The sequence below is a fragment of the Daldinia caldariorum genome, assembly GCF_022478825.1.
Source record: "Daldinia caldariorum strain CBS 122874 unplaced genomic scaffold F4812scaffold_19, whole genome shotgun sequence".
Classification (NCBI taxonomy): Eukaryota; Fungi; Ascomycota; class Sordariomycetes; order Xylariales; family Hypoxylaceae; genus Daldinia; species Daldinia caldariorum.
In genome coordinates this window covers 201868-268492 of record NW_025953055.1, presented here as the reverse complement: position 1 = coordinate 268492, position 66625 = coordinate 201868, and the positions used below count along the sequence as shown (strand labels likewise).

The window sequence follows — 66625 nt, the reverse complement described above, 5'->3', positions numbered from 1 at the left end:
AGTCGTAACCCTAGCCGTTGCAGGCAGCCCATAGGCATGCCGCGTATGCAACCCATATCGATTATACGCGTATCATACAAGCCAGGCTAGGAAGCGGGCACTAGATGCCGCATTCCAGAATTAGGAAGGGGGGCGCCGGCAAGAAGCTAGTGTCGGGCTACGATAAGGCCGGCGCGCAAACGAATTCGACGGTTGTTTCTAGCCATGTGGTTTGTGTACGCGACGCCGAAGGATTGCCGCCGTTGCTCCTCTTGGTGGAAAGGAAAAAAAGAATGAGGCGGGTTATTACGTGTATTGGACAGGATATCTATGATACCATCGATACCACGCCTTATGCTATGGCACACGGCCTTGGGTTCATACGCTGTAGATAGGGTCCAAATCCCTAAAGGACGATATTATATCTCATTATTGCCACCAGGGCACACAAGATAACCATCTCATATGCCATGTGGTTGTACTGCGTAGGGTAGCTATGTAGATTAGCTTTCGTGATAGCTAAATCTTACCAAGCGGCTTGATGCGAGATGTTACCAAGACACAAGTCATATATCAACTTGTCGTAGTGTCGTATAGTCGGGTATGTCGGGGTCCTTTTAGCTGCAATTGTAATGGCCGTTATTGGTCCCTGGCGGTCTCCTTAGTCTCCTATAGGTTAGATAGCTCTCCCAAAGCTCGACCGCGTCCGACCAGGCTAGTAACAGCCGCGAGCCCAGATGCTAGAGAGGCCAACGAGTAATCTCCATGCCGTGCTTATTCCAACTACATAAGCTCGACATGTGAAGGAGCTTAGCTGTCTGCAACGACTGCATTGCGACACCATGATAGCTGTCTCCGACCATACATGCCAAGCCACGACTACGGCAGATCCCTAAATCCTGCTCGTCCGAAAGAAGGGTTCGGCAGCTCTCCGTCTGAGGGGAACGGTGCAACCCTCCTCTCGTCCAACATACCCTGTGAGCACATGCTCGCAAAGGAACAGGTGCCCCCAAGCATATGTCATAGACGTTGGCAAGCCCCGGTTGGCTCGAACATGATCCTGAATTAATCCAATTCAGCCAAAATGCGACGATCAGGGTCCTTTTCATCATTGTGCAGGATGCGCGTCGACATCATTGCGCAGCAAAAGCCCTTCCTCGTCCCGAACATTTCGAACCATAAGCCAAAACACAGATCGGATTGGCGGCTAGCACGTTAGCACATGTATATATGTAGACATGTAGGTACTTATATATGAGGTAGGTATACATGTACGTAGTACGATGTAATACGAGAAAGTGGTTTTTTTCTTTTTTTATTATTTCTTTGGTCATCCCCTTGAACGAACGCATGCGTTCGTGGCGTCAAATGCAAGCTTAGCATATATAGCTCACAACATAATTCGACCCCGTCCGCAAAAACAAAATGCTGTACCATTGATTCTACCCAATGCAAAATTCGCCTAACCCTTAAGTACCTAGTTACATGTCTCTTAATCATGCGTATAATTACAAAGACAAAAAGAAAAGAAAAGAAAAGCCTTATCTGGTGTATCGTGGTTCGCGGGGAAAGTGGTTGGTATTAGCTGGGGTCGTCGGCTAGTCAAGCAATGAAAAGGAGGGAAATTTAGAAGCTTCGCGGGGAAAGCTTAAGCCCGCTGGCGATCCGCGTAATGTACCTACTGTACAATACAGCGGGCTGGTTGGAAGGGCAGTGGGATGGTGACATTTAGCTGACCCCCATAAAAGAGTTTGGAGAGTAAAGCGGGAAGCTGGTTATCCGGCGTATCTGAGTAGCCACGTTTGATGTCGCCTACGAGTCATGATTGCATGCTAATGCAAGACTGGGTACGGCATTTTGGGGTAGTAAATGAATGATAAGCTTCAAAAGCCGGGGGAGTGCCATCGCCAGCAAACAGCAGCCAGCAGCGAGCACCAACGTCAGGAACGTGTCTCTTTGAAAGTTTACGCCGGCTATCTCGCGAGAAAAACGCAACCAAGAAAGCTGCGAATCAGGTCGGACCAGCAAAGCGCCGTCGATTTCCGTCCCATGGACGAATATTGTCAGGCCTTGGGTGCCTGTGGTAGGTAGGCACCTCTTTTTTGGGTAGGAAAAGATTTACGGACTCAGAGCCGGTAATTTCTTAACCAATTAAAACGAGCTTGTGTCAACGGACATCATAGCTTAGACAAGCTCCCCCCAATAGCATGCAAGATGGGCATCCATCAACCTTTAACCAATCAAAACAGGAAAAAAAAAACACTTAAAAGTGAAGCTGTGTAATTGTGTAATGCGAGATTGTAGATGGGTTTCCACCGAGGTGGATGTAGTGCAGCTAAATCCTGTGTTATGATGCAATACCGAGATCCCGGAACGCCGGTTGGCTCCCCACTAGCTTCAAGATTGTTGTTGAACTTAATCGGTTTTACGATCTGATGCAACTTCACGAGCATCGTCAATCTGCCTTGCGTTAGGTAAGCTTAGACGTCGATATACATTTCGCTACCTAACCTAATTGAGCTCAACTGAAGCTTCCTTGAATTGTAAGGCCGAATCACGCAATAGGTACTTTGTTCCTTGGGTTTGGTACCTCCTACCTTACCTAAGGTAAGGGAAGCGTCCTAAAGGGTCGCTGTTTACATAGTACAAGCTTAACCTTCAGAAGGGAAGTTGACTCGACCAATCGGAAGCACAGGCAAGGACGGCTGCTTGCAATTTCGGGAAGTTCTTTCTTTAGGTAAGTTCAAGTACCTACCTAACATACAACGGAGGTAGGAGGTACCTAGCCTAAAGAAGGCACATAGGGACATTTAGGTTTAGGTAGGGTTAAAGAAGAGTTTTATTTCTACATCGGGGGAAGGCGCAGTTAGGTACACTCATAGGTACACTCAAGTTAGATGAAAAAAAATTGTGCTGAAGGTACGAAACAACGTACAGTGCCTACCTGTTGGTTTCTGCGAATTAAAAGTTACTAGACTTAGGCAACTCCTAGGAAGCAAACACAAACCAGTCGACTCGACAATTGAATCTAGTTTTAAACCACCACCACCACCACCACCACAACTACAACAACTACAACAACTACGACTACGACTATTAATATTACTATTACTATTACTACTATTACTACAACAATAACTGCCACTACTATTGTTACAACTTCTATCACAACTATTTGATAAAACATCCCATCCTAAACTAACATAGTACCTCTGCCTATACCCTATTCGCTAGATTGGGTACGAGGCTGGCTATGTCCACAAGTTACCATCCACAAACAGATGGTCAAAACCGAGCAAAAGAACCAATATGTGGAAACAGCCCTACGATATCATTACTCAGCTTCGTCGAAGCCATGGGTGGAGATAATCCCGGCGTTACAACACAACACAAACAACGCCAAATCATTAGTATTGGGTCGTAGTCCAAACGAAGTCGTTTATGGATTCAAGCCACGAACCATAATTTCGACGATGGAACTACCGGACAACAGCATCGATTTGTATTGACATCTCCTCAACCTCCTGCGGACGATCTTGTGAATTTCGACTCTCTTCGTCTGCCCGGCCGGCCCACTGCTGAACCTCCTGCAGACGATCCTATGGACGTTGACCCTCTTCCACCCGCACCGGGTCGAGACGAACTTGAGCCTAGCTCTCCCACCCCGCACCGCCGTGAGGATGTGAACCCGCCCGTCCCTGCACGTCAGGCCCTTCTCCGTCGCCCTGCTAGGTATCATTGGAGCAGACCCGTTTCCTCTTCTCAGTCGTCTACGAGTTCCGATGATTCTCGATCCGAGGAGGAGGAGGAGGATGGAGCGGGAGGACCTCATCCTTCCTCGTCATACCAAGACTCGGGACACCCGTCTTCCTCTCCCGTCCCGGACTTGGGCCGTCCTCGCACCGATCACTGCAAGTCATATTATTTCCACCTGCTCTTTTACCATGTCTATTACACCAAAGAATCAAAACAAAAGACCACAGGACTCAAGACCTACAGAACCGATGTCCAATGACTAAACCAGAGAGCCTTGCTCTCTGCCTAAGCATACAGGTACACCGCTCTGTTAGAATATCTTTCGAGATTTAACTAATACATTCTCAGGGAGAGACTGAACAAACTTCTGCTGAACTATTGCAACCAAAGAACCGCAAGGTTATGAAGCCAGTCACGGAATCATTGGAGCCTACAGTCCCCCCCCCCAACCATTTGCCCTTACCTACCTGCCTATCTCAATACAGCGCCTAGGTTCACGACGAAGATGTCTGTATTCTATCAGCGTCTTTACGGGTGCCAGAACTGTCAAATGTTCTTTGGGGTGGATTTTCAAGGTTTTCCCTGTCGATGGGCCTGGAACAAGGGGAGACGCTTCGCCCGCTACCCCTGCAGTTTCTCAGTTGGATTACCTACATTCTTCAAATGTTGACGGCATCATGAGAATCAAGAATGGGTGCGAGATAACTAGAACTGAAAGGCGTCTAGCAAGAGTGGTGGTCACTGTCAAGACTTGCAATACAGATATCGACCAACATTTGCACCGAGAGAAACCATCAAAACTAGTCGAAGTGTCTAGCACCCCCTACTATAGGTTCGATCGAACATTACGCTCTATTTCTCTTGCGGAGAGGTTGTCAGTCCTGCAACGGGGGTCATACCAATAACTGGCTAGGGCACGGCAACAACCGCTGATACACACACCGTAATCAGTTTATATTAGAATATGTACCTACCCAAGGTAAGCTAACAAGATTTTCTGGCTGCCTTATGAAGAGATAGTTGCTAATTTTACAATAGTTACTAGGTCACTGCCGCTGAAGAAGCTGCTGAAGGTGCTGGTGATGCTGCTGCCGACATTGAGGCCCCCGAAGAGATATTGTCTGAATGATCCATCGGACGGTTCTGACCTATACCTACCTGGTCAATTCCTTCGACTAGGCCGAGTCTGCCGAGCTTACCAGCACGGTTTTCCCTCCCTTACGTGTTATAACTACCCCAACCACACTCACTGTTGTTAAGTACATCACGTATAATTTCCGGAGCATTTCTTTTCCTACGGAGTCCTGGCATGTCTGTTGACTTGAACGAGGAACCTGGAATAATAAGAAGAAACTTACAACAACAACGGCAACAATGATAACGACAAGGATAATAATAATCACATTTTTTATTCTTTTTTTATACCTATTTCAGCTGAGGAAGCATCTTTATTAGATGCCGCCAATAAACATATCATATTATCAGAAGAAATCAAAGAAAACGGACGTCCAACATTATTACAACAACTTAGCGAATTAGCGAGCTTATATCCATACGCCAAAGCAACATTAACTATAATATGGTTTTTCATTATTAACTACATATCAACTTACAACAGTCCTATTACGATTATTCGATATATTATTACCGGCATAATTATACATCCATAATATTTTATCATCTTTCGGCACAGGGCTAGCAACTCAAACCGCGTAACGTCGAGCTACCGCCACAGAAAACGCTGCTCAAGCCGCAGTTGCTGAGGCCAAACTGGCACGATTTAGGGCAATCCTCCTCGATGATACCCCGGTCGCGTAAAGCCCCGAGGGCCTGCTCGTGTTGAAGGAGTATAATCACATAATCGACAGCGTCATGGCGTCCCTTCGCCTGGAGCCATTTATCTCTGTGTTGAGGATGTGAATATAGCAGGGGTTTGTTGACTGGTATGGGGCTTGAAAGTAGGGTAAATTGATGTTGTATTAGAAAACGTTTTCTAGTAGTGGGCCTACAGGCTCTACTGTCAGGTACATAACGGGTAGTCAGCTCCCTAGCAAGAGGATGGAAGGCTAGACATTACTAGACACGCTACAATATACTCCATGTATAATAACCCTAGCACTCAATCTACATGATATCGGTCAAAAGCATCAAACCTAATAAATGCCAAGTTTGTAGAAAAGGCTACCTCTATACGTAACTTAGGTAAGTAGGGTTAGTTTTATTAGCAGTTGAATTTGCCCATTAATTATGGAACTAGGAAGATTAAATTTAAAACTGCATTAGCGGGCGGGCAGCAGCATGTAATATTGTTGTAACTGTTTTGTCAACACAATTAGGTAAATGATCACAGGCCTGTAAGACTCTGTCGAAAAGTCAATACTCTTACCATTACACTTGTCATGCTGAAATCATTGTAAGTACATACACTTCAATAGGTAATTTCTATTTCATAATCACTCATAATAGGTTTCTTGAGGATGATCTTAAGGCCGGCCTATCCACCAAGATATCTGGAATCGACGTAGGTAATGTTAGCCTTGGGTAAGCTCCGGGTATATCCAGCCTACCTACAAGGACCTGTATCAAATATATATTATAACGTAGCAAATCATTCAATAAGAAATCTTGTAATTCCACATGATTGTTTACAGTTGACTTTTATATGTGGGCGCTTTGTTAATATATTATAATAATTATATAATATTTCAAAGTCCTGGGTCTTGCACATGCCAAGCTTTTAGTCGCTGAAACTCAACATGCATGATTATAATACCTAATAACAGTGTATTGGATTAGTTACCTAGTACTAATTTTGGGGACGGATAGTGGCTCATACGCTAAATTATAGGTGGCTCACCACTACAGGTACAGGGAAGCTAGCTGTTATTGGTAGATCTGACACTGTATAGCTTTTTTTATTGACACATACCTACCTTACCTAGGTACCTGTACCTATTATCGTTTTTTTCTTTCGAGTCTCGACAACTAGCAACATCCAACGACTTATCTATTAGGTAGTTACTATAAATGCCATTGATGAGAATGTCTTAAAGGATGCACTTTCCTGGGATAAGAGTCATTCTTGAAAAAAAAAATGATCTAAAGAAGGTATAGCATTATCTATTTGGTTTCCGCTTCCGGGGTCTCTACGATATGTATAGTTTATCATAGATAACCAGCCAGTTGCGCCACATAAGCCGTTACATCAGTCTGTCCGTCAGCGTGTTTGGTTGTCATGGGGCGTCTGGCAAGCACCTGACCTAATGTAAAACCTAATGTAAATCGAAATTAACTTTGAGGCATCGATCTCATTACCCCAAAATTGGTTTCCACCCAATCCAACGGGAAATCCTCTAGCGGGTCCAGGTAGGTACAGTCTAGTTACAATTTCTCTACAATTTACAACTTCTTTTTTAGTACTGAACTTCCACTTACCACAATGTTTCTCAATCCTTTGTTCTTTCTCATTCGATAACCACATGTCGGCTGCATCAGCTACAATTCATTCTAAATTCTTTTCGCTTCATTGTTCTTACCGTTACAAATGCATTTTTATTATCATGGAGTAATTGATTTATCTCACCGTTACAATACCTTCTGGTAATTTCACCTTAGGTACAATGCGTATAGAGGTAGATAGGTACCTATACCTACTGATTTCCCCCCCACGTTCTTCATATCGACTCATTCATTCGCTCTCCGTTTTTCTTCCAGATAAAACCTTACTACTACCTTACTACCACCTTACTCACATACATTCTATGGACCTACATAGTATACACCTCCTACGCAACCGCCCCTCGAGATCCTATTGGAGTTTGCCTATCTCTGATCTGTGATCCATACCGATTGAAGTTATCTAACCTAGGTAGTTTAGCTCATATAGGAAGTAAACCTACCTATATATAACTATCTAGCCTGTATATACTGATGAGGTATATATAAGCTGCGTATAGCTGTTCTGTTTTGTTCTGTCACCTTTGTCCAATAGACAGACTTGCGGATTGCTGCGGATTTGCTGCGATTGCTGCGATTACTCGGCCACGAGGCGACGCGCATCGCACCCCTGGTCGCAACCAAGTTTCCTACCGCTGCACTGTACCTTGCCCACGGTCTAAGCTAATGCACTCTGAGGTCAACGTTACAGTTCACAATTCACAATTCACAATTCACAATTCACACAGCTTCCGGAGTGTGGTACTTGGACTGTCGTACTGTACCGCCGCCGCCGCCGAGTTTCTAATTGACTCGACTCTTGACTCGACTCGACTCTCTGTCAAACCTTCGCTGACCTTTGGCTGCGCCCTATTAATTCGTCACCTCACCATTAGAATATATGACCTCTGACCAATAAGACCGGGTACTAAACACCAGATTCGTCTGATTTCAGCACCAGTCGGGTACGTTAAACGCCACTCGTAGTTAAGCTTTAACCTGTTCACAACCTATTCGCAACCTGTTACTTTTCTTCGGAGCCCACGCGTTGGACGTTGGAATCGTTGTTTACTTGTTGACTACGAAGCGCAGCTGCCGGACACCGCGCTGTATACAAAAAAAACGTGAATCTTCAAAACTTCTTCTGAATAGTGGAGTCTTTCCTGTCCAACTGCCGTCGCCAGCCCAAGTATTTGGCTACATTCAAGTACGTGCTACGGTACTTTGTTGGTTTCAAGACCTGGTTGACCTGGCTGGTACCTAGTGGCTCCCTGTCAGAGAAAAAAAAGAGGGCCACTGTCAACCCTTGACACAAACGCTTTCCAGATCCTTGCTATGTAATTCCCTCTTACATTACCTACATACCATCGAGACTCCAGTCATTCACACACACAAGATCCCGTCCGTTGTTTCACACCGTTCCAAAAGTTGTCAAGTCAGCCGCAGTCCACCAGTACTGGCTCGCTCAGTAACTAAATATGTCCACCGGACAATCCCAACCCCAATCACAGTTTCTGCGGGAAGGCGTTCTCGCAGACCACGACCGCCGGCCTGTGTCGCAAACACATTCTCTCAACGAATTATCTACTCCGGGAACACATGCCTTCCTAACAGCTGCCGACGCATTAAATCGAAACCGTATACAGGAAAACCGCATAGCAAAATCTTATAATGGCGAGTCCACACATCCCTCGAACTACGTACACGAAGAGCCGATGAGTTCGAGAATAGAGGTACCACACGGTCAAATCCAGTTCCAATCGCATACAATAGCCCCTTCTCCGCCTTTGCCACAACGCTCGCTGGGGGAATTGTCTTCGTCTCCTGAAGAATTTCCATACTTCCAGTCACCACTTGGGAGGGCTAGTACTCTATATGTCGCGACTGATGTACCGCCGGCGTCTTCAGAACGGTCCGACAGTCTCAATAGCAACCCTAGCCCTTTCCCATCGTATCGCTCAGCTTTGAATCTACAACGCAAGAATTCCTCACCTAGCCTTAAACCAGTTTCGAGAACACCTAGCGTCAAGCAACACTACGCGAGAAGTATTAGTTCTGCCGCGAGCTCAACCTATCCAAGCCCCATAATATCTGCTATGGGCGATGTTACGCCTCTGCCGTCGCCATTGTTAGGTAGTGATTCACCTGGTCCGTGGAAGCGATTTAACTCCCGCCGCCCGTCTCAAGCGCGGGAAGCTGCACCGTCAGTTATGCCTGATTCGGTTCTTATTACCGCAGCTGGCGAATCTGTCGCATCCGCACTGGCTCACCAGTCCAAACGGAAGGTGTATGCCGGACTAAATGTTGGCCACGCAACCGAGATCAGCAGTGGCAAGGTCGAGCACACCCGCAATAGAAGTATCAGTGAATACATTCCGGATCCGAAGGGCATACCCAAGCGCCAGAACACCGTAGCCGGGAAGGTGGACGGGAAGGGCACGGATAGCGCTGTCAATCCTCATTTACGCCGGGAACCACACTTGTCTGAAGCGCGAGGGATTATACCCGTAACGAAACCGCCCTCGCCTCCTCCTAGCGAGTCGTCGCAGAGCAGTGATAATGTCAGTTCTAAGAGGTCACGTTACGAATGTTTTGAGGCCCGCGACCGATACGATGGAAGACTCAGACGGTGGCGTGCGATTAAGGAGCTGGGACAAGGAACATTTAGTCGAGTTATGCTAGCAACGAGTCAGGTGGCTGCCGACGACGAGACCAACGACACGAATCAGAACAGTACAAATGGGACATCCTCGCTGATGAATGGTTCTCAACCGGATCGCAAGACTTTGGTCGCTGTCAAAGTTTGCGAACACGGGCCTCGGGGTGGGGCCTCGGAAGACCGGATTGAAATGAGCCTCAAACGAGAATTAGATATAATGCGATCGATAAGTCATCCGTCATTGGTCCACTTGAAAGCCTGGAGTATCGAACCGACAAGAGCGCTACTAGTATTAAGTTATTGCCCTGGAGGCGATTTATTTGATGTCGCTACGACATACCGAGACGCTTTAACGCCTTTACTTTTGAGAAGGATATTTGCCGAGATAGTTGGGGCGGTAGAATATCTCCACGAACGTCGGATCGTTCATAGGGATATTAAGCTCGAGAGTAAGCAGCAGCGTAATTATTATTATTGCATAGACTTTATTTACTAACGTTGGAAATAGACGTTTTGGTGAACATTCCGCCATCTGAGCTCACAAAACCGGACCAGGATTGGGCTGTATATCCGTATTCGGTAACTACGCTTACGGACTTGGGTCTGTCGCGACGCGTGGCCGGCGACGAAAAGCTCGAGACTCGTTGTGGATCGGATGACTATGCCGCACCCGAAGTTATATTAGGACAGCCGTATGATGGACGTGCTGTCGATGCCTGGTCACTTGGTGTTTTACTTTACGCTCTCCTCGAATCACGACTCCCTTTTGATCCTCCACCAGGCGCTAGCGATGCGCAGAGAATGCGAAGCAGGACAAGTCATAGAATTGCCCGCGTTGAATGGAGATGGATTAAGTATCAGGGCGACGACGGCGATCATGACGCGAACGAAGCAAAATTTGAGAGCGAAGGCTTGAAAGGTGCCATGGAAATTACCGAGGGTCTTCTTAAGCGAGCCAGGAGCCGCTGGCCACTGGAGAAAGTGGTCAAACACGAATGGGTTCGTGGCGGGATTGAAGTTGAAGGTGGTCTAAAGTTTAGAGAAGAGGAGGAAGGGGAGGAGGTATTATAACATTGCCTGGTGTTTTCCAGATGTGTTTCTTGTTGAGACGGGTGTACTAGAGGTGCATAAGTTTTATTTTCAACAATTTCTTGGGCTCAGTTTTAGGAGGTCTGGCTCACGGCTAGGAACGCCGTGGGGAAGTGGACCTTGGAGAGCTTTTCAACTGATCATTTGGGGATGATTCGAGACTATGCTTTAAGGTGTTTCAATGGCTTACACACGAGCAAAAGATAGACGCTGTTGCAAGAAACGAGCTCGGATATATGGCTACTAGCAACGGGGGTTCTGAGAGCGGTTTTGGCATTCTGTATTACCTACATACAAAGATGATACTTGAAAAAGAGATTCTTCAATTCAAATTACCTGGATTACCTAACAGAAGCACGGACTCTTACTGTCGCGCTCATGAAGTCTTAATGTCTGGCTTGTATAAGGGGATATCACGTTACACCCCCCGGCTAAATAGTGCACATGACCTGTAAAAAAAGGGGTTATAAGTCGGGTGGTCCGAGTATGGGCCATGGAGTAATATTGCGACACGAGGTTAACAAAAGACAGGTATTCTAGGTTATGAAGTATGTATCGAAGCAATGTTGCCCAGCCCGAACGCTTGAATTGATTCTAGAGTAAGTTGGAATGTTAAGTCCGTATATGCTTGGCACATGCTACTGGACGGTATTGTACACTTGGTACGAGATCTTGTCAAGGGGTATTAGTACTAGATAAACACATGTTATATACTTAGGTTAGGTTAGGTACCTAAGGTGGTAGGTAACTACGAAATATGCGTGAGCTATGTTATGGGGTTAAACTTGTATTGGTCGGTACCTAGTTCAAGTGAAAGCATTACTATAGAAAAATCAACTCTGCAGGTAAAAATCCAGCATCAGCTTCGCATACCTACCTTAGATAGGTACCTACCTTTAGGTGGCTATTACTGCTAGCGAAAGTACGTGTAGGTACCTAACCTTGTGTAAATATTTGGGGACTTCTCATTATCAATCACATCGACAAGTCGTAAAGGAGATTTGAAAAATACAACGAAAACATTACGTTAGGTAGGTACACACATACGATCATGACACCCTACCGGCCCCGACTTGATAAGTTCGAGATAAAATCCATTTTCTGTTTCTTCTTCTATCCCCAGATAAAAAACGCCTATCCCGGGTATCTCTCTCTTTCTCTCGAAAACGCCGAACGAGAACTCCTATTTCCCAAGCTGCCTGCCTGTCGTAACTCTGTTCTGTTTGTAGCGGGGGTTTGACCTTGAATGCTTTATTCTTTTCAATCCCCCAGTTTTGAAATCGATTTCTAGCGTAGCTAAGGAGGTACCTTAGGTGATTATTCCCCCCTGTCCGTCTTTCCTTCTTTCAAGCCCCTCCGATCCCGTTGTGATTCCTACCGAAGAGCTCATTAAGACTTACTTGGCGGCCGAGCCCTTGCGTCGCGGGCACACGATGGCCCCCGGCGTCGTCACCGGCCGGCGACTCGCTCGACGGGACACTAGCCTCGTCGTCCTCGTCGTCGTCGTTCCTCCTGGTAGTATCGCCCCTGTCCTCCCGGGCGGAGGAGGAAGAGGAGCGCGCCTTGGACCACATCTCGTGAATCAGCGCAGCGTTAGTGCGCCTGTCCTGCTCGTCCTCGGCGTAGATCCACATGCCGAGGACTTTCGGGCGGACGGACTCGCCGTTTTCCATGGGGATCTGAGGGGAGGCGGCGGCGGCGGCGGCGGGACCTTCGCCGAGGTTATGATCGAGCCTGAAGATGAGCAGGCTGGTGGCGAGCTCGAAGTCGCTGACGGTGTTGAGGTCGAGGATCAGGTTCTGCATGCCCTTGCGGTTGAGGACGAAGAGGCAGCCGTCGGCGGCGGCGGCCTCGCCGTCGGCGTCCTGCGCGCAGATGAACAGCGTGCCTTCCATGTTGGACTTGTCCCACTTGGCCGGCGGGGTGAAGACGTAGACGACGGCGTGCGCGGCGATCGACAGGATGCTTGTGATGCTGGGCCGGTACCGCCGCAGCACGCTGATGTTCAGCTCCGTGTTGGTGCGGCCGACGAGGGCGGCCGGGGGCGGGGGCGGGTGAGATGCCATGTAGTGCGCTGTGTCGGATTCGTAGTCCGAGGCTACTGCTGTTGTTGTGGCGGCGGCGCCGCCGCCGCTGTATTGGAGCTCTGCTGCTTGGGCGCGGAGTTGCTGCGATCGGTTGCGGGTGTGGTTATGACCGTGCTGCAGCTGGGGATGTTGCTGAGAGGAGTGTGAGTGAGAGTGAGGATGCGGGTGCGGCGAGCGAGAGAAGGACGGGTTATTCTGGTGGTGTTGCTGTTGTTGATGTGGTTGTTGTTGTTGTTGTTGATGACCTCGGTTTTGGTATTTGCGGGGTGTTGATGTCGTCTGAGACATTTTGCGCTATGAAGTAGAAAGTATTTTTTTAATAGAATTTGGAGCTTGGGAGGGGGAGTACAATGGTTCTTTGTTCGGCCTGTCTCGTGCTAGGTATGCTTGTCGATAATGAAGTGTTTACGTACGAGGCGTGAAGTTAAAGTTTATGTATGAGTATGGGAATTTGCTTTTGTTGTCGGGTTCTGGGTTATAACTTTTTAACTTGTAATACGTTCTAAATTGGTTGGCGTTGATTGTAATGTACCTAAGCGACGTGGGGAGCTGTTTGCGCTAGCGAATCAACTGGCTGCAAAACATAAAAGTTTTAGCTCTAAGGAAAAGTAACCCCGCCCCCGCCTATTGGAGCTTCAATTGTATATTTCAAGTGCCGACTCACAGGTTGTTCCTTTAAATGCTGCATGTACCTAAGTGGATGCTAGGTATGTGAGCTTACCTAATCTAACAGATACCTTTATGTACTACTAGTGTACTACTAGATATGGTTCACCTCCAGTTTAATTTTGTACAGCTCATACCTCTACCTAACCATGTATCCGTCGATGCTTGCTGTTGTTGTGTAATAGCCCCCAAAGTCCTTCATTCCATTCAACAAACTTCCCCGGCTTAGGCCTGTAATAATTATATTTTCTTCTAGCACTAACACACTCTTTTTTGACGCCAAACTTGACTTCTCTTTCAATATTTCTTCGTCCCAAGATTCTCTCCTATTTATCCGCATTCACTCATGTTCGAACAAGGCACAGTCCACGATCACGATGCTTGACGTCGGATTCAATTTGCGCGATCAAAAGCTGACATAGACACCAATCCCCCATTTTAATATTCCCTTTTCGTTTGGGACTACGGACTACCTGTTTCAATCGCTTGGGTTATATTAGGTACCTAATACCAATAACCAAATATGACATCCCCTAATCGCGACCCGTCCGTTGTGTCGGATACGGAGCCAGTCGAACCAGAAGTCTCGAATCAGTATTCTCTCTCCCGCGCTGTACGTGCTAGAAAATCCGAATATACCAGATCTCATCGCATACGGATAAAGATTGGGTCCTGGAATGTTGCTGGCTGCCCGGGTACCGACAAAGACCTGGCGAGTTGGTTCGTTGATGGTAAAGGGGTTGAACAACAGCTAGACTCGAAGCTAGCTCGGATGAAATTTTCTGAGGATAGTGCCGAACTGGAAACGGATGAATTCGAAGATGCTAGATCCCAGACTAGCGCAAAACCCAGCGTCAATTCAGGGGTTCAAGAGACCTTGAACTTAGACGACGAGAAGACCCAAGATGGAAACGAAGAGCCAGATGTTCGAATACTAGGTGGGGATAAGATAGGACTTTATGTCCTTGGACTTCAAGAAATCGTGAATTTGAACATTGTTGCCCAAACCTTCTACTCTGACCCGGCTGCCATCGCGAAATGGAAAGATGCGCTCGAAGCTGCCCTACCGAAGGACTACACTCTTGTCGCTTGCGAGCAACTTGTAGGCCTTCTGCTTCTTATATATGCGTCGCCTGAGGTAGCTGAGACCATAACAAACGAGTCTACTATTAGTGTTGGGACTGGTATATATGGCCTCCTGGGCTACTGGGGTAACAAAGGGGCAATTACGTCTCGTATTCTCTTAGGCGAAACGACACGGCTCGCTTTCACCAATTGCCATCTCGCTTCTGGCCACGATCAAACCAGTCTTGATCGACGATGTTGGGATTACAATAGGATCATGACCCAAACCAAATTTACTCCTATCAACTCTGGTGGCGTACTTGAAGACGATGGTGAAAAGCTAGGAGATGAGGACTTTTCTTTCTGGTTTGGAGATCTTAACTTCCGCCTCGATGGTTTACCCGGTGAAGATATCCGGCGCTTGCTAATGCTACACACTCGCGGTGAGTATGATTTAAGCAAGAAACCTACCGGGGAGACGTTCAGCGATGACGGTGTTATCATACTACGAAACAGTGATGATGACGATGGCACAAATACCCCTGGCATGATTTCGCGCGAAGCATCATTCGATAATGATTCTAGCGATGAAAGCACTGAGTTTCCGGAGCCAGACGACTTCGTTCTGGACCCGCACGACGATCCGGCATCCTTACAAGCTACTCTAGATTCCTTACTTCCCCATGATCAGCTCAAACGTATGATCAAAGAGCGTAAAGCATTTCACGAAGGTTGGCGCGAGGGGCCTATCACATTTCTGCCAACATATAAGTATGATGTTGGTACTGTAGGACTCTTCGACTCTTCGGAAAAGCAGCGGGCCCCAAGTTGGTGCGACCGCATATTGTATCGCACGCGTACGGATATAAGCCAATATGAAAAGAAGTGCCAAGACGAAATCGACGCCAAGAAACGGGATGAAGATATGCAAAGAAGAGGCATTGATCAGGCTGCGGAGGATGAGGACGTTTTATTTGATTACGATCCTGCTACCGATTCAAGTACCGATAATCCTGGATATGGTGACGGTAATTCTTACGAATATGACGAGTATGATGAGGGCGATGAAGATACAGAACATGTTGTAACGAAGGAAGGTTTCGTCGATAAAATCACTTTGGATATATATACCAGCCATCAGCGGATCATGTCATCAGATCACAAACCAATAGTTTCTATGTTTACGCTAGAATATGACGCCGTAGTCCCCGAGCTAAAGGCGAAAGTACATGCCGAGGTGGCAAGAGAACTCGATCGAGTGGAGAACGAAGGACGGCCAGGAATTACTGTCATTGTCGAGGGAAAACATTCGATCAACAAGGAGAATAAGTACGCCGTCGATGGAAGCGAAGGGATAGATTTCGGAGAAATCGGGTTCCTACGGAAAGTCTCTAGGTCCTTAACCATCGCTAATACAGGACGCGTTTCGGCGAATTTCTCGTTTGTAGAAAAGCCAGACACTGTCGATGCAAGCAAATACCCGAATTGGTTGGACTTTAAATTTGTCCGCTCCGAAATTATCAATAACGGACAGACAGAAGATACTCTTGGTGATAATATCACTTTAGAGCCAGGAGAAACAGTAAGCGCCGTCATCCAGGCTTATATTCATGATCTTGCGCATTTACGGGCGTTAAATGAAGAAACGGCGCAACTAGAAGACGTTTTAATATTGCGCGTAGTCGACGGGAAAGATCACTTTATCCCGATCAGGGCTACTTGGATACCTAGTTGCTTTGGGCGTTCGCTCGAGGAACTTATTCGAGTTCCGCGCGGCGGTGGCATCAGAGCACTAGCAAAGGAACGAGGGAAAGGAGGGTCGATACCTTGTACCCTAGAAGTGCATAAGTCATCGCCCGGTGAACTTTTCAAGCTAACCGAGGCTGTGCAAAATCTAGTAGAGAGGGTAATAGCCGACGAGAATATGTTAGAGCAAGCGGAAGTGCCACGCGATAAAGCCGCTTGGCCTTTCAACGGGGATTGGTGGCAAACGTCTAATGCTGAAGCTCACGATGAATTGCGAGTAGCCATAGTTGAAGCGTTAGAGGAGGATAGACCTGTGCTAGAGGTTATCGGGCCTGATGTGCCGACATCAAAGCGGCTTGAAATCGTGAGCGAGGTGCTCCTACTATTCCTTCATAGCATGCCGGATGGTATCATCACCGCGTCCCTATGGGCTAAGATCGAACAGGCTCTGCCTAACATAGGAGCCGGAAAGACCCCTGCAGATATCGAAGCGGCTAAGACCGGCATACTTGACATACTTTCGACGGCGCCATATTATAACATTTCCTTCGTGTTCCTCATGTCTATGTTAACACGGGTGGCAAACGACATAGTTCCCCTCAGTAAAGAAGAGTTCGAGGCCTTGAACGCTCTCAGGCCTACGATAGGGAAACGCAGCCTGAGTTTCCGTCGAATTACGGGAGGAGCGAAGATCGACGTGGTCGCGATACAGCGGAGGTCAGCGTGGGAGAAGAAAGCTGCCGAGATTTTCGGCGTAGCGATCTGTAGAGCGCCGATACCAGGGAATGCAAAAGAAAAGAAGGCCTTAGAGGACAAAATGAGGGGTTCTGTTGAGGTTTTCCTACGGCCAGACAGCGTATAGGGGGAAGAAGCCCTTACTCCTAAAAGACGCATCACTGGTGAAGAGTAAACAATAACAGGAGTGTGGTATATAGAGAGAGCAAATGCCTAGACGATTTACTCGCCCATCGGGAATTCGTGTTTAATACGTGCAGATACCTGGAATGATCTTGATATTTCACTAGGTAACATAACAGATTTTTGAATTTTATTACTGCCGCAACAGCAAATCCCCATCGGCGGTGGGTGGTATGTTAACTGACCAAGCCTGCGTCCTTTCAACCTCAACTTTTCGAGCGAATGACGAACGCGGTTCCGCCACACTGGCGAGTGAAACATGGCCCCGCGCAGTCAGGAGAAGAAAAGAATTATAAGATTAAGAGTATAGCAAGGGGGTTTGAAGATGCTCGTTCTTCATAGCTACCTAACCTAGGTGCGGTTGTATGCTTGGATAATTTTGGTAGACAAGCTCAAGCGCGACAATAAGAGGTACCTAGGTAAGTAAACACGAGCAATGCAGGATGGATTGAAACTACAGGTTTTCCGTATAAATTTCATACCTAGGTAGTTTTCCAAGTGACTAATGAATGCTCTTATACTTATTTCACATATGAGGTACCTTACAACCTTTTCGGTCTTGTACCATACCAGGTTCTGCTGATTATAATTAACCGTTTCGTAATTACAAACCGTCTTTTTACAGTTACTTTTATATGAATATTCAAAATAATAAATATTAGTAAATACTAACGTTTGAAAAGAGTCAAAATACTTAAATATATTAATACCTTTGATATTTTGAATCATTCAAATGATTCAAACGTTTGGAAGCCTTTCGAACGTTCAAGCGTTTATCTCCTTCCCGTTGTCTCTGTTACCTTGATCCAATAGGTACGTCCAAGTCTTACCTACTTAGACGTACGTACGTACCGTAGGTAGCAAGAGGCCTGGCAAGAGGCCTGGCTGATTAAGTCTTCGGAATCGTCTATATAAAGGCCTCTCCCTCCCTCCTTTGAAAGCGATTTTTCTTTCTTTTCTTCTAAGTCTTCAACCCTCAGCCAGCCAAGCCACTGTAGCCAGGACCTAGGACCCAGGAGTCATCGTAGCCTCGTAGCCCCATAGCCTCGTAGCCTCATCACGTAACCTCATCACGTAGCATCGTAGCATCGTAGAATTGTAAAATATTTAATAGCCTTGTAATCCTACTGCTTCTAATTGCGTTTGTACGCTCGTTTGTACGTATATACGTACCTAATATACCTTCCCGTTAGCTCCCGTGGCTCCCGTTGAGGCTTTTGTACCCCTTTTCGTAAACGCGTAAACGTTCGAAGTCAATTCGAACGTTTAAAAGATTAAATTCTTCATTAAATTGGAATAATTTAAAAATATAAACGTTTGAAAGCACTTCGAATATCTGAGATTATCTTGAACGCTTGCCAAAGTTATTCAACGTTCAAGAAGTTGGAATTTTGTTAATGATAAAAAATTTAAATGGTGAGAAGACGGTGAATTAACGGTTTACAGGAACCAGCAGAACCTGGTATGGTAGTATCCCCACTTCATCATTCTTTTTTTTAAATACGTACCCTACCTAGTACCTAGGTACCTACTCATACAAAGTGGAGATGGTGGTGGGTACACTATCTTTCCTTTCTTTCCTCAATTACTTCATTTCTCTCGATCACTTTTCCCCTAGTATAAGAGGTATCCATTAAAACGTTTCTTGGCAACCTTAATTTATCATGTCAATTCCACCAGCATCTTCCTCTGACGAGACGTCGGTGCCATCTGGCGCTGGAAGTGCCTCGTCGGATATTCCGCCACCAACCCCTACACCTTACCCTACTATTATGCAGCCATTTCGTTTCCCGCCTCTAAGAAAAAACTACACAGACCTCACTTACGATCGTAACATTCGCGTCTTCCACCCGTATTATCCCCCCACAAAAGGCCACGACCCTATGTTGCAATTCAAAGCAACGGATGGTGGTGCTCAGTACTTGATGGTATATTATGCTTGCTGTATTCTCGCGAACAACTGTATGCAAGAAGATGAAGGCAGAGATAATAACAATCCAGATGGGCCCTTCCTATCTAAAAGCCCAACCTCGGATGGTCGTATTCAAGTATCACTGAATGATATTTTGGAACCCGGCAACTACTATTTCATTATGCCTTCTTTTTCAGTTGTATCTGATGCTTTATCATCGGCATCGAAATCGGCCTCAACATCAGGATCACCCTCTTCGTCTATCGACCCTGATAGTCGTGGATTCCACTACGCCATCATACCAACTTTTGACGATTGGCAACCGCCTAAGGATATACCGCAACCTTGGCAGGATGTTGAAGTTCCAATTGATCTTACCATCGACAATCCAGCCACCAAGTTGGAAAATGAACCTTGTTACATCACAAGCGATATGAACGGCGTTGAACTGGCTCATATCATTCCACGACAGGAAACGGCTTGGTCGAAACGGAACTTCGTTGCCAACATCCTTGATTCGAGCAAAGATGTCCTTGGTGATTGGAAAAATAAGATCCCGATACGGAAAGACCTTCGTCATCTATGGGATCAAGGTTATTTGACTTTCTTCCCCAAGTCTACCGGAGGGACTACAGCTAGACTTATCCAACTATGCATACATGTCATCCGCTTGCACAAAGATTACTCCAAAGGCTGTGAATGTATTGACAAATATCACAACACGATAATCAACAATTTACATGGGGTCCCCGCTAAGATATTATTCATCCGCTTCGCATGGTCCTTTTTTAATGAGGACGTTATGTTGCTTTTCCGAACCTCTTCGAACTATCGCGTGAGAATTTTGGTTCCTAATTCGAAAGGCGAGATGAACGCTGAAGATCAGACATTGCCAAATTCGAAGATTTTCAAACGCGTATCGGGTACTTTCGCATATATTCACTACGGTTCAAACGATCTATCACAAATAAGAGAAAGCGAAATGCGATGGAAGAAAGCATTGAAAACATACCTATTGAGACCCTTGACAATGACGAAAACCTCTCGTCCAGCGGCGCTGAATTGGATTCCTATATATATCCAGCAGATTCGCCGTCTTTCAGCAGCACAGACGACGTTGTCTCCGATTACCCTTCCGAATATGATTATGCGGATGGTTATGATCCTGTTAATTCGGATTGCGATGTGGATATTGATTTGTCGAATCCCAGTCGAATCGTCCGACGTAACATCCTTGATGATGATCCCTCACGCAAACGCTAACGATCACAGTAATCTAACATCGATGTTGAACAGGTTGATCTTGCAATATCTTCACATGATTACGAAAAGGACCATGGTTTCCCCACTCATCCACAGCGCGAACGCATTCTAGAGCTTTTCAGGTCGGTTGAAACCGATAATGGTTTTCCAGGGGAAGCCAAGAATCGTATCCTAAAGAGCCTTTATCATTTATTAATTCTAATAAGGCCCGCGATTCTACACGGTCACTAGAAAAAGGCAAGCGTTTCCGGTTCTATCCTTGATTTATTGGAAGTTCTTCAAAAAGTACCTAAGGTTATTTACTAAGTTAATGTTCTTTATAGGTTAGTTAGATTTCAGGTAATTGGTTTAATTGATTAACGGGAGATGTCCTAGGGTAAATATGATATTTAAGTTCAAGAGTTATGGAAAAGGTTTCATCTTCCTCTTCTTTCTTTCTTACGTAGGTAGGTACCTAGGTGGGTTTCCTTTTACAGTTGGCCAATAGCCCATATAGATCTTATAGTGTACAAGATATCATTATGTTATCTTATTCTTCCCATATTTATCCGTAAGCACTAATTAGACCATGGGCTAGAAATGGCGTATATACCCTATATTCTAACTCGGTCTTGTTGCTTTAACTTACTTTGTTATAGGTGCCTGTAGCCTTTTTGGAACTACTGAGTAATTACTTCACTCGGCATAAAGACGAGCCCAATCCATACCACAGGTATGCCACACAACTAGACCTACTCCTAAAGGATTACCTCGGATTTTTTACGAGGCCCTTCTCGAAGCCATACTGTCTTGAATCGATTCAGCCGGCGGTATTAGTGACTAGTGACCAACAACTTGTTACCGGCATTGTTATTGTTGCCGTAGGTTATATTCAACACTGCATCATTACACAGTATCACTTCCAAATGGTTGCTTGTCTGGGTGACATAGGCACAAATAACCCTGTCGGTCCGAAAATGAAAGTGTTTAGGATAGGACTTCGGACGGTCTCCTAAGCCTCAGTTTAATCTTAACAATATAGGTCTACGTTGGCAGCATGCGCGTTTTATATCCTAAAACGTTTAAAACAAAATCCTTCATTCTATCCGCATATCAATATTAAATAGTCCTTAGACGCTTTAACAGTAGGTCACTAAAAAACCGAAAGCGCATTGGAAACATATTTGCTCATATTATTACGAACTCCTTGACCAAAACTCTATTACAGCGCTTATTATCCTTTTATATTATATTATATTTACATCTTCACCCTTCCTGTCATTATGGTAGGACCAGCCTTTTGGGTTCTTTTTATTCCATTTTTCATTATCTTTAAAATTCCCGTGTCGATATTAAGTTATGCCGCTCGGTGATTCCTCTATTCGTCGCACGTAATTTATTCTCTTAAATAGAAGTAATCCTAATATAATATCCTTTTATAAACTTAAAGCATTTTACCCACCTTATATTCCAGCACCTACTTCCTCGAATTCTGATGGCGCGCCCTCGAAGCTGTATAAGCGTACTTCGCCGTCTTCACCTCCACTTGCCATTCGACTGTCGCTAAGTCCAACACAAGTCACGGGTCCGTTGTGGCCTGTGAATGTATGCTCACACCTTACCGTCCTCGGGTCCCAGACCTTCACCGTAGCATCATTCGCCCCCGTCACAAATCGCAACGCGTCTCCAGCGAGACCCCATATTCCCTCTACGTGGCCCCAGAAGCAACGGGGACTTTGGCCTGAAGCCGAATCCCACAGACGCATCGTCAAATCCAGCGATCCCGTCAAGAAATACCGCGGGGGAAGTTGACGTTCAGGATTATTGATGAATATCGGGCCGTAAGCTGCTCGCGTATCGTTATGTTGTGCAGCTAGGTACGAAGATGAGGAGGCAACGCTAGGAGCGCCACTGCGCTGGCTAATTACAGAGGCAGCATCGGCCTCGCGCATGTGTTCGTCCTCGAACTTGAGGTCATCCGGGAGCAGGAGGACCTGCTGGACTTGGCCGGCATGTCCTTCGTAGGTCTTGATACACGTCTGAGAATCGAGGTCCCACAGCTTAACGGTGCAATCATCCGAAGCTGATAAGAGGGTTCTCGAAGCGAGGTCCAGCCTGACTTGATTGACCCAGTCCAAATGCCCCCTGAGACAAAACGATTGCTGCGTCTCGAAGTTAAAGACTTTTATAGTCTTGTCGATGGAGCCAGAGGCGACTAGGCCACCTGCCATGTGCACTGTGATAACGCCGTCTTGATGATGCAAGGTGTTGATGCACCTACCTGTACGCCAATTCCAGACGCGGAGGTCACCGTCCAGCGAACCGCTTACAAGTATTCTATCATCGAATTGGAGGGCACGGATTCCGCTTGTGTGGCCTCGCAGAGTGCGTATAACCTCGCCAGTCTCTATGTTCCAGAGCTTGATGGTGGAATCATACGAGCCGGTTGCCAGCATGTTGTCATCGAATTGTAAGCAGGTAACGCCGTTGGTATGCTGCCCGGTGAATGTTTTGATGGCACATCTGCCATACTTCCAATTCGAGGAAATATAATACCTGTCACGATAGACCTCTTTCCACAGTCGAACCTTCTTTTCCTGATGGTCGTCAGCGTTGACAGAATCAGCCCCACGCTTGGCTGGGGCCGAGGTTGGTAAACCATGGTTATTGACCGCTGGGGTTAGTGAAGGGATAAGGGCCCGCCGCGTGTTATTCATGTCCATCTGACGCTGAATCTTCCATTCTTGTAATCGCCTCTTTTCCAGTTTAGGCAGACCCCATTGACACTTCTCACACTTGCGTCCAATATGTTGTTCGCACATTCGATGCCAGACCACGTCATCTCCAGACAAGGTATTCCATCGTCGGCTCACTTGGGCGGCCTTGCAAAGAGAAGCGCAATCGAGATGACATAATATCTTTAGTGATAATTCGGAAGGTAGGGCAGATAGGAAGTCGATCTTTAGCTGCTCTTGCACTTCTCGCGATACGACCGATAGTTGTGGAAAGCAGCATTGCGTAATGATACCCCGCAACATGAGCTCGCGGTGCTTGGTCGGGGCTGCGGAAAACAAGGACCACACGTTGGTGATGGCTTGGCGGTCGCCGGCCGGGAGGCTCTCGAGTTCCTGCGCATCTGGGTTAATACCTAGGTATGCAACGGGCAGGAGTTACCTTTGTGGTTACATGCATACACTCTGGATCAACGCCATCTTGGACTCGTCGGCTGCTCTGCGGCACTTAGAGTCTGGCCGATGGCGATAGCAACACTTGCTGTTGGGGTTTTCGACATTGCGCATAGATAGCGGATCTGGCTTTCCGACGGGCGCATACAACCCTTGGATGTGTTCTCGGAGGAAAGGGGCCACCGTCTGACCGATGACCTGTCGGGATACGTCGGGAAGGCGGAAGCGGTAGGCGGCAAGTGCATCATGCCGCGATACGGGCGTCTGTCCCTTCGTTATCGGTAGAGAATAAATACTCTCCATGGATGGTGGTGACAGTTGGAAAGAAAGCGTTGGTGGGAAATGGGCACAGGGCAATGGATGTGTCGGTGATCAATCATGTTGGTGAGTTGCTTTGCGGCCAGGATTCCGCCATTGCAACCTGACGCTTTCCGAAATCCTTTATCCGCCCTGCGGCTGTCGGCCTATGGATTGAGGCCCGACGGGCAGGAATGGGTACCGGTGTGCCGGCAGGCTGGGGACATACCAAATGTGTCACACATTTGTCCTTGGCATAGTATAGAGTTGCTATAAGATTATTTTGAAAGCATGTAGCTTAAAGAGTAATGTCATTTGTGCTATGTTGCATACCTCTAATCGTCGTCGTGGGGGGGCTCCCCTAAAGCCCACCACAGCGTAAAAGGAGAGCTTGGATATACGGAGGAAAATACATACATGCTGAATGACACAAAAATAAAAAAAACATGGGGTCCAAAGGGGATATTGAATTGAAAGGGGGATTTACGGGACACCTACCATACTCAAAGAACTATATTTTAGGTATAGATGTCGGCAATACATGTAGATTCCAACTAGACGATGTCACTCCCTAGGTACCTACCTGTTAATTTTTCCCTTAAGAATTCACAGTATCAGGTATTCAAAAATTGAATGTGGGTTACGGGATCGTAAGATTACCCTCTTTACCAGGCGGTTCAAGTTTATTATGAACTATGAATATATTTTGTCATTTAACTCATAGCAACTCCTCCGCTACCTGAATCATGTCTCCCATATCTAGCTTTAACTTTGAGCGCTGGCTTAAGAGCCGACGCAATTTAGTCTCCAGATCGTCCCAATCTTCTTCCTCGTAGAAGCCTTCCCCTATTTCGCCCAGCACATCTAAAGCAGTATTCTTGTCCTTCTGCAAAACAAACTGTACTAGCTTCAGACAGATTTTTAATCTGTTTGGTCGGTTTAGAAAAGCAATCCATACTGCTTCTACAATATGCGAATATTTGGTGAACCTCCAGTCTCCTTCCCAGTCCATTTCTCTTCCCAACTGGTTACTGTAGTAAGCGCGATAACACGATAAAGACTCTGGAGAGTCCTCAGTCTCTTCATACGGCCAAGCGTATATGAGCGGGTCCCAGTCAGTGACGATCCAGCTTGGATAAGCCGCATAACCTAGACACCGTGGCGTGGTCATGGCCATATCCCAACCGAGGAGGCCAGTAATATTACCTTGGGGATCCACCATGACATTGTGGGAGTCGAGGTTAGGATGGCAGAGCACAAAATCGGTTGGTTCGTCATGTACCGCGGAAAACGACATTGCAGCTTCCAGTATTTTCCTTTCGGCTCTGTCCCACGCCCCCTCTTGCCAGTGATCGTGATTAGCCTCAAGATACGCGGCAGCAGTATCGAACGGGCCAGATGCCTCGATATAGGGGAGACCACCAGGGCCTTCACCCCAAGCATAACACTCCGAGATCGAAGCTGAGCTGGGGTCGGCACCTGAAAAGGCCCCTATCTTATCAAACGTGAACTGCGAAAGTTGAGCCATAAGTCCCGCCAGACTTTTGAGAATTCGAAGGCGCAGTTGTTCTCGCAGCACAACGTCGAAATCCCGGATCCAGACCTGAGATACAGGTGTTCCCGGAACAAAGCTCATACAGATGTAAGGAGTCCCGATCACGTTGTCATCGTCCGTATCGAAATCGTAAACTTGCGGGACCGGGATCGATGTATTCTGCGCGATGAAACGCATGGTGGCAACTTGGGATTCGAGTGCGCCTGCTGCTGCTGCCTCCTTCTCGTCGGAACTCCGATCGCAAAGCGTTAGGCGAATGACAAGTTGAATTTCATCCAGTTGGATGACGTTGACGATGTTGCTGCCCCCAAAGATTTGCCTGACACGCTTCCCGTTGGTGCCTGGTAGGTCGAGGACGCGCTTGCAGATATCCGAAGCGAGTAGCACAAGTGACTCTTCGGGGATATCAGCTAAGGAACCAAAATACTCACGGTCTGCCTCGTGGTCCGACATCTTGTCTGCTGCCATTGTGCTGGGTTGATGTTGCTTGGAGAATGGAATAACTATGGTATGAGAGAGCAGCAGGCAAGACGGAATTGCATGTCATTAATATAATAGACGTGTAAGGAATTTAGTTAAACTTGACTGATGGGCTTGAATTGGCTTGATTAACATGGTCTTTGGACAGCTATACTTCAAAGAAAGGACTCTTAAACAGAGTCTAAACTCAGAATTTAAGAATTAATAGTCTTGAACCAAGACAAACAATAGAAATATCTAAATGGACGCCTGAGCAATGAGCCATTCAAATTAGGTATGAAATGCCAGGGTTAAGGTTTATACCACGGTTATGAATAATTCATAGGTCTTCTTTTTTTGTGCCTATTCTGAATGGATATCCCGCTAAAAGGACTCAACGTAATTAGGATATCTTTGTGCCAGGGGATCGTACAAATAATTTGTTCAAGACTTTTTATTTACTATCATCTGCATTGGCATTACCTAGAGAGGAGTGTAGAATGACCTAATACTTTAGGTAATTAGAAGGTAGATAGTCCTCTTCCTCTGGTGCCTTAACTAAATCTTTTAGAAAGGCATGACTTTGACATCGGCAACTAGTTGAGTTACTTCCGCCAAGTCGCCAATCGCCTTCACGATCTCTTCGCGCGCTGATGCGTTCTTTGCGGCATCCAGTTCCTTGTAAGCAGAATTAGCGTTAGTGGCCTGAGCTCCATGAGGGTACCTTGTTAACGTCTTGAATACTAACCGCTTTGTCTGCAATCGCCCTCACAACAGTAATCTTCTTTTCAGGGAGGTTTACGGTGCTTCCATAAACGCCTTCGGTATCGTTGAGTTTCTCCAGTGTCGCCTGCACCTTTTTCAAAACAGCCTCTGCTTCTTCGTCGGATGGATTCTTCGGCTTGATGAGCAATATATCCAGGATGGGGCGGCCATCGAAGATATGCGAGCCGGGGTTGGTCTCGAAGACATTCAAATCCGGTGGTCCAGCTGCAAAAGGAGTAGCCGCGGCCTTATACTCTTCGTAGCTGGCAGATTGGACGAACTTATAAAAGTACGATGCCTCAGGCCATTCTAGTACCTATCATTAGAGACGTGGCAGCAACACAAGGACCGACAAGCCCGCATACCAATGGAAAGGAATTCTCTGAACTCCCCGGTCGTATCCTTCCCGTTTTCCGAGATTACGGCACCCGCCACTCCTCTTAGAACACCGGCTTCCTTCAAAGCCTTGAAAGCAAGAGGGATCGTCTCCTGCGCACCCTTGATGGACTCCGGGTCATTCTTAATCTTGGGGAAAATAAGCTCAATGACGGCCATCTTGGAAGGAAATGAGGTTTGTTGAATACTGTAGTTACGATAGTAAGGTATTCTACTCTTAAGTCTTGCTTGAAAGAATAGAGCAAGACGGGAGCGGGGGAGGAGGGTTGACATATGATATATATGCATGCAAGAGCGGCGGGAGCGGAAACGATCGGTGTAACCTTTCGTATATCGTAGGTATCGGCTGAAAATTGGAAATTCAAAATAGGTAATACCTTGACCAGCTCAAGGTATTTAAATTCTTGACGTACTCGAGACTTGCTTCCAAATATACAATCAGAACATTAAACTGGAAAAGTTCGTTATTTTCTAGCAAATGATACAAGTTAATACATCATTTTATCACCGATGAGGCCCAATCACCGATCACATCAGTGTTATTTCCGAACGGATAATGAGGTATTAGTTCTTTGTCTGCCCGCAGATATCGTAGCGCATCTGCACTACAACAACATCCGAACCAACGAACGGATCCGAATCAAGTCCTAATTAGTCAAGACCAACTTGACGGGTATATATCATTACGTTTACCCTTCCGGTCCTTGGCGGTTTTTTTCCTGCTTTACAGCTTATATCAGTAATTCGGACGGCTCTTATTCGACCATGATCCTACTTCATATGCTGCTTATTATACTGCTAGCACATTAAGTCCCGATGTGGAGACAGAAAGCTCCGTTCTAAAACCCCGCAATGGAGTGCGAATTTGTTACGGTAGACGGGTTTCGGGGAAGATATCATTCCGCATGTGAGCACTATTAAATGATGCCATGAACTTGGGCCGATGGCCATGCCATGTTCTTCCGAAACAGTTGTTCGGGATAGTTTGGCTTAGTATATTTCGTTTAGCCCTCCGCATCATCAAACTTGTAGTTCTAACAGAGAGAAGCTGGCCTACTCTTCCATCATTTAGAGGAACCGTTCATTTTTAGATCTTACTTAAGACTCTTACGTCACACATTACGAGCTGGGAATATTAACTGGAGGCGAGTAGTTTAAATAGGGGACTTTGTTAAGAAACATTCCCATACTTTGTAATATCCGTAAAGGGGGCACGCTTATAACAACATTGGATTCAATATCTCGTGAAGTACGAGTGCCAACCCACCGAACCTTGGGTGCCTAAAGCACAGCAGCGGTATCACTAGGTAAGTCTTAATGAACTATCTAGGTAGGTCAAGCTAACTTAATTCATTAAATCATTTGGAACTATAGATTCTCTGAGCCCCGTCTAGTCACGAATATAATTCCACCTACGAGGCGCAGCAGGCTACTTGTTTTGACAACGCCCCAATCAACACTCCCAACAGCTGCCCTCTATCCTGTAAACAAACCATATATATCCACCGTAAAAGCGACGTGTAGTAGCGGCGTAGCGAATGAAAGGGATATAAACATCCAATAACCTATGTTGGATATATTCGGCCGGGGCAACCGCAGTCACGGTGCCACAGTAGTCCTACATGATTTAGAGGCAGCCATATGTTAACTCTTATTTACGTGTACGAACGGGACGCCAACCGGGAATTACCCGGATTCTTGGTCAAGCAACTTCTTTCTTGATGAAAATAATTCTAGGCACATATAACATGCCATGTCTCTCTCTTCACTCAAGCTTTTGCTTCGACATATTGCATCCCGCTTTATCGCCATGCTAAGGAGGATAGGGTCGTTTCTTTACTATCTGGCCCATCTGGAATGGACGGAGAGGGTGCAGACGTCCTGCATCTTTTGTGACCGAAGTAGGTTTGAGGAAAACATCGTTTACGAGGTACGAGCTTTATAAACTTCAGATAGGCATGATACCCCGATATACTAATACCTACTCTTTGCCCCTGGTTAGGATGCCAATCTTATTGCCATAAACAATGTGCGCAAAGCGGGGCGCCATCACTGGCTGATAATGCCCAAGTCGCATAGTTGGCGCGACATCGAGAAGCTGGAGCATGCTGATGCGCACCTAGGTCAGTAATGGGGGCCCGGAGTAACCCCTACGGTGCGAGAGTAAAACTGACCGATCTGCTTCTAGTTAACTCCATGGTGAAGCTGGGAGAACGTCTCTTGGAGCAGAACTGCCCTGCCGTCCCGCGCACTAACATACACATGGGATTCCATCGAGGTCGCCGTATTCTCTTTGGAGATATCTACTGGCCCGACATCGTCTCCATTCATCACCTCCACATGCACGTTCTTGTCGAGCCTCGGTTCTGGCTAAAGCTATTCAAGTATCCTTCGTGGCTACCGCTCATGTGGAAGTCTGAAAAGAAAGTGATGCGAGACCTGGAAACGTCGTGTAAGAGTGATTAGACAATGGGAGGTGAATATCGGCATGCAGTACGCTCTTAAGCACTCTAAACTATTTTTCTTATACTAGGGGAGAGTTACTTTAGAAGATACCTAATATAGTACAGAGCTGGTACTTTGCTCCTTACCGTGCATCATTATATTCTCAACTATTTTTTCAACTAAATACGTCTAACATCGAATGTATTAATCGCGTGTCGGTGCTGTCGTACTACAGAGGTATGTTTGGAAGACTATTCTTACGTTTCTACCCAGGTTACTAGTTTAAATGCCTCGATGTTTTCTTTGAAGGTTCCAGCAGAGTTACTATCACGGTACTGCCCTTATAGACAGGTAGTCTAGTAACTTCAATCCTTAGAGTTAACATCATTTGATAGCTATCTTCCAAACCTTTACCTACAGCCACCTACCTGTTATTTTGAAACAGAGAAAGAGGCATGTGATAATCGAACATGAGGTAAGTTTTCATATAGACAAAGGAATGAGGTTGAAAGTATAAGTTCCTCTTTAGAAATGACTAACCTCCCTAGGCAAGATAGATTGTTTAGGTAAGAATTGGTCTTTGTTTCAATGTTATGAATGGCAAAAGCTTTGAAAATGTATACCTCATGTAAGAAAAACCTCCCTTCTCGCTCATGCGATTAGTACACTGAGTCGGTATCTAACATCATGTAAGTACGGCTCATATACCTTACTTTCAGCGATTCCGGCTTGTTGAAAAGATATCAAATTGTTCTTATAACTATCACAAGTTTAGACATAGATTCTAGATAGGTGTAGTATAGGTATAGTACCTTTTTATGAGTCATAAAGACGAATTCTATTTAGTAGAGGTACTACGTAGACTACGATGTAAATACACCGGAGTAATAAGGTACCTGCAGTCATATCACTTTGAAATCATGTTGCATGACTCTGCAGACACCAGCAAAGCTAACGGCCTAGGCTAGTTTTGCAAAAGTCCTCTTACAGATAAGATCTCTCAGCTAGGTACCTAGCATGACAGCGAGGTCTGCACTTTGGATATGATACAGATTGACTAAAATGACTGACTTAACCCAACATTGCGGATCAGGGCGTCCGCATGAGTACGCCCCGTGGTAAAATGCCAGTAAGCAGTTAGATCGCCTTGTAGTATGCAAGAGCCAGCGTTCAGGCTAACGCACTTGTGCATCAAGATAATAGTAACCGTCACGACTAGATGGGGCTGAAATTCCGAGGCTATTACTAGACCAGCCCCGAAGCGGCGACGCTTGTACGCATGGGGGGACGTGCGAGACCCAATCCTTTGAGGAAAGCTGGAGTAAGTGTTGGCGACGTAACTACGATGTAGATAGACCACCAATTAGTTACACAATATGTTTATGTTACATGATAGAGCCGACTTGATAGCTGGCAACATGTACCTAACCTAATGTATGTATGTTCCCGTCGAGTTTATCATTTACGAATGTCACGAGATGGTATCGTGGCTTTTGATCAATTGATCAGGACGTTTAGTGCAAGTACCTAGGCATAAGTGCCCTCTGCTAGGGCTGAATCCCGTGCGAAGCCATTGCGCTGCGCTGTCTGGCTGAACTCCTTGATATTCGTCAGCTACAGCCTTTGGCATTAATAATAATTTCGTGATCTCTTATAAGACGCGGAGATGTTCCAGTTTAGCTTCATCCTCTGCTGATTTAGTTTAGCAGCCCTGCCGTTAGCTTCAGATAGGGTCGACAAGGGGGACCCAAGCATCTTGTTTGGAGAAAAAGGAACGTTGCTATTGGACAGCGCTTTTTCCTTATCTCTGGGCAATTTGCTTGGCCTGGTCTTGGCTCGATCCCATCGCTTGTTCCTACGACCTTCCACAGCACACAGCTCGTCGTATCTGCCTTAGGTACCGTACCGGAGGTGGGTAGGTAGCTAGGAGATAGGTAGCTACAAGTATTGTACCCAAGGTAAGCCCAATTATTACTTTTTTGTTGGCGGCTTATTGGCAGAAATTGGCTGAAGAACTTATTGATCTATTTGGCTTCTAGAAGAAGTCTTGATAGGTATTCGACGAAGGGAGGCGTTTGACCAAATACTTAGCGAAATAAAGGGACTGCTCCAGCTATTTTTGGGGTGATTGTTTTTCTGATGGCTTCGCTTGTAACGCTTTTTTACTCTCCAACGGATCTTCTTTTACACCCTTTATAGCCAAGGAATGATCGACCCTTGAATACTCGAAGCGCTGTGCGACCAACGTTATGTCTTGAGCGCCCGACATGATCCCGACATAGATGAATTCTCTAGGACAGGCTCTTACAAAATTCGCGAGCACACCTACCTAGGTAGGTGCCTAATTCTTAAACAGCATATGTAGAAGATGTAAAATCGTGGAGAAGATATTTTAAAGCGCCGAATACGTTCATATAGATGAGGTCAAACTGAGACGAGGTCGTCGTGATAGGTCCAAGACAGAAAAAAGGTGCTCGGATCCGACCTTCTCTATTGTCGCGATTGTTTGCTTTTTAATTTCACATTTCAGCTAATCGTCTTTCGAGCTCTGGGTTATTTTTAGTCGGCATCTTGAAAGGGCGGTCGAATTGAGTCCGTCACGAGTTGTTGACCGACTTCTCCCTTCTTCTATTGCCACACCGTAATACATACCTGACCTAGTAGTACAGCATAATCTTCCACGTACTGGTACTCACGTCGACCAAATTGTTCGTTACCTTTCAGATGTCTTAGACAACTGTAAATTTTCGCCGAGGCTTCTTCCGTTACGGAACCACGTGCTGTCGGGCTGGTTGGTTGTACTGGTGTTTTATATACGCAAGGCTTTGATGCGAATCTGCATTTGGTACAAGTTTCCGTGTTCCCCGATTCTGAGACCTACGGCACTGCCTTGAGCTACCGACTGACAAAAGCTAGCTTGGTGGTGTAGGTATTTATATTTTTTTTTCTTTCATTTGAGCATACTCGATGTACTCAATTAAGCCACCATTTAGCTAGGAGTACCAAAAGACTGCTGGGTAAACACACAGACTTCTCAAAATATCCGATTAGAGTTCTATGGGTGCAACGCGACACATAGAATTTCAGTTACGGTAATAATGCCTTACCGTTGAAGCGGTTAGTAGCATGGTCACAGTAGGATGGCTGGTTTCGTATTAATATGGCTACCTCACTCTCAGAAACAATAGGACAACTCCAGGAACAAACACTTCCTCAAGTTGCGATCAATTTTCATCTCTTGGCAATTCAATCCCAAGTTTTTTCATCTACTGCATGAAGGAATCCTACTGCTGCCCATATTCTCTTTTCAGTGGTGGTTACGCCGGCCAACGCAGCCACACAACATGTACCTAATGTAGCGTATCTCTCTCCAGCCGTGAGGTTATCCCCCGTGAACCCCTCCAACTCGCAGCGCCAAGAGCAGCAAGGTTAGCGAGGACATGGGAACCCACCGTTTTCTCGGGTCCTTATCAACAAGCTCCACCAGCTACCTAGACCTATCAATAGCTCTTTTAAGATGACTTATGACTGTCAAAAGGGTCATCGGTCAGGGGTGTCCGATATCTCTTCGTCTTGGTCTAGAGCTGAACTATGATATCTCTGACATCTAAAGGAACAAAGCGACCTTGGAACTTTAGGTACAATACCTTAGGTAGTAGGTAGACCTTAGGTATCGGAACTTCCTCGTCCTTTCATACATGTATCGCATGGGTCGTACAAGCCACTGCAATGGAACTCCCTTGTACCCATCCCCCTCTTGTAACGTGTACGGAGTACAGATAACGACATGAGGGAAGGCATGTAGTGTACATTACATACCTTAGGTTAGGTATACATCAATACACATTGGATGTCTTGCCAATCGAGGGAGGCTCCCCGAGCCGTGAGCAGCAGAGCTGAGCCGTATTTAGGCACAGGCACCCGCCCCTAGTAACCTTTGCTTGTGAGACTCCATATTCTCTCTCTCCTTCTCCCTTCGTTGTTGTGTCTTATATTTTGTTGTCAAAAGTAAACTCGCGACACCCCCAGCTTTTCTGGGACGCGTGGCTCGTTGAAGGAGGATATCCGAAATCGCGTTTCTTTATTCCACGCAGCGGCTGGCATTCTAATTCGCGCCGACAGCGACATGTCTGCCAGTCTATACGTTACGCCGTACAATGGCACCACCGGCGATGCTGACGCCGGTTATACCACCGGCGTCACGGATCTCAACCAGTTTTACGAGGTACGATCATTGAAAATGTGAATATGAGTTGGCACACGATTTTCACAACTGTTATTGTTTCTTATTTTATTATTCTTACAAATTATTTATTTTATTTTTTTTGAAAAAAATAAAACCCCCAATTTGTGAAGAATAAAAATAAACGATGAAGGAAGAGCGCTAAAGTGAATTTATTCTTCTAATTTAGAGCGGCGACTTCGCTTGGATTATGACCTGCGCTGCCCTCGTCCTTCTTATGATTCCCGGCGTCGGCTTCTTCTACTCAGGTCTCGCGCGACGAAAATCCGCGCTCTCGCTCATTATGCTGACGATGCTGTCCATCGCCGTCGTCGACTTCCAGTGGTTCTTCTGGGGATATAGCTTGGCTTTCTCTCATACCGGCAGCAGCTTCATCGGCGATCTCTCCAACTTCGGCCTCATGAAGACCCTCGCACAACCTTCCGTCGGGAGTACCAAGATCCCCGATCTATTGTTCTGCTTGTACCAGGGCATGTTCGCCGCTATTACGTGAGTTACCTTATGGATCAAGTGGAGCTATACAGTCTCAGAACCCCCCTTTTTAGCATCAAGTCTTCTAACGCCGCACGCATATGATTAGACCAGCTCTTGCCATCGGTGCTGCAGTCGACCGCGCTCGAGTACTACCGTGCATTGTTTTCATTTTCATCTGGGCTACCATCGTGTATGATCCCATCGCGTATTGGACGTGGAACGCCAACGGTTGGTCCTTCAAGATGGGCGGACTAGACTTCGCTGGTGGTACTCCGGTCCACATCTCGTCTGGCGCAGCCGCCCTCGCGTTTTCCGTCATGATCGGCAAGCGGACTGGATACGCAAAGTCTGCTGGTCTACCCTACCGTCCGCATAACGTCACTCACATCGTCCTCGGTACCGTTTTCCTCTGGGTCGGTTGGTTTGGCTTCAACGGCGGCTCTGCCCTCGCTGCTAATATGCGCGCCGTCATGGCTTGCATTGTCACGCACCTCGCCGCGTCCGTCGGAGGTATCACATGGACCCTTCTCGACTACCGCCTTGAGAAGAAGTGGACAGTCGTTGGGTTCTGTTCTGGTGCGATCGCCGGTCTCGTAGCGATTACCCCCGCTGCCGGTTACGTTACCCCCTGGGCCGCTGTCGTCTTCGGTATCGTAGGAGGTATCGGCTGCAACTTTGCTACTAAGCTTAAGTTTATCATGGGCGTTGATGAGGCGCTTGATATCTTTGCTGTGCACGGAATCGGTGGTATAATAGGCAACCTTCTAACCGGCATTTTTGCAGCGTGAGTTACTACTACTACCCTTATTTGGATATTTCAAGCCGATCATGCGCTAACGTGGATTCATCATATTACAGTGACTACATAGCGGCCCTTGACGGTTTTAGCGAAATCCCCGGCGGATGGATCAACCACAACTATATACAGCTGGGATACCAGATCGCGGACTGCGTGGCGGGTTTCTCCTACTCGTTTGTGCTAACATGTGTGATCCTCTTCTTGCTGAACATCATCCCAGGCCTGAGCCTTCGCGTTTCGGCCGAGAATGAAGAGATTGGCATTGATGATGACCAGTTGGGCGAGTTCGCATACGACTACGTCGAACTGCAACGCCATACCAGCGACGTCCTCCCAGGCTCAGCTGAAGTTTCGATCCCCCACATGGGTCGCGCAGGTTCCTCTAAAAGCAGCGAGGGACCGGAGAAAATGGTTTAGAGAGAAGAATATTTAATCTTGTGTTAATTCGAAAAGGTGGCAGGTGAACATATTTTCATTTGTCTGGCCTGTACATTTACTGGAGTAGTCTCTGAGGAAATTCTTACAGAGAGATGGTCGCTGCATCCAAGTACATTACATAGCAAATATCTTAGTTGCTTTTTCAGTTTACTACCTACTTAGGTAAGGTAGTTGTCTACCTCCTATCTAGGGTTACCTTAGATACCTCTTATATATACCCGATTCTACGCTATTAACTGAATGTCGCTAAGTATACTCAATTATAGATTACACACTACCAAGACCTATAAACATTACCATATAGCCATGGATTTTTGCCGACAGTTTGCTGTGTATTGAAACATTCTATAATGTTTCATTTTTCTTTGAAAAGAAGTTACTCCGCCTATGACCGTTAAAATGATACGTTTGGAGGCTAGGTTATGCCTTAATATCTTGTGTCTTAGTTGTTACGGTTGACAAATCTAGAGTAAGGTCAGGTATCTACTTAGGTACCTCTAACCTATCGTAGTCATCTCCTACATCAATAGGAGGTAGTCATAGAGATTCTATTTACTAACAATCCTTTCGTTCTGCCATGACGACCTACATTACTCAGGAACAATAGGCAGAATCACTCTTTGAGCAATCGTCTTCGTCTCCCAACTCGGCATTGTAAGGTATAAAGAATTGCCGAATGCGGCATGCAGATAAGCCTGGAGCTTCGAATCCAACCTCTCCCGTAAATATAGACCCAACCTGAGTCGTTATGCTTTCTAAACCACGCTTCTAACTCGTAGGAAATATTTCGGACAGCTACACTAGTAACACCCGGTGTTCGTCAGAAGATAATTACCTACAGACGCAGTCATGGCTAGCAAAGACGAGAACCCCCCGCATTCATATGATGATATATATGATGCGAGCGATGATGAGGATGAGATAAGAAGTGGTATAGATCGAATGGGTCTGGACCCTACAAAAGAACCTGCAAAAGAACCTACACGAGGTATTTAACCTCTACGTGACGATTAGTCGAGGCTCCTTTGCTAATAAACATCGCGATTGACTATAAACATAGGACCATATATACCGCCCCATCTGAGAGGCAGAGGTGGTGATGACCAAGGGGCTTCACGAGATAGCACACCTCCGACGGGAGCTTATTGGTCGCCACGGAAACGCAGTCACCTAGGGCAAGAGGCTGCCCGCCGGGATTGGCGGCAGGCAAACCCTCCGACACAAGAGCAAGATTATAGCATGGATTGGCGCCGGAACGTTTCCGATCCATTGCCAGAGAGACGCGTTCCAAGGTCGAGGGAAAATCCACCGGATATCCCACCTCCGGCCGATATCCCACCTCCAGCCGATGTTCCACCTAGGGTCGTTCCCAATTACCCGCCGCACATAATACCCGAGCAAGTAATTCAGCATGGACGCTCAACTCCCGGGTATCCGCGATGGCGTCGCACCCAGAACGAGATCAACGCCGCGGCAGCAGCCGAGGCAGCATCCAACCCTTGGATTCGGTCCGTTCCCGAACCAGAAGTTTACGTTCCTTATCTCGGGCCACGCGCGTCCACGCTTCAAGCCGAGGAGATATCCAGGATACAAATGCGTGGCCGGTGGTACATCAAATCCCTGCCTGTCATGAGCCGCTACTTTACCCGGGAGCCGGCCGAGAAGGCCCCGTTGGTGGCCGGCGAAGACCACGACCCGTACGACCTCGTGCTGGTTCTTAAAGACGCCCATACGTTCCAGCGGCCCGAGGACTTCGTAGAGGCCTTGATGCGCGAACTGTCGACCACGGGAGAGTATTCGCGGGACATGGCCACCCACAGCAAAGTTGATATGGGAGCAGAACCCTGCAGACGAACGCACACCAACCGCGCCGGCAAGGAGCTCCTCGAGGACTTCGACCTCATCATCGAAGAACTCTTCAACCTGCAGAGCGAGCTGGAGACCGTCAACCGAGGCAACTCCGCCGACCGTCTGTTCGACGCGATAGCGGCGGCGTACGGGTGGGACAACACCGAGCTCAAGAAGTCGGGTTTCCACACGGAAATCATGACGTACGTCGGAATGGCCATGATGAGCCGGTTCCGGTACCTGAAGGATTTCATCCGCTTCGATAACCCGGAGCAGGGGTTCGATTACGTGGGCGATCTAGACGAGGCGACTACCATGCTGGCGACGCGGCAGTACAGCTCTGCCATCCATTCGCCGTCCTTGGCCGACGATGTCCGCGCGGTGGAATGGTTTTCTTACTGGGCGGGACTCTTCCCTGGCCGGCACTCCAGAGAGTTTGAGGCTACTCCTCATTTGAATAGCCAAAAGATGCTGAATGTTTTCCACGATGTCTACGGGTTCGACTATCAATATGCAGTCCGATTGCGTGAGTATTAATAACCTGAACGGGGGAAACCTTATCTTTCTATTCAAATCTCCAAAGCTAACCCCCTATTTTTTTTCTTTTTTAAGTCTCTGACCCCGGCTTCGCCGAGGATGTATATATAATCGACAGCTTTACAGCTTTCAGGGGCACCATGAATGCTTTAGAGCCGGCGAGCCATTCCCATCTCCTCGAGGTGGCAGACCAATACTACAAGCCGTACATCAAGGTGCTGACCGACACCCTGGACAAACACCCCGAGACCGACGGCGCGCTTTGGCAGAAATACAGGGCCAGCCCCAACAGCGTGCCGGACTTGCGTCGACGTCTTGTGCAGTACGTGGATCAAGCCGAAAAGCCCACGTACGTCGGCGTGGGGCGGTGGTGCAGGCACAAACCGCCGCCGGGGAAAGTCGGAATGGCGACGGAATTCAAGGAAATGTCCACACGGTCGTGGCGGCGAGGCTGGTATTGCCCCGACCACCGCCCCTGGATTAGGTGCAGCTCTTGCAGCTGGCGATATTCGTGCGCGATATGCACGAACCCGCACAGCTGTCCTCATTGCAAGCAGGGCTTCAAATGTACCGCGGAGGGGTGTAAGGTGAGGTCGGACTACTATCCAGATGGTCGGAAGAAGGATTACAGGTAGGTATGGCCAAATCCGAAGCTGCAGCGGGAATATATATATATATGCCTTATATAAGCGAAGCTGCAGCAAGAGAGAGAGAAAGAGAGAGAGGGATATACTAAAAATTGCTGTAACAGTTACCAGATAGGCGAGACCGTTCCCGGCGAGGGCTGGCAACAAAACGGCAGGCGAATTACTCCCCAACCTCGAAACATCTTATCGAGGATGCACCAACCCGCAAGGTATCGTGAATTCTTCCCTAGGGGTGTAGGAGACGTACCGAATGACGGCCCGATCGCTGCAAGAGCTATATCTAATAGTAAGTTTTTTTTTTCCTTCTCCCCTCCCCTTCCCGTCCCTTTTCTTGCCCCTCAAGAGGAAGGGAGAAAAAAAATATTTTAGCTAACAAGCTCCAAGGACACGGCCACGATTTTAGGCATAGCCGTATAGATACTGGGTGGAAAGACCCGTATCCATCTAAAGAGTAAGTGATTAACAGTTCGATTTCCCCTTTCTTTCTTTCCTTCTTATTTTCTATTCCTATTCTGTCGAGCCAAAACCTTTCGCTAGAGAAAGGTACTTAGCTATCAATGGGCCATGACTTACAAAACCGCCCCTTTAACCCCCCCCTGGTACGTATCAGTGTAAACTGACTTGTATGAATTGTGATAGGGCTCCACCCCATTCCACGAGGTTTGGTGCCAAAGGAATCACCTTCGTCGAGGAATGGCAACTCCCCAACTATCCTGGGGAAGTCCCCTTGCCGCCTGCCGGTGGCCAGGCTCATTCAGCTCTGGTCGATGAAGAGGCGGCGGTTGGCGGCGCACCGGGCAAGAGCGGGAAGCGCAAGAGGGAGGCGGACAAAGGGCTTCTAGGAGATGTGTCTTCCGCGTTGCGCTCGGCGAGGATGGTAAGGCGTTGAAAGATTTTGAAAGATTGGGTTTATTTTCTCCTATCGGTGTATTTAGTATAACTGTATAACTTGCTACTAGTAGAATAGCAATAGCGTATGCCCCTTAAACCTGAGTCTTGAGGTCGGGACCATATTTTGGTAGAATTATAGGGTCGCTAGAGCTAACCAGCCCCGTATTTGGTAAACGGAACCAAGAGTCCAATCTTCCAAGTGCCTATTCGAGGTGATATTATTGTACGTACCTAACCTAACATATCAATTCTCACTCCTGTATCTTTAGTTGATGGATATATACGTGTCCATACGTCACCGTCCCTCGATCTATCGTGACATTACCCAAGTTACGCCGAGAAGATACCTAACCTAACCTAACCTAACCACGTCCTACCTAGAAACCCATCGCATAGCTAACCTTATCGAACTTACCGAGTTCGTTAGGCAGCGCCTTGGTGTACTCGACAAGCATCTGCCGCTTCTCGAAGTCCCAGAACACGTTCGAGCACACGTATCGCTTCTCGGCCGGGACCACGTAGTCGGTATCTGCCGGGTTCGGCTGGCCCTCGAGCTTCATGGCGCCCGTCACCACTTTCGCCACGTTTCCGCTGTCCCACGTCGACTCGCGCCAGTCGCACCGCGCCAGCAGGTCCACGGCCTCCTGCCGCACGCTCGCCTTCCGGCACTTCATCCCCACGAAGGCTAGCAGCGGCAGCCGGCCGTTCTCGTTGATGAAGCCGATCTTGGTGCGCACCGCCGAGGGGATGTCCGCGAACCGCTTGCACCGCTGCACCACGTCCTCGAACTGCGGCACGTACTGGTCGTACATCATCTCCGTCGAGTCAAAGCAGCACGACGTCGCCACCCACGCGACCGCGTGGTGCAGTCGCAGCAGCTCGAGGCCCTGGCGGTCGCGGCTGTCGACGGTGCTGAACAGCAGCGCGTCCAGCGCGACGCCCAGGTCGTTCAGCTGCGCCAGGTACGTGGCCTGCTCGCGGAAGGCGGCCGCCTCGTCGAAGACGTACTCCGGGTTCGAGTTGCGCCACGCCATCTTGCTCGCGAAGCTCGCGATCTGCACGCTCAGGTGGTCCCATATCTGCCGCGCCTGCTCCAGCGTCTGCGGCGGCGGCGAGAAGGCAAAGGGCCCGTCGAGCCCCGTCCCGCCGTCCTCGTCCTCGTCCTCATCCTCGGTTAGCAGGATGTGGTACGCGAATTTCCCGTGCGCGAAGGGCATATACGCCTTCGACACGCTCTGCCGCGCGAACATGAGCGTCATCTCGTCAACCTCGTCTCGCGGGGACGATAAGCATCGGTACCACTGGCGGCGCAGGATGGACTTGGAATCGGCGCCGCCCCGCATGTTCCTCAGTACTTTGATGCCGCTGCGTATCAGGTTCCCCGAGCTGAGGTAGTTCCCTTGCATGTTCTCGAAGACTATAAATAAGAGAGTTGCCGCCATGGTTAAACGACCGTCGATCCCGTACGACCTGATATTTGATCGGAGATGCGAAAGAGCCTTGGCGTGGTGCACGAGGGCCGCCTGGTGATGCCGGTTCATCACCGACGGAGGCCACCACGGTCGGAATATCTTACCGTTGGCCGCGTATCCCTCACGAAGGTCCATAAGAGCACGGCCGTAGGCGCCTATACTGAGGATAGAATGGTGAATACATCGGTTGACCATGCTGTCTCGCAGAGACGTGTGAGACCAGAAGGTAGATCGAAAGTAGGGCGATAACTCGTGGGATATCTGGTCCCTGAACAGAGTAAAGTACCACTTGTCGTCCTCGCTCAGCTCGAAGCCGAACGTAAGGATTTGCGGAGTTGGCGACCGGTGGTAGACCGCCGGATGAGATAGAGGCGAGCTCTTGCTCGGTTGTAACGAGGCAAGCTTCGGCTTCGGTAATAGTAACCTTTTAGGCCGGCAAGAGGCTGTCTTGACCTTTGGCGGAGCATAGCCCTCGCATATGAGTTTGAGACGCTCGCATTCTGCGCAAGATGGTTTTCTTTCGTCGCATTTGACCTATAGGGTATTGAGTTAGCAACGGGTGATGCATATCCAGAAGTTTGTCAAGAAGAGGCCGTGGTGTTTTTACCGTCGTCATTGATTGGCGGGCAAAACAACGTCTCCCTAAACAGCTGGAGGACAGAGGGGGTAAGAAGTCGCGAAGATAAAACTGACATGTCTTCTTTTACAGCTAATACAGCCTGTAGTATAGTGGGAATAAGATCTCAGCTAAATGGTCCCATCTTGAGCTGATTGGGGATAACCTTTTTTTACCTGTTCTGACTTTGGGCTTACTTGCCCTTTTCCTTGTGGGTTTTAAACCGTCGCATCGTCGACTACTTTCGCTACCCTTCTCCGAGGAATCGGAAGCTGGTTCTGATCGTTGACTGAGGCTGCTGGGATTATTCCGACGAGGCTGTCTCATGTCTGCCGGCGGAGAATGCCTATTTTGGATATCGAATTATGGATCTTCTATATCTAGTCGTGGGTTTTTCTTCTTTCTACCTGCTAATTACGAGCTTTATTTTCCGTGTGGTACTATGTTATGTTATAGTAGTTGTGATCTCGTTTGTTGTGAATTCTACAGTCGCAAACCTAATCCAAAACGCGGTGACCCGATCGAGGGACAGACTTGCTTATCAGCCAAAAAAAATAAATTTGTAACCTTGGCCCTGGCCAGCGTGTATGGCCAAAGCCAAGTAGAGGGCCAAAGTAGAGGCAGGGGTTCGGCTCCAAATGCCGGGATACCTAGTCGCTGGGGATTGTTACGGAGATCGTATACATAAATAAAGTCTATAAATAAAGTCTACACTATGCTCAGATGGAAAATGCACGGGTTTTTTTAAGTAGGTAGGGCGAATCCATCTAGATAGTAACGTCGTAATAAGGGGTAGGCTGGCTGGTAAGCTGGTAAGCTGGGGAATACCTACCACCTAACCTAATAAGGACATTTAGTGTATCGAATCGCGGCATTCGCACGGGGGCTTGGTTGTTCGGATCCGTAATGTGGTGAGATGGGGTGCCATCGGTTAAGGCTGATTATGTGTTAGCAGGGCTTTGTTGGCATGGTCTGTCATGGCGCTGGCGCGGTTAGTAGTTAAGCATTAGGATGTGGATAACCTGTGAACCTGTGTGTATGATTTGAAGATCGTGCTGCCTAGATGGCAGTCAATACCTACTCTATGGGGCAAGTCCGAAAGGTCCTTGTGATGCATTAACATAGCCATTCGGACTGCTTACTTGCAGGTGCATAGTAAGTATATGGTTTGTTAAGATCGAGACCGATAAAAATAAGACAAGTGTTAAATTACCTAGTCACTATCACGTGATTTACGAATATCCCCAACCGCCTATAAATTCTCATGTCTCCACTCATACATCGGAATTTTACATAAGAGGTAATTAATTGTTGCTACAAATTTATAGATAAAAGGGGCTTAATGTGAGAGGTTGTGAAATGAGGCTGTCTACAGCTAGCATGTATAGCTTTGATTAGGTGTAGCATATATGCATACTGTGTCCCTTATTATCTTATAATCCGGTTATGAATGAATGGTGGATCTTAAAAGCGGCGTTGCCGCGGAACTTCTATAGCCTCAAATAGCGCATCAGAGATAAGCGAGAATAGAACATCGAAGCTTTTATTTTTCTCCATTCCTTGATATCGTGTGGAATCATCTTAAGAGGCAAGGATGTAAGAAGTTAAGCAAGTACTATGTATGAGTAACTACCTACTGGTTACCTGTTATCGGTATCTATTGCTCAGTATCAGTTGTGATGGTCATTAAATACCTAGGTAGTTATTGATACATTCTCCAAAGTCCAAACTCCTTGTAGTTAACCACCCCCTTTGTGGCTTTGCCTTTTACGGAACCCCATAGTTTTCAAAGTGCGGAAGCAAGTCTAGGTACACATGGCCTCATTTTATACCTCGGTCTCGACACCGGCGTCTTTATCGCTGTGCTGGAATATCCCGCTGATATTTCCTTTGAGCCTGCTGAGCTTCGCCCCGACGTGGTTAGCCTCCCTCGCCGGCCGCCACTGCATGATCCCGCGATGCTTGCGGTGGAGCTGTTTGTGGTGGTCTTTGTAGTCGCGCAGCTGGTTTCGGATCCCCCTCGACCCGTCGTCCGGATTGTTATGCCCCGGCGCCAGCACCGCCGTGGCTGCTTCGCTGACTCCGTCCGCCGGGTTGCGGAACATGTCCTTGACTTTCTTAACCTTCTTGATACCCGACAGGGATAAGCGGGAAGAAGAGCCCGATGATCCAGATCCGGCGCCGTTGCCCTCGTCGTCGGAACTAGACCGTGATGAATCATCGTTAGTATGGACACGGAGCTTTTTCTTGCGAGTCTCGTCTTCGGAATCGTCGTCGCTCGTGGTATCGTCCTCATTTTCAGCTTCATCCACGTCGTCGTCGAGCTTCTCGTCTGTGATCGTGTCTAAGCATTGCATCACGTTCCGTAGGTCGTTATTCTTAGCTTTAGAAGCGTAGCTCTTGTGATAGCCAGATAGGCCACGCCAGAACTTGAGGGATAGCTCAACTTCGCCTAGTGCTTGTTCGCCGTCACCCATGCCGGTATAGCCGCAGCATGACTGGGCTTTGCGCAGACCGTCCTTCGATCCCTTCCACACCTTAAGGGTCTTAGTTTCGCTCTCCTCGTCGACGACCTCGTGGAGCCATAGAACCGCAAATGCAGCTGTTTTGTCGGGTCCAAGCACGGACTGGCGGAACTCGATCACCATGGCCGAAGCGTAGCGCTTGCGCACCGCCAAGAACACAGGCTCGTGTTCCTCTCCGCCCTTGGACACCCATTGGCCATTTTGAGGATACATCTTCGCATGTCCCAGGTTTGTACGTATCTTGATTCGATGCTCTGTTAAGGACCGAGGTAAATCGTTTTTCGCCTGAATAGCTCCCCGTATCTCTAAAGTGCCATAGTCCCATCCTCTGAGGTTCGGTGGCAATTTGAGTTCCACGCTTCGCCAAACCATGCTAATACGAGCCCGGCCATATCCAATACCTCCAACCACTATAAATAATCACATTTATTAGTATATATTTGTAAAAACGTGGCCAAGTATATGCAGAACGAGCGTATTCAACCTCAACTTACATGGGTAATTATCTATCACTTGGCTTCTTTTCGCAAAGACCTTTGCAAGGGGAAGATAGACGATCCCTATGAGCGGATCATCTTCTCGCTCACGAGAGTCCCACACGCTGACGATGACCTCGCTATTACTCCAGTCTCGGACAAATCGCTCGGTTCCAGCATTAAAGAATGGCTTTGAATTCTTTGGTTTGGTCCTTGTCCTGTAGATCTTCTTGTGATTAAATATGATAGTACAATAGCTATCGGGCATATCATCGCGTTGCTCGGCTTCATCCTCGTCGTCGCCATCGTCCCCTTTATCTTTCTTTTGCAGCCTCTGTACTTCGAGTCCTGTGATGTTGTGGATTTGGACACTAAGAATACCAGAGACGAACTCGTCAGGGGGCGGTGCTGAGATAATCATGGACTCTTCGATCTCTCTGTAGTCTTGGGCTTTCTGTTGCTTTACTTCGTCGTCGTCCGAAGGTTTGCCAGCCTCCCGGAGCTTGTGCTCAGACAACTTCGAAACATACTCCTTAAGCTGATCGCGAGTCCTTATTTCTTCGTTGACAGTTTGCTGCTCAAGTTGTCTGGACGTGATCCTCATCTTTGGGAAATATCCTACCGACCATATTAATGACCCTGGCATCGTCTCGTCCGGATCTTGACCAGCAAACCTGTCCTCGCGATCTTGGAATTTATTCGGATTTTTCATAAGGGATTTTAGATCGACCTCTACGCGGCCCAGATCGTCATCCGCCGACCACTTATCCGAATCCCAAAGTTGAAGCCGCAGTTTTTCCTCGGCATTCACCTCCTCCGGGGTGACCAGAATGCTCGCCCATTCATGCCAATCGGGCTCATTTTCACCCGTAATGATACGAGTCGAAGCAACCGGCTTGCCGAACTTACCCCACGATACAGTAACATACGAATCACTCGAGCCTTGCATAGGTCCGATCCCGCCATCGCCCTGTTTGAAGCCGCGGGCTTGCTTGATGAATATCCAGACAACGCCTAAGCTAGTCGTATCCTTCTTAAAATCTTCTCCCACGAGCATGTCCTTGAGGTTCAAGGTCAAGCTCTTCGGAGCTACGTATTCCGCAAGAGCAGCATCAATTGCCGAGTTGACAAAAGAAGATATTAGAGGGACATCCGTCAAGCTGAAGCTATGCTTGGAGAGAGGAACGCATGAAATAGTCGCCTTCGGTTGTCCAAGAAAGGTCAAAGTACATAAAGATATGAAAGGGGGGTCCGGTGTCAGCTGAAGTCGTAGTCGCATGGTCATAATAAGGCCTTTGAGCTCGACCCATACGGGAATGGCCACTTCTCCAGGAAGGTAAAATTTCAGGTAAAGATGAGCATTCTTAGCCTTTGCCTTTACCGAGTTGCCAGACGAGCGGCCACGATAGGCGAGTGCAAGCTCCAAATTTACAAAATCACCTTCTTCTGCCTCCATCCCCTCTCTCACAGCCGCTTCCTCCTGTTCTTCTTGCTTCGCATCTTTGCCCTGTCCTTCGTCTTTCTCCGAAATCCCCTCAACGTCATTCTCTTGACTATTTGCGCTCCCTTGAGGGTTTTCGGGGTCTGTTCGGTCATTTCCGGTCCCTTTGTCTTTCCCTTGAAGTTGGTTGTTGGGGCCGACTGTCTGGCTAGCCGCGCCAGTTGGTAGCCAGCGCACGCCCAATATGCGAATAGACTCGCTTCCCTGTCCCATATCGTCCACACTGACCATCTTGACGGCCTTAGGAAGGGAAGCCTGCATGATATCTTCTATTTGGTCTATAAGAGAAGTGAAGAGGTCCGGGTTAACAAGTGGCCAGATGGAGGAGAGCAGACAGTTCAGCCATTGGGCTGATTCAGGCAGCTCTTCCTCGTTGCTTATAATAGCTTGTTCCTGACGACGCGCAGCATCCCAGGTCTCATCTTCAAAGACCTCGCTAGCTTTTTTGTTCGCCCATTTTCCCATGCCCACGACCGTTGTCGCTCCTAGTAAACCAAATAGAATTGTGCCAAATAGGATAGACCAACCCGGACCGTTAATAAGTATCGGGACGAGTAGGAAGACTACAGCCAAAGTACCTATTATAGCTAAGCCAGTATATATGGCCTGCTCGTAAACTATGGCGAGCCCTTGTTTTGTGCTCTCGAAGTCTGGAGGTGGGAATACTCTCTGCATTCCATTGTGGGTTTGCTGTAACTTGTCACGCTCAGATACCAACTCTTGATCGGACTTGGAGGCACCCTGAGGCCCTGTGGCAGTATAGTGATGTAAACCAGGCGCAGGAATATTATAAGGCACAGAGCTAAGATCCTTCTCGGTCTGGTCGTGTATGACAACAGGTAAGTGTGTAACGGGATCGGTAACTTCGCGCCCTCCGCCGTGTCTTTTAGTCTTCTTCATCGCCTTGCGCTTTTCTTTAGGGTCAACAGAGCTTGCTACCGCTTCCGTCGCCGACTTTCCTTGCTCGCCTTTCTTATCGCTTTCTTCTCGATGTTTGTCAGGTTCCTCTTGCCCCCCAACATTATCAGCCGAATCCTGTTGAGTGTCTTTAGATTGTGTCGCTTCTTCTTTGGGAGTATATGGAGTATTGTCGGCATAGTTACGGTTTGTAGATGGGTATGGATCATGTCGAGACTTCGGAGTATCTTCGCCTTTGAAGACAGCTTTCGCAGACTCGAACGCTCGCTTAGGTCTCGAAACATCTTCCGGTCCTCGTTGCGCTTGTTCCTCGTCTTCTACTTGCCCTTCCAATTCCCTTCTATGTTGCCTGTAACCTTGAACAGTAGGGATTGGGTGTTTGGCGTTGTGAGGTTTGCCGTACTCTCTCCCCGACGCATCCTGCTCGAAATCTGCCTGGTTCGGCATGTTTACCTAGGTAGGTACGTTTGCGTAGGTTTTAGATATTATGTATTCATTGGAGAGTAATAGGAGATAATATTGTTGATAGTAACAGGAGGGCATCGGAAGAAGACAGAAGGATATATTTAAAAGTTGCTCGTGTGGCCATTTCAAGGGTATAACAAGAGGTAATGCCTAATCGTGCCAGGTAAGTTAGCTACCAGGTACCTAGGTATGCTTTATGCTAGGCAATAAACATGTTTTCCTTAAGCTGGAGAGTTGAATCGTTGAATCGTTGTAATTGTATGAGGTCATCGCTTGACGAGGGGGGGTTACACGCACCAATATTACCCCAGCTCTTGCCGTTTGTTAGTGGAGTTTAGGTGACGCAGCTAAAACCAAGTGAGTTTAAGGTGCCTGAAAAACCTCCGAGCCTTAACGGCTTCAGCTTGCATGTCATTCTCCACAACGGCAGTGCGGCACGTTAGTTCTGGCAACCACGTTACAATAGGTACAACAAGTACAACAAGTACGTAGGTACCTAGCACATCTACTAAATCGACGTAGCTGTCTGAATGTCACATGACATGTACAATACCTAATACCTTAGGTACCTGGTACTTATCCCACATCTCCTTACCCAAGTGCTCCTAATCCTTTATAACATCAACAATAATTACCTAGGTACAATCAAATGATTTTATGACACTGGATCTCGTCACGTCTCCCACAAATAAAACTTAAAACAAGACAAGTCAATATAAGTACCTATACCAAGGTAGGTACTGATACAAATATATTATATTCCATCTCATACCTTAGGTAGGTAGGTATTATATGTATATACCAAATAACGAACATCAAATATCCAGCCTCGGCTCATTTAGGTCGAAGAAGGTAGCAATAATTATATATCACCGGATCATTCTCCTTGAGCTTGAGTGTCGGGATCCTAGCTATGACCTCGACGTCGAATGGAAGCTGCTCGATATCGAAGCGAGCTGAAGAATAGCTAAGGGAAATCCATATTCCATTGTCAGCGAGACATTGTCTCACGCTAGAGGCCATTCCCGAGAGGGCTGTGGTCCCGCCGCAGGAGACTGCGTCGGTCGTGCTCTTGTCTACCACTATGTCAAACTTCTGATCGTGAGATAGGTTGCAGGAGAGCTGCGTCGCGTCTGCGACCATATATTTCATCCTCACGTCACCAAAAGCCTCTTGCTCTAGCTGACGCCCGCGCTCGATAGCCAAGGGTTCGTAGTCAGCGTTGGTAACGTCCAAGTAACCTCTTAAACGGAAGCAGTTATGCAGATCGCTTGTGCCTGACCCTAAGTGGAGGATTCGGGGCGAGCCTTGGCAAGTAAGTGAGTGTCTCGAGAGGTAAGGCTCTATTATGGACATAAAAGATTCTGACGAGGCCAGCCACTCAAAGCACGTCTCGGACGAGAATCTCTCATGCCAATAACTCTGTTTCTCGAAGTCGGCGGGCATAGTCGATTAAAGTACCTATATTTCGCTCTCGAGTCACTGGATGTAGGTATATCAGTGACGACATAGTTCAATGCTTGATCTGTTATTGCTGGCGTTGAATTAGTACCTAAGGTATCAACAGTCATTTTCTTTTCTCTTAACCAAGACCCATAAAATCATGTGAAGTTGTAATTTTTCCACTTTCCAGTTAGGGTCAAATCAGATGGAGACTCTTCTGCCCAACTTCTTCTAATATGTTCCTTTAGTTACTTACGGCGCTAAACAACTCCATGACCCAGTCCCTACCTAACCTAAGTTAAGAGGTAGGTAGGGACCTAGGTAGGATTTCATCTTCATATGTTTCGGCGTCGTCTTCACTTATCGTTACCTTTCCAGTTTCCTAACAATTATAAACAGTTTATGAATGGACCTTCTTCCAGAAAATTTTCAAATCACTTGCTCACTACTAGGTAGAAGTTAATCAGTTCTAATATAACTACAATAAATGAACCAAGTCAAGGTAAGTTAAGCTAACTGATACATAGTAAGTGGTGCTATTTAAAGGTTTCTAAGATAACAAATCAAACCAAAACCGAAGAAAAAACAAAACAAGACAAGAAACCTAAATACAAAGAAATACAGTTCAAAATTTCCCTTCGAAACTCCCGAAATACCTCCAGGTAGACGTACCCAAGTACACACCGTTGTCACAATGTCCAGGCGATAGAAAGCAACTAGGTAAGAAACCGTTCTTAGGAGGGTAAAGGAGACGACCCCCTTCCCCCCTTCCCCCCTTTTTTGAAAGCATATACCCACAAATTTATCGCCTCCTCGTAACGCGTCCCTTATTTACGCGTCCTAGCACGTCGCGAAGGGGCGTCCTTGGCGGGCGCTTCAGAGATTCGGCGCGCGAAAGGGAGTCTCTCAGCAAGGCGGAAACAGTCAAGCGCGTGAGCGGGCCCTCGAAGTCGGACTCGGACTCGGACTCGGATCCGGACTCGGATCCGGACTCGGACTCGCTCGGGCTCTGAGAGCCCGCATCCCCGTCCTCGATCCCGTATACGCGACGCGGTTCCCGTCCTACGTCGGAGTAGTCGGAGGAGGACAGGCCGTCGTCCCACGAGTCGTCAATCTCCGCCGCGCTCCCCCATAGAATCTTTCCTTGGCCCCCCGGCGGGATCGCAGGAGGGTTTTCCATCGGGCTCGGTATGATCATAGAACGCGCGACTATGTAGCCTGTTCTTGGTCCCAATGCCTGCCTTGCATCTGCCCTGTCGGGTATGAAAGTTACGCGCGGTACAGGTGTGGCAACGTCGTATCGGAAGACTGGATTTGTCCAGTTCATTTCGGTTTGGTTAAATGCTAGATCGTGTCTCGTCGAGGTCCTCTCGTCCAAAATTGGGCGCACATGTCTAGCCGTGCGACCAAAACGCACAAGGGTGTATGTGTAGGATCTAGTAGCGTTGAACTCGGCCATCAGCGCTGGGGGGATGTCTACTCCGGCCAGGGCGAACCTAGCCATCATGATAACCCGATTTAGAAAAGTCTCGAAGGCGGTCTTTCACATTAAATTATCCTCGTTAGCTTCTTGTTCTTGCCACACTCTACCTACGCGCTTAGGGGGGGAGGAAAGGTATCCACGGTTAGTTAGTTACCTAAGCTACTTACTACCAAGGGTTAGCTGTTGGCACCCACCAATTCAAGGACCAAGAGTTAGGGACAGTCGTTGGAAGAAAAAGGAGAAAATCTACAGCGCGGAAGATTTTGTCCTGACATACCTTCGATCAGAAGACCGTCATTTTCTTCATAGGCTTGGACACGAGCAGCATCGCGCGAGATGCCAGGGGGACAGGGCAACCTGTTGTATCCCCAAGTAACCGTCGTTTTCCAGTTTACAAACTGGTTGATAAAATAAACAATCCACGAGAATATTCTACCGGTGGCACTCGGGCTGTTATCGGCGCGTTTCTCCGTTGCGAAATAAACTACAGCACTCCTGTTAATTCTATATATGGCCCATGGTTCATTCATACTGTTCTATTCCTCCTTTGGGAAAGAGGAAGGGAAGGGAAAAAAAAAGAGTTATCACAACGTACCAATCGCAGCAGCTTCGGGCCAAGTAAGACGGTATATGCCTTCGAAATACGCAAGCGTCAGTCCTAAAGTGTTCGAACATGACCCCGTCACCTCGTTGGGTAAAATATGCGGGGTGTTAACCCATGCGACGTCCGTCTCCATATTCGCTTTGTGAACAATGCCGTTGCCGACACTTGTTCGTTCGCGGGCCCTCTCCCGCCCCGACTCCGGCGTGATGAGGCGGATGTCGTCCTGTATCGCGTGTTCCATAAACCGGGTCCGGAGTGTGAAAAAGGCGTGGGAAAACCTGATAGCTAAGTTCGTCGCATCCCCGGTGGTCATCTGGCTCACCGAGTTCGGACCGAAGGCTTGCGTGAAATCCTGCAACGTATTCCACTCGACGCCCCGGTCGCGCGCAAGCGTGATAGTCGCGTCGAACTCGTTTATCAGGCCCAAAGCATCCGCGTTGCCGTAAGTTCCTATTATCCTGCCGTCGTGGAGATAGTCGAGTGCACCCGAAGTGAGCGTGCTTCCGTCATACTGCTGAACGACACGGTGGAGAGTGGGTAGCATTGAGCCGAACCATACCCCTGGGACATCTCGTAGATAGAGCAGGATACTCACCCTCTCTTCGTCGTTCAAGGCCTCCACAGTGGGATCGTACGCATCGAAACGGTACATGCTCTGCGGCACAAATTCCGGGGGAAGCATCGTGACTTGGATTTAACGTAAACAATTATAAATTACTACTTGTGCCTTGGAGACCTCCAGATAGTAGTACTACTGTAACCGAAACTAAAACTCAGTCAGACTTCAGGATAGGGTATATTTTGTGTACCCCCTATTGTGTTTATTGTACAAATATAACAAATGTCCAATATCGAAGCGATAGCCCCTTAGACGGCTACGGAAACGTCCAGGGGGACACAAAGAAGTATGGATCCGGTAATATAACAACCAGGTGCGCTTTGTCTTCTACGCGCTGTGAGGTCACTTTGTATAGTATAATGAGGATAGAATAGTCGATTTCATTCTGGTTACATACAATGCGTTTCCAATGACCCGTATGTACCCCCCTATCTTACACCAAAAGTCATCAGTTTCGATGCTACAGTACTTAACATAAACAATATGAATCGATCTAGTATATTCAATATGAAGCATTTAACCGAAATAAGATTTGAGATTTTAATAATTTAAATATCTTGCGGTTTGACCGTTTACGGTGTAGTGTACTATATATATATATAAAAGGAAAATAATGGGAAATTCATACAATTTTCTTTTAATTTACAATCGGACGTTGAAAGTGATTAAATTTTGGGGCAAAATAAGGGGAAAGCACACAGACTTTTGGTAACGCATTGTATAAGCCAGGCCATAATAGCTCTCGTATACTGCCGGTAAATAATATCGAGAAACGGCTGCGCTTGGGGGCATTTACGTATATTCGTAGCCATGGCCAGCTTGTCTATCATCTTTAAAGAAGCCGGCGGCGTCACATTAAACTGTGAAAACAAGAAACAATACCGGGAAAGTCCTGCTTAGGCGCTATAGGTAGGTCAGTGAAAGGGAGGCGAGTACCAGAGTAGTTTAGGAGACGCAATCGCGGTATCATTACCATGAGAAGGATCTGGAAGTTGCTTCGCGGTTGGAAATGGAGAGAAGATTATATACACCATGGCTCTTATTCTAGCATGAAATATCATTTAGAATTCTACATCGCCTAGTGGTGCATGTTGAGTATCATAGCAGGTTGCCCACCTCGGTATGTAGCACTTTACACGGGCCAAGTAGTTGATCTAAATACCTAGAAGCTCTCTTATCATGGGGGCACTTAATTGACACAGATGTCCTAGTTACTCTTTTGGAGATAGATATGTCTACCTTAGATACCTAGATAGATATGAACACCCTGCAAGCAGACTTTCAAAGGAATAGGTAGGCAACATATTTTATCCGAGTACTATATTACCTCCCTAGGTACTTAGTTAATAGGTATATCATAAAACGAAGGTTTCTTGCTTAGGTACCTAAGGTACTAAGTATTAGTCCCCGCAGATTCCAAGTCCCATTAAGATTGCCTTCGACTTCATCCTCCGTTCCGTCGCTACCTAACCAAGTAAATATTAGGAGAGTCAACGATTCTGATGCCTTTATTTTTCGTATTGGTGCAGTCTATAACTACCTATTTGAATTGTACGAAGACGTGATAATTCAAATAAACACTGTGTGGTAGATACTGATCTAACCCCCAAGTGGCATTCGAGTAGACCACGACTCGGGGTTGTCAATATTTCAGGCTGCCGTCCAATGATTTCAACATCCCATTAAGATATCCTATATACTCTATGCGGCCGCAGAGATGGGGGAATACGTGGAAGGGAAGTTGGGTAATTAAACATCGGACGTATGGAGGAGCTTAACGAAACCCAGCCGTACCCAGCAGCGAGGGATAATACGCGTTCTTTCACGGGGCGTCGACCTGGACGGGTTCACTTTGTAGACTAATATTCGTTCACGTGGGTCGCTGGTTTAATGAATCGTTGATTTAATTAGGGCGTCTGATTTGGAGGCCTTATCTAACGTTATCCGCCTAAACGATTGCATAGAAACGACGACATGGTATGTCATAATATAATTATGCGTATGTCTGAAATATGAGATGTCGCAAAGCTATTTTCCGCGATAGCCCAACAAAGTAGACAAACTAGTGTACAGTAGTAACCGGAAATAATCGTGAGTAGTAGCGGCGTAAAAATCCCTCGACTCGAAGATTGACTGGTACGTTGGAAGCGAGGCAATAGCAATGTCCGCTGGGTAGAATTCTCGAGAAAGATATCGCTGAAGCCGGTCTTGATCTATTCTATCGGATCGATGAGTCGTCTTCCCCAGTCTGTTTAAGAGCCGCCAGCGAAACGCTTTGCCCGTGCCTCAGCTTTCGCCCTTTCGGACGGGTCATTTAGGATGCCAGACTTCCCCTTTGCACCACCAGTCGGTCTGTTTTCCTTTCGAGGTCCACCTGGCCTACCGCCTCCACCTTGGCGGAAACGTCCTTTGCCTCGGTGTCGACCACCAGGGTTTTGTCGCTTCGCGCCTCGTTCGCCTTCGGCATTGCCACCTTCGCGGCCTCGCTTTGACGGTCTCTTCTCAGGCAGCGCCTCGTCGAGACCCTTTACCAAAGCAGGTTGCTCTACGCCAAAACGCTCAGCGCGCTCAGCTTTCTTCTTATCCTCGTCATTTTCAACTACGCCAAACCGTTTAGCTCGTGCGGCGCGCTTGCGTGCCTCTTCATCTGCGTTGGATGCAGGAAGGTGTGCAGAGAAATCTTCTTTTGGTGCCTCCGTCTTTGCGGGTTCTTTAGCGTCCTCGTCGGCCGGCTGTTCTGTCGTCGCAGCAGCTTCTGGCGCACTTGTCACCGGCTCGCTAGGCTCGCCAGGCTTCTCCTCAGCTGGAGCAGGTGTTGGCTCCACGGGCTCGGCAGCTTTCGCAGCTTCCGCGGGCTTGGAAGTGGCAGGGACATCATCATCACTGTAATCAATTTCGTCCTCGTTTTCGCGAACGGGAGCGGCTATTTGACATTCATTAGTATATGTATATCTTAGGCGACGCTGCGACAAAGGAGGGTTTGTTCAAACCAAAGTAATACTTACGATTCTGGGACTTGTCGTGATCTTGCAGACGAGCGATTAGGTCGGCCTTGTTACCAGCCACAGGTAACGACTTCTCTTGAAGAAGTTTCTTCAACTCTGGGACCTTTAGGGAGGCGTAGTCGGACATCGTGATGTCTTCGCGACGCGACGATAGTGTCAAGGAATATTGGGAGGGAAATGTTGGGCAATTGCGCGAAGGATAATCGATTGAATAAAATGTGGAAAGTACAACTTGTTTGATGCACCACCCGCGCTGTGTTTTGGTTCTCTGGGAATTAAATAGTTGTAGATGGTAAGATGGTAAGATGGTGATGGAATGTTGAGAATTGAGAATTGAAAATAGAGAATAAAGAATTAAGAATGGAAAATGGAAAATGGAGAATGGAGAATCGGTAGCAGCGCGGGTACGCAAAAAAGGTATTGTATAATAATAGGTACTAGGTATCGTTCGTACCCTGGGTAGAGCTAAATACCCACTTTCACCTATTGCACCTACCGCTCTCAAGTACCTATGATCAAAGACGCGTTTGCTGGGAAAAACAATGGGCTGAATGAGAGCTGGCACCTTTTTTCGCACGGACCTAATCTAGGTACCAGGGTACTTGATATGCCAAGACTTAATCGTATCTGTTATTCGGTGCAGGGTCTTCTTCGCTAAGAATACCACCTACTTATACCAGAGGAATAATGATTTATAAATTAATTCCAATACACTACGGGTCTTTATTGGACTTACGAAATCGACCATTCAATTGCATAAGGAGAGTGTTTCTTAACAGCTGCATTGACTGGGAAGATATCTAACAAAGCCCAATCCAAGGTTTTCTGTTTTCTTTTCACTTTTTTCAAAAAAGAAATACAAAAGAAGATTTCAACTCTAGCAGATCTACTCACTAAAAAACCAAGTTGACTAAATCAAGGATTAGTATAAATCTAAGGACGTAGAACACATTGACTAACTGTCTTTATTAAGTTACAGGTAGGCTGGTGTCCGTGCATCATCGCGGGATATCACAGAGATGGACTTCCTCCTGCGTCATCCCTTGATCGACTTGAATACTCGCATACTTATCGAGATTAAGCTGCTCCCTTGCATAATCTACGATATGATGACATCGATTGATATACATAGATCTTGCTTAGTAGGTAGTTTTTCTTCGTCGGTAGTTGACGATACCTAAATGATTATGTGCCTCTTTTTTTAGAGGTTGTTTGTAAGTGAGACAAATGCATATCACTTGTATTTCCAAAACCCAACCTATGGACAAGAGCTTGAATAATCCGATTCACAACAGCATAGCGATCGAAGTTCCGAAGCATGCAGTGAATAGCGCGCATGTACATATGTTTCGAATTACAAGAAAATAAAACTCGGAGTAGCGAGCGGCGAATAAAAGTTGCAACCGCGAAGTCGAGAACTTCCTGCGCAGAAGCAATGAGGTAGCTTGCAGAAGCTGACTGCAGCTGCTTTAACCCGCCTTTGGTGTCACTGTTTCCCTCATATAGTAGGACGACTTTGATTTTCTCTCGGGACCGATGGCATGTCTAGGTACCTAACCTACCTAAGTAGGATCTTTAGCATCGCACAATAAATCCCGGCAGTAAACGTGGCTTGACAAATAGCTTCTTCAATCCTCGAGCAACACTGATATAATGACGAAGGTTGTCCCGAATTCATCGTGAGCGGTACCTGTCTAACACGGCCAGCTTCAGATTTCTAGCCTTTCAGACTTCCCTACCTACCTAACCTACCCACACCTTCTTTCCACCATGGCCGATACATCTAAACCGATCCCTATCGTCGTCTGCGGCAAGGCAGAAATCGTTGGAAAGATGGTCATCGAGGGTTTGAAACCTGAGTATGAAGGTAAGCGAACACCAAGAATTAGTCGATGATACATATGTACATCTTATGAAAAGCACTGATGATCTGAACATGATATACATAACTATAAGATATACTATACTAACATATACATATCCTCTCACGCAGTCATCCTCTTCTGCCTGGGCAGCAAGCCAACAGCCGCCGAATTACCATTCAGTAAGCGCCCCCCCCTCTCCCCCCCAAGCCCGCAAAGCCCGCAAAGCCGCCAACTAACAACAGCCCCCCCACCCCACAGTCCTCCGCGGCATCCCACCCCCCTCGCCGAGCAGCTCCCTCGGCACGGGCTCGTACTCGTCGACTCCGTACGCGGTCATCATGGGCGCGGCCTGGAGCGCCGAGGACGTGGCGAGCGTCAAGGCCGCCATCGACCAGAACACGATGCCTCCTCCTTTTCCTTCCGCCTTCGTCGATACCAACCCCAACCCCCTACTCCGCGCCCCCATCCTCCTCCGCAACGACACCTCCCGACCCACCCCCAAACCCCCCTCCCCCGAGTACGCCGCCCAGCTCGTCGTCCGCATCCGCGCCTGCCTCGGGACGCTGCTAGCCGGGGAGAAGCCCGCCGGGCCTGGCGAGGAGGGCGTTGTGGTATGTTTTTTTTTTCCTTTCTTTCCTTTCCCCCCTCGTTCTTACCCCGACACAACCAACATCGTCTGTTTTTTCCGAAAGCTACCTAGATTTAAGTCTGACGATCTGATGCTACAGTGGTACTAGTATTAAATGGACTGACTTGAAAAAATTATAAAAAAATAAAAACGAAAACCCCCCTATTTTCGAGCAGCTATGTTATGACTAAGTCACTCACCACTTACCTCTGTTAGAAGCATTGGGAATCGGTTTGTAGTTCCTAAAAAAACCACATCACATGGAACTTATGATCGAGTAAAAGAGGTACGAGTGACGATTGAATGACTTTGGTGATTAGGTATCTTTAGAGTGTTCTTGTGTACATAACAGGTATCCCACATGATATTTCTTTACCGGTAAAGGGGTAGCAGAAAAAAAACGATGTGTGACGAGAGGGGACGCAATTAAATACAATAAACCACCCCATACCGTCCATGCATATGGCCATCCATCCATTCTCTCTCCCTTATGCTCTGTCCGTCTTGTCTGCCCTCAGACATCTAATGCAATATTGTCCGACGCCTCGTCTTATCCCTCGAAAAGTTCGGAAATTTGTGTTGGCTGGCAGGTTGTAGCCAATATCTGAAAAATGAAAAGCGTGTGGAAAACGGCATTCGAGCCTTTTTTTTTTCCTTTTATACATATGAAAAGGGTATCATCAGACAATTAGCTTATTACCACCTCTTGCGTTACGAGTCCAAAGATCCACCTCGCCTGCGCAACCGATGAGCACTGGAAACACCATTTGCGTACGTTTCCTCCACTGTTTCCTCCCTGGGGCGCAACCCCGGCTTGTCCACTCTCGTTCTTTACTTCCTCCCAAACATTGATGAGGACACCCCTGCTTCCTAGTTGACTGAAACACTGGCTACCTAATACGACATCCAAAACCACCACCGGTTTATCGGCATCCTTCTTGGGGATCGTCGTGACTACAATTCTCTTTTCCATTCCTTGATACTTCCGTAGGTTCTGTCTCGTGCCTCGGTCAGGCCTCGTTACTTCAAGGAGACAGTTGCCATGGTCTTCCCACTTGCTGGCCGACACTAATAGATGGAGGCGGATCTTGAGGTTATTGGTTGTGAGATCTACCTTTGTGTGGCCGCTGTTCGCAATGCTGACTGAAGGAGAACGGGGTGGCGTGCCTGACGAGGATGAGGTATATAATGATGCGTCTCCACCACTAAAACGGTGCGGCCTGTCGACAGACGACATTGCAATATTAAATGACTGATTACCACCGCCCATCAGCTTTCTTAAAAATGAGGAGGCAGATATGCCTGAAGACTGCGATATGCTACCTGCCGACTGTGACGGAGCTCGAGTCGACGCGCGATAGCTATTCTTCCGTCCAAACCAGCTTCGACGATGGCTGCTTCCGTCGGCTTCTACTTCTGGGTTCGGGTATTGGCCGAAAGCTCTGACCCGGGTTTCTTCCTCGAGCGCTTTATATTTGGCGTTATCCATACGGGCGCGGTGAACTGCCATATAGAGGGACTCGCACTCTGAAACAGACTGAACTCGGAAGCGGAAGAATGAACTATCGACCTTGAGTATCTTTGCGTACAGCCTAGAGTAGCTGAGAACTGGAGAGCGTATTTCCAAGTCGACAACGGTGCTATTTCGTAGCATGACCAGAGGTGTAAGGTCCAGAGCAATAAGGGGTCGCTCTTGGGGCGAGTTGTGAGATGACGGGTGTGCTCGCTGATAAGGATACGCCTCAATAAGGCCGGGAGTCGTAACAATAGAGCAGAGGTCCGGCCAGAGGTCTTGCCAGCGTCCGTGCTTATTATCCCAGTAAGAAATAGAAGCGACGGATTTGATGACGTATTCAGGTTGTCGAATTTCTGACTTCGGCAACCCATTTTGTGAGAGCAAGGTGGGAGAAGCTGGTCTAACCGAGCTTTCCGAGACGATAGACTCTGAGGGGATGTTGTCATGTTTCTTGATACTGATAGCAGGTGCGGTATCTGGCATATCGACAGCTTCAAGCTCATCATCGGATGATTCCTCCGAGATTGTACCATCTTCTGATACAGATGCTGGGGATGAGGAACCTTCAGAAGAAATGTCTGAGGGGTGATACTCGTGCTTGAGCGGTGAAGAAGTACGGCGCTTGAGACGGGAGGTGTTTTGGTCTACAGGAGGTGAAAGCACCGGTGCCTTTTTGGAGCTGAACGTCCGATGGACTGGGGGAGGTGGTGCACCGTCTTCGCGGTGGGGACTACTATTCGATGACGACTTTTTCGACGTTAGGGTATTAGGGCTGTCAAATTCGCTTGAATATATTTCGTCTTCGTATTTGGATCTTGAAAACGAATCTTGGGTAGGAGTCTTCTCAGGCGAAGAAGTTGAGTCGTCGGATTTGGGAGTAGAATTTGGTGTGTCATAGGGGCTACTAGTCGCCTTGCCCATACGTTCGGGGGTTGTTGGTTCGCCTTCGGAATTATGCTTGGATCTGGTTGATGTCGAAGAGGCTCTAGAGGTCTGACGTAACTTCCTCTCGCCCATAGGAGTCTCGCCGGCGGTCAAATTTGGGGAGGGATATAGTGATTGTGCTATTGAAGGCGCTGGCCCTTCGATTGGCGGGGGGATTGGAGTAGATCCCAACATGTCCAGCCATTCGAGTACCTGCTCTTGGCTGTCAGCAGTTAACAAGAGCAGTTCAAACCAGTCCTCCCTGGAACCCCTGATCATGACTACTAATTCGCGCTTGTCATCTCCCCTTCGGGCGGAGAAACGGCCACCAATAATTGGGGCAAATAGAAGCCATGAACGTCCCGCGCTGCCAGTTTCTCTGATTAGGAGATCACCAGGATCCGACTTGAATGTTTGATTGTCTCGAATTATGAGCTCGACTTGGCATCCGAGTCGTTGCCCGTTCGAATGTCTCAAGTCTAAGGTGAAAGTATCTTTGGCGTACACCTGGCGAAAACGGTCAATTTTAACGTTATCAAGAGCTTCTAATGTTCTTAAGTCTCGGGTCCGGGATGTGTCGCTGTTTCTGGCATCCTCATCGATAACTCTGGCATTTTCTTCCTTATGCCGCCGTCTTGCCTTATTTTGTAGTGCTTCCCACTTCGCGACGAGGGATCCAAATTCCTTTAGGCCCGAAATCGCCCGATACCCCTGATTTATTAGCTTGAACAACATAAACACAATCAATAAACGTACCTTGATGAATTTAGTAATCCACTTGACTCGAACTAGGGGGCGCTTCAGCAAGTGGGCTACATCTATGCGTTCTCCGTCCTCATTGAGAATATCTCCCTGCTCGTTGCGAGGCATCGCATTGATTAGCGAGTCGGCATCGTCGGGCGACCGAGGCGCCAGGTTGACGATGATACCTTGAAAGCCAAGGCGCCACACATCGAGATAATTGTTGTAAATGGGATAGATTGCCTCAAGCCATTGTGGCAGCCTGTTAATGTCAGAAAGTGGGGGGCATTGGTAGTGGAGGTTTTTGAGGTTGTCCAGGGCGATGCCCATGCTAACAACTGCTTTATCTAAGGTATCCTCCTTATATTTTGTAGGGGGAGTTCCAAACAAATCTTTGCGTGCCCTACTGGTATTGTTTACAAATTGTGTTAGAAGGACTGGAATTACCCCGTCTACAAGAGTTTTTAGCTCTCGTTGGTAAAGATCTTCGTCATCTTCAAATTCTAGTAGAAGTTCGTCTAATGTAGCGTCGCTTAGGTGACTTGAAGGTCGTCTTATGCTCCGTGCGGACCGGCGACTGATTCGTCTGTTTGGGACAGAATCATCAGCTGGCAGAGATAAAGCTGAAACTAAATCTGAGTGTTTTGTAAGCCGCCTCTTAAGCCCGGACCTATGGCTTCGCCTACGGGAGACTGCGGCGCTCCTTGTCAGGCCGGCATTTTCAGTTGTAGTTCTTTGCGACATTTCGGACGAAAGATCGGACTGAATTCCATAATGTGACTCCATCTCTGATATAATAGTCGATAATTCATGGAAGCCGTTAGTTGGCGGTTTACGGTTGTTATAAGCCAATGGCTCCGGGTGGGTTGGTTCAGAAGACACCGATGATTCATGGTCTTCTGGAGATGGGCTTCTTTTTGTCGTCCCAGAAGAGCGCCGCCTTTCAGAGTACTCGTCTTCATATTCTCTATCGAGATCTACCACTTCAGAACAGCTTGGATATTCCAAAGGTGGGGGGCTATGACCTGTGGATTCACCTCGAAATGCATCTATGAGCTTCTCTTTGAACCCTTTCTTCATACTACTTTTAGAGGGGGCCGAAGAAAGTCTGGTGGCTCGGCTTCTCTTTAGTCCAGCTGAGGTGGGAGTTGTGACTTCGCGTTTGCTGGGCTCATTGTGGTCCGACTTTTCAATCTCTTTTGGCTCTGTTGCTTCATCGCTAATGCTAACGTCGGATACACTTGCAACTTCTGCATTTTTCTGCTTTGAATGAAGACGGTGTTGCATAGTGTTTTCATTTGATAAATCCTCATCTGCTTTTGATTTTTGTTCCGGTCTGGACATAGAAGATTCAACAAAAGGATCGACAGTATCCTTGAGCCAAGTCTCAATATTTGGGGGCCGATTAACAACAGGTTTAGGAGGATCAACCTTCTCAGCAAGGATCTTCTTGCCCTCTGTTATAGCCTTCTTCAGGACGTTAGTAGCGCCCTTGAAACTAGCTTGCCTTTTAGTTTTTGGTCTTGCACTTCGTCGTCTTGAGCCTGTGGCTAGGTCAAGTTCACTAAATGCTGAGTATCCAACGGGTATTTCTGCTAGTGATTGTGCCAGCGTACTGAATGGCATATCTGACACCGAGTCGCTCGACCAAGATTCACTATCAGATACTTCTTCGGTTGCTACAGTTTCTGCATCTGCATGGTTCTTTTTGGCGGGGTTAGAGGCATGCTTTTGCTGTCTCTTGGATTGCGTCTTCGAGTTTCTCCGCGGAGACATCCGACGTTTATCAGATACAGGTTTCTCTACCACTTCTTCGTGTTCTGGTGGTGATGGGTCTCTGTGAGGACTTTCTCCACGGGTACTTGATCCCCTCGAAGAATGTCTCGAAGAAGCTCGGACTGTGGGAGCATTATCCGATTCTTGAGGCTCAGAGGGGGGTGGCCGCGCCTTGGCTCTTGCGCGGATATCTTGATATGCTTGCTTTTTTGTCGACCTGCTCCGAACGTTATGGCCTCCTCGTGCCTGTGGTTTTCGTGGTGTGGGTGTTTCCGTTGAAATAGAACTAGATAGACCAGTTGTAGCGTCGCTTTCACTCATAACAGACTTCACACGGATACCATCGTCTTGAGAATCGCTAGACTTTCCAGACTTGGAGGTTTCGACAGTAAGATGAGAGCCAGTTACGCGAGACCCCGTGAGAGAAGATCCTGACAAATAAGATCCTGTTAAGTAGGACCCTAATAGATAAGACCCCGAAATCCGGCTAGTTGTGTCATTTTCGCTTGGGATGGGCTTGACGCGAATGCCGTCTCCTTCTCGGTCTTCTAAACTTCTCGAGCTGCTCGCCTTAGCAGTGGCACGAGTAGGTTCTGATCTTCCGCTCGCATTATCGTCCTCAGAGCGAATGGGCTTGACTCGAATTCCATCCCCACTACCAGTTGATCTCACTGATCTTGGTGGGCTGTGGCGTCTGACAGGCGGCTCGTCGGGAATCTCAACCTTGCTGGCCCAGTCCCTAACTTTCTTGGACACAGAGGGATTAGAAGCCGGGCGTGCCAGAAAGTCCTTTGGTAGTGGTAATCCAATGCCTCCGTTCGATTTCCTCTTTGGTGACTGGCTCCTTGATTGATTCTTTTTCTTATCTTTGACCCAGTTGGTGTCACTAACAACCCGCTTTTTGGGCGCATTTGAAAGCTTCAAATCCTCTATGTTGCTTTTCTTGGGCTCATTGCCATCTGTCCTATGAGTAATCACGACTTTCGTGGTTGGTTTCTTCTGTCCCGACTTGATCCTCTTTCGGTCTTCCTCAGTCACGCTTTGTTCATCTACTTGAATATTCACCTCGCTTGGTTCTGACGGGGGGGCCAAGGGATCGGCATTGGCCATCGCTTCGGCATTAGCCTTTTGCCATTTCTTAACACGTTCATGCACACCGCCCGGGACCTGGATTCGCATTATAGCCGCTTGCCGCATTTCCTGCTTTACCAACTCCAGACTCTTCCGCCTCGCCTGTGCCGCCTCCTTTGCTGCTTGTCTATCTGCTGCAATTCGAGCTGGAGATGGTCGGCCCAGTAAGAAATCACCAAGAAGAGTAGGGTGTGGTTTTGTTGTAGCGGATCGTGGACGGCCAGCGGCCGGCTTAGGTTTAGGAGCTGCGCCATCTTTGACTGGTGATGAGGATGATGATGCCTTAGAAGTCGGTGCTTTCCCCGGGTCGGTATCGGGAATAGACTTGCTAGTCTCTGAAGCTGGCTGAGAGGTTTCGGGAGGCGGAGGATCCGTTGGATCATCGTCATCGCTGGATTTAGCGACAGTCATGATCTATCAGATAAAATACCGTCAGTCTCAGTAACATTCCAATGGTTTAGATATTTGATACATTTGCTATATTATACCGATGGACATGAGCCAAGATACGTCCATACGTCCAGAATGCAGGTTAGGTGGTCGTGTTAACAGGTCAGTGCTTGAGAAGCTGCATGCCACAGCACAGCACAACACGCAGCGAAGCAATGCCCACCATGCAATACACATCACACCGCACACCGTATTCGCACCTCAATGAACTCCTGAATTGCTCAATTAAATCAATTCTTACCTGATTTGATCAGGGCCTGGCCCAGGCTTCATGCTGACATTGAGATACCATACGACATAGGCAACGTGCATGTAGGAGTCGGGCTTGTTAAGAGGAAAAAGGCTATGAGGTATGACGGATTATAATGCGACAACAAAGTGTACGAATCTGAATTTGCATTTCCGTTTACGCCGTAACATAATAGAACACGCCAGGTGTCTGTCCGTTTCAATGCCTAAGGTAAGGGTTTAAGGTAAAGTGAGAACTAGAAAAAATGGACTGAATAATGAGTACCTAAAGTGAGTGAATGGCTATGTGCATTGGAAGACGGCAGGTGTGAAGGAGAGAGATTGTAAAAGTGCCATAGCAACCAATGGGTTTAAGCGGCGAGGGGCTAATAAGACAATAAACAATGCCATTTCCAATAACATAGTACAGACCAGGTACCTATGTACCTAGGTACTTAGGTAAATATGCGCGGATCTAACTCATCTACAAATGGTGTTAGCGCCTAAAAGCTAGCAGGTTAGGTAGCATTTACCACGGGCTGAATCTTTTTGTGTTAGGAGGTACCTGCTTCGACCTGCTTTTTCGGTGGGGTCCTCGTACTTAAAGCTTGCTTTTACTTGCTTTGGTATTTGCTTTAGGGCTGTATGGGCGTTAGGTGGGGTTGCCAGCCCGGCTTTTCAAACTTGGAACTTGCAGCTGATGATGGCAGTACGAACCGTAAGTACCTGTAATTGGAGCTATTATGCCCCTGTAGTTACCGAAGCCGTTCCGGTCTATCCTGCCAATCAACCACATCATCAAGGCCCCCTCACTTCAAGGCACCTCTTCTTTTACTGTACAATCATCACATTGCTTAGGTGTCATGGCATCATGTGGCTGCTTACAGCAGCCATCTTCAAGGCTTTCTAAATTCGTTCGCTTTCGATATCCGGAGTCCGTGGTGTTTATTACTTCGAACAATTAAGTTGATATAAGCTATTCAAATCAAAGCTTACAATTGAATATAGCTTACCATTATTTCATCCGGAAAGGGGTAGTAGGATGTATAAGTGGATAGTGTATTTCTCGTTTATCAGCTTCAGGGGGTTGGTTCTATGACGTTCTTTAAGGAATATTCTCGGTCTATTCAATGAGAATATCACAATGATTAATGGTGGTAAGACAAACATTGATAACAAATAGTACATATTTATCTCATGCATGGTAGTCTACCTAATGGTGCAACACATACCCAAAAGGTAACGTACGAGGCGGTTTATCGATTCTATTCTATGCTAAACTGAGCTGATCTTGCAGATTGTGGGTTCATACCTTGATTTTGGTGTAAGGAGGTGGAAACTAAATGCATCGGCAACGGCGAAAACCGCATCTAATAGAACCCTTACACTCTTTAAGATTGTATTCAAGTAGCCGACTTCTTGCGTTGGAACTAACAACTAAAATGCGAAGGCCCCGTTGAAGAAAGATAGTCATCTCTTACTAACCTAGGCAATCCTGTCAACTAAAATACCTAATTCTGTTAAAGACTCTTTCAAAACCCCATTTGCAAGGTTGGATGTCGGAGCAGAGAGAGACTGAGCATATCATTCAAAACAATCAATGAAACTACCCAACCTAAGATGTAAGCTTATAGGGACTAACTCAATACCAGGTACCTAGGTGCCTGATTAAAAGTCAAGCATCGCTCCAATCCATCGACAAACTTGTATCTGTATCTTGATCTTTTGCTGGCACCGATCAGGTTTCTTCCCTGTATTGCCGATATTTTGCCTTCCCGGCACTGCTCATGGAGACGCCTATTATGACAGCAGCTAAAGTCGTACCTTTGAAGATAGTCTCGAACTGCTCGGATTTTACCGCTCGCGAGAATGGCTGACGGTAAACGCGGTATAAGAAAAACGATGTTACGGCGAGATACGCTCCAAAGAGGATGCGATATCTGTTCCGAAAGACCGGGTGCTGCGGAACGTCTTCGAGATCTGGGGTCGAAGTCATAACCTGTCCTCCTATTAACAAAACAGTATTATAGATAAAATATTTCCAGTTTAGAGTTCTTAAGTACCAACAGGATCAATCAGATAAAAGAAAATAAATCAAGTCTGTTCTGTCTAAAGACATTCGAGAATGGATTGAGGGACCTCAAGGTTTTCCCCACATTCTGATGACGTCAGTTCCTTTTTTACATAGTACTTAGGTACATATAGTACATGTAATCCGTAAATCCCTAACATGTGAACGATAGGTCTCCCTGTCTCCCTGTCTCCCGAGACGCGACGCTGAAACTACAAATTGCAAAATCACAGATCAAGTTATAAATTTATAATTTTGCCTTACTGCCCTGTGCCTCCTTGAATCGTTTTGCGCCCTCTTCTTGTCTCTTGTTCTCAGCTTCTTGGATGTTCAGGGTTTTTGCGCCTTCTTCGCCCGTGGCAGTCAACAGTTGTATACTCTCGCGATACATCTCGGCCTTCAGTAGTCCGTAGACGCCGGTAGCTCCCTTCTTGATCAGCGATCGTTCTTGGATCAAGCTCAGTGCTGCGTCCAACTCGCCGACGGCATCGATCAACCCAGCTTCAAGCGCAGCTTTAGCATCGAACCGCCGGGCTTCGAGAACCATGTCGCGATAAACATTGGGGGTAGTCTTCATTCTGAAGATGGAGCTCATGGGTGGCAGTAACGGCGCGCCAAACTCGAGCTCGTTTATG

At 47.3% G+C, this 66625-nt stretch overlaps 18 protein-coding genes across 18 annotated transcripts in view; 7 read left to right on the top strand and 11 right to left on the bottom strand.

Moving 5' to 3' along the window:
- Positions 1 to 8119: 8119 nt before the first annotated feature.
- Positions 8120 to 11027, top strand: F4812DRAFT_158048 (kinase-like protein). The gene is made up of 2 exons (XM_047929784.1): positions 8120 to 10278; positions 10338 to 11027. Exons 1-2 carry the CDS (start codon positions 8649 to 8651, stop codon positions 10898 to 10900), a joined length of 2193 nt encoding a protein of 730 aa, XP_047786842.1. The 5' UTR covers positions 8120 to 8648; the 3' UTR covers positions 10901 to 11027.
- Positions 11028 to 11918: 891 nt separating this feature from the next.
- Positions 11919 to 13479, bottom strand: F4812DRAFT_442524 (PH domain-like protein). The gene has a single exon (XM_047935311.1). The coding sequence runs from the start codon at positions 13291 to 13293 to the stop codon at positions 12265 to 12267; it is 1029 nt and encodes a 342-aa protein (XP_047786841.1). The 5' UTR covers positions 13294 to 13479; the 3' UTR covers positions 11919 to 12264.
- A 321-nt stretch (positions 13480 to 13800) lies between these two features.
- F4812DRAFT_442523 (DNase I-like protein) lies at positions 13801 to 17555 on the top strand. Its single transcript, XM_047935310.1, has one exon. The coding sequence runs from the start codon at positions 14195 to 14197 to the stop codon at positions 17342 to 17344; it is 3150 nt and encodes a 1049-aa protein (XP_047786840.1). The 5' UTR covers positions 13801 to 14194; the 3' UTR covers positions 17345 to 17555.
- Positions 17556 to 19064: 1509 nt separating this feature from the next.
- Positions 19065 to 20575, top strand: F4812DRAFT_462582 (uncharacterized protein; the record flags this gene model as incomplete). Its single annotated transcript, XM_047938074.1, has 2 exons — positions 19065 to 20228; positions 20285 to 20575. The coding sequence occupies 2 exons, from the start codon at positions 19065 to 19067 to the stop codon at positions 20573 to 20575; spliced, it is 1455 nt and encodes a 484-aa protein (XP_047786839.1).
- Positions 20576 to 21352: 777 nt separating this feature from the next.
- Positions 21353 to 24262, bottom strand: F4812DRAFT_157979 (sulfur controller 2). The gene is made up of 2 exons (XM_047929783.1): positions 23749 to 24262; positions 21353 to 23682 (listed from the first exon to the last, which is right to left on the bottom strand). Exons 1-2 carry the CDS (start codon positions 24040 to 24042, stop codon positions 22018 to 22020), a joined length of 1959 nt encoding a protein of 652 aa, XP_047786838.1. The 5' UTR covers positions 24043 to 24262; the 3' UTR covers positions 21353 to 22017.
- A 492-nt stretch (positions 24263 to 24754) lies between these two features.
- F4812DRAFT_467102 (kinase-like protein) lies at positions 24755 to 26059 on the bottom strand (the record flags this gene model as incomplete). The annotated part of the gene is made up of 1 exon (XM_047938607.1): positions 24755 to 26059. The coding sequence occupies one exon, from the start codon at positions 26057 to 26059 to the stop codon at positions 24755 to 24757; it is 1305 nt and encodes a 434-aa protein (XP_047786837.1).
- Positions 26060 to 26617: 558 nt separating this feature from the next.
- F4812DRAFT_462579 (uncharacterized protein) lies at positions 26618 to 27370 on the bottom strand (the record flags this gene model as incomplete). Its single annotated transcript, XM_047938073.1, has 3 exons — positions 26618 to 26728; positions 26799 to 27124; positions 27181 to 27370. The coding sequence occupies 3 exons, from the start codon at positions 27368 to 27370 to the stop codon at positions 26618 to 26620; spliced, it is 627 nt and encodes a 208-aa protein (XP_047786836.1).
- Positions 27371 to 29021: 1651 nt separating this feature from the next.
- On the top strand, positions 29022 to 29677 carry F4812DRAFT_462578 (uncharacterized protein; the record flags this gene model as incomplete). Its single annotated transcript, XM_047938072.1, has 3 exons — positions 29022 to 29141; positions 29214 to 29334; positions 29400 to 29677. The coding sequence occupies 3 exons, from the start codon at positions 29022 to 29024 to the stop codon at positions 29675 to 29677; spliced, it is 519 nt and encodes a 172-aa protein (XP_047786835.1).
- A 3923-nt stretch (positions 29678 to 33600) lies between these two features.
- Positions 33601 to 35846, top strand: F4812DRAFT_442513 (ammonium transporter). The gene is made up of 4 exons (XM_047935309.1): positions 33601 to 33881; positions 34069 to 34388; positions 34480 to 35157; positions 35232 to 35846. Exons 1-4 carry the CDS (start codon positions 33783 to 33785, stop codon positions 35587 to 35589), a joined length of 1455 nt encoding a protein of 484 aa, XP_047786834.1. The 5' UTR covers positions 33601 to 33782; the 3' UTR covers positions 35590 to 35846.
- A 373-nt stretch (positions 35847 to 36219) lies between these two features.
- Positions 36220 to 38069, top strand: F4812DRAFT_157819 (uncharacterized protein). Its single transcript, XM_047929782.1, has one exon. The coding sequence runs from the start codon at positions 36850 to 36852 to the stop codon at positions 37993 to 37995; it is 1146 nt and encodes a 381-aa protein (XP_047786833.1). The 5' UTR covers positions 36220 to 36849; the 3' UTR covers positions 37996 to 38069.
- Positions 38070 to 39910: 1841 nt separating this feature from the next.
- On the bottom strand, positions 39911 to 41948 carry F4812DRAFT_452886 (uncharacterized protein; the record flags this gene model as incomplete). The annotated part of the gene is made up of 3 exons (XM_047936409.1): positions 39911 to 41539; positions 41699 to 41724; positions 41798 to 41948. 3 exons carry the CDS (start codon positions 41946 to 41948, stop codon positions 39911 to 39913), a joined length of 1806 nt encoding a protein of 601 aa, XP_047786832.1.
- Positions 41949 to 42903: 955 nt separating this feature from the next.
- Positions 42904 to 47780, bottom strand: F4812DRAFT_157586 (uncharacterized protein). Its single transcript, XM_047929781.1, has 2 exons — positions 44641 to 47780; positions 42904 to 44556 (listed from the first exon to the last, which is right to left on the bottom strand). Exons 1-2 carry the CDS (start codon positions 47486 to 47488, stop codon positions 43448 to 43450), a joined length of 3957 nt encoding a protein of 1318 aa, XP_047786831.1. The 5' UTR covers positions 47489 to 47780; the 3' UTR covers positions 42904 to 43447.
- Positions 47781 to 48340: 560 nt separating this feature from the next.
- F4812DRAFT_462574 (uncharacterized protein) lies at positions 48341 to 48952 on the bottom strand (the record flags this gene model as incomplete). Its single annotated transcript, XM_047938071.1, has 1 exon — positions 48341 to 48952. The coding sequence occupies one exon, from the start codon at positions 48950 to 48952 to the stop codon at positions 48341 to 48343; it is 612 nt and encodes a 203-aa protein (XP_047786830.1).
- Positions 48953 to 50413: 1461 nt separating this feature from the next.
- Positions 50414 to 51857, bottom strand: F4812DRAFT_157549 (uncharacterized protein). The gene is made up of 4 exons (XM_047929780.1): positions 51028 to 51857; positions 50710 to 50916; positions 50587 to 50598; positions 50414 to 50489 (listed from the first exon to the last, which is right to left on the bottom strand). The coding sequence occupies exons 1-4, from the start codon at positions 51716 to 51718 to the stop codon at positions 50446 to 50448; spliced, it is 954 nt and encodes a 317-aa protein (XP_047786829.1). The 5' UTR covers positions 51719 to 51857; the 3' UTR covers positions 50414 to 50445.
- A 2050-nt stretch (positions 51858 to 53907) lies between these two features.
- F4812DRAFT_462571 (uncharacterized protein) lies at positions 53908 to 54787 on the bottom strand (the record flags this gene model as incomplete). Its single annotated transcript, XM_047938070.1, has 2 exons — positions 53908 to 54578; positions 54661 to 54787. 2 exons carry the CDS (start codon positions 54785 to 54787, stop codon positions 53908 to 53910), a joined length of 798 nt encoding a protein of 265 aa, XP_047786828.1.
- A 1349-nt stretch (positions 54788 to 56136) lies between these two features.
- On the top strand, positions 56137 to 57552 carry F4812DRAFT_157417 (uncharacterized protein). The gene is made up of 4 exons (XM_047929779.1): positions 56137 to 56527; positions 56654 to 56704; positions 56784 to 57136; positions 57254 to 57552. Exons 1-4 carry the CDS (start codon positions 56431 to 56433, stop codon positions 57260 to 57262), a joined length of 510 nt encoding a protein of 169 aa, XP_047786827.1. The 5' UTR covers positions 56137 to 56430; the 3' UTR covers positions 57263 to 57552.
- Positions 57553 to 57841: 289 nt separating this feature from the next.
- Positions 57842 to 63652, bottom strand: F4812DRAFT_462569 (uncharacterized protein; the record flags this gene model as incomplete). Its single annotated transcript, XM_047938068.1, has 2 exons — positions 57842 to 60304; positions 60350 to 63652. 2 exons carry the CDS (start codon positions 63650 to 63652, stop codon positions 57842 to 57844), a joined length of 5766 nt encoding a protein of 1921 aa, XP_047786826.1.
- Positions 63653 to 66076: 2424 nt separating this feature from the next.
- F4812DRAFT_157336 (enoyl-CoA hydratase/isomerase family protein) overlaps positions 66077 to 66625 on the bottom strand; it is a 1324-nt gene continuing 775 nt past the window's right edge. The window contains exon 1 of the mRNA XM_047929778.1: positions 66077 to 66625. This exon is cut by the window's right edge and continues 775 nt beyond it. Within this exon, the coding sequence (XP_047786825.1) occupies positions 66238 to 66625 (388 nt within the window). The 3' untranslated portion in view covers positions 66077 to 66237.

Excerpts from the sequence above, each read along its gene's own strand:
- F4812DRAFT_157586 (XM_047929781.1), bottom strand. The coding sequence starts at position 47,488 with ATGCCGAACCAGGCAGATTTCGAGCAGGATGCGTCGGGGAGAGAGTAC. Across the intron at positions 44,557-44,640 it reads AGTGATAGATAATTACCCAT|TGGTTGGAGGTATTGGATAT; the intron begins GTAAGTTGAGGT and ends GATTATTTATAG.
- F4812DRAFT_442523 (XM_047935310.1), top strand. The coding sequence starts at position 14,195 with ATGACATCCCCTAATCGCGACCCGTCCGTTGTGTCGGATACGGAGCCA.
- F4812DRAFT_157819 (XM_047929782.1), top strand. The coding sequence starts at position 36,850 with ATGGATTGGCGCCGGAACGTTTCCGATCCATTGCCAGAGAGACGCGTT.
- F4812DRAFT_158048 (XM_047929784.1), top strand. The coding sequence starts at position 8,649 with ATGTCCACCGGACAATCCCAACCCCAATCACAGTTTCTGCGGGAAGGC. Across the intron at positions 10,279-10,337 it reads TAGGGATATTAAGCTCGAGA|ACGTTTTGGTGAACATTCCG; the intron begins GTAAGCAGCAGC and ends CGTTGGAAATAG.
- F4812DRAFT_157979 (XM_047929783.1), bottom strand. The coding sequence starts at position 24,042 with ATGGAGAGTATTTATTCTCTACCGATAACGAAGGGACAGACGCCCGTA. Across the intron at positions 23,683-23,748 it reads AGATGGCGTTGATCCAGAGT|GAACTCGAGAGCCTCCCGGC; the intron begins GTATGCATGTAA and ends CCAGATGCGCAG.
- F4812DRAFT_157417 (XM_047929779.1), top strand. The coding sequence starts at position 56,431 with ATGGCCGATACATCTAAACCGATCCCTATCGTCGTCTGCGGCAAGGCA. Across the intron at positions 56,528-56,653 it reads TTTGAAACCTGAGTATGAAG|TCATCCTCTTCTGCCTGGGC; the intron begins GTAAGCGAACAC and ends CCTCTCACGCAG. Across the intron at positions 56,705-56,783 it reads AGCCGCCGAATTACCATTCA|TCCTCCGCGGCATCCCACCC; the intron begins GTAAGCGCCCCC and ends CCCACCCCACAG.
- F4812DRAFT_157549 (XM_047929780.1), bottom strand. The coding sequence starts at position 51,718 with ATGCTTCCCCCGGAATTTGTGCCGCAGAGCATGTACCGTTTCGATGCG. Across the intron at positions 50,917-51,027 it reads GCCCGAAGCTGCTGCGATTG|TTTATTTCGCAACGGAGAAA; the intron begins GTACGTTGTGAT and ends GGAGTGCTGTAG.
- F4812DRAFT_442524 (XM_047935311.1), bottom strand. The coding sequence starts at position 13,293 with ATGTCTCAGACGACATCAACACCCCGCAAATACCAAAACCGAGGTCAT.
- F4812DRAFT_442513 (XM_047935309.1), top strand. The coding sequence starts at position 33,783 with ATGTCTGCCAGTCTATACGTTACGCCGTACAATGGCACCACCGGCGAT. Across the intron at positions 34,389-34,479 it reads GGCATGTTCGCCGCTATTAC|ACCAGCTCTTGCCATCGGTG; the intron begins GTGAGTTACCTT and ends GCATATGATTAG. Across the intron at positions 35,158-35,231 it reads CTAACCGGCATTTTTGCAGC|TGACTACATAGCGGCCCTTG; the intron begins GTGAGTTACTAC and ends ATCATATTACAG.